The 64,294-nt window shown below is 40.3% G+C and overlaps 1 protein-coding gene and 1 long non-coding RNA gene across 4 annotated transcripts in view; both read right to left on the minus strand.

Annotated features, from left to right (window-relative positions):
• The window catches only part of LOC140250493 (uncharacterized), a 10,162-nt gene extending 7,218 nt beyond the window's left edge, over positions 1–2,944 (minus strand). The window contains exon 1 of the long non-coding RNA XR_011903183.1: positions 2,810–2,944. This is a non-coding gene — a long non-coding RNA (uncharacterized lncRNA). The remainder of the gene's footprint in view (positions 1–2,809) is intronic.
• Positions 2,945–28,162: 25,218 nt separating this feature from the next.
• On the minus strand, positions 28,163–57,328 carry BICRAL (BICRA like chromatin remodeling complex associated protein). Of its 3 annotated transcripts, XM_072332990.1 has the most exons (13): positions 57,144–57,208; positions 54,483–54,544; positions 45,567–45,615; positions 42,894–42,942; positions 42,736–42,804; positions 38,308–40,008; positions 36,458–36,557; positions 35,670–35,758; positions 34,583–34,644; positions 34,310–34,455; positions 34,064–34,158; positions 32,480–32,582; positions 28,163–32,013 (listed from the first exon to the last, which is right to left on the minus strand). In XM_072332990.1, exons 3-13 carry the CDS (start codon positions 45,608–45,610, stop codon positions 31,220–31,222), a joined length of 3,252 nt encoding a protein of 1,083 aa, XP_072189091.1. In that variant the 5' UTR covers positions 45,611–45,615; positions 54,483–54,544; positions 57,144–57,208; the 3' UTR covers positions 28,163–31,219. The 3 variants fall into 3 exon arrangements, with proteins under 3 accessions (XP_072189091.1, XP_072189090.1, XP_072189092.1); XM_072332989.1 differs by lacking the exon at positions 54,483–54,544 and having other exon boundaries at positions 57,144–57,328; XM_072332991.1 differs by lacking the exons at positions 54,483–54,544; positions 57,144–57,208 and adding an exon at positions 55,916–55,981.
• Between the last annotated feature and the right edge of the window lie 6,966 nt (positions 57,329–64,294).

Here is a 64,294-nt window from a genome sequence, read left to right on the forward strand (position 1 = left end):
ATTCTGCTGTCAGCTGGACAAACCATACCACCTTCCCATAGAATGTGCCTGCAGAAAGGACCTCTGACCGCCAACTTAAAATGGAAAACACATCCCATTGAAGGTGGCCTCTTGTGGAGCCTGAGCTGTAACTTTTGTTACAGCCTGGGAGGGGTAATAGCCTAACAACAACAAAAGAGAATTTATATCAGGACAAGAATATATATTGAACAGCTCTGTAGCTGTGCGCATGAGGAAGGATATTTAAGATGCATAGTGATCTCCATCACTATAAATCACTTGTTTCTTCCTTTCTCTGTGAAGATGACGAAGGGTCTGGAGGGCAAGGCTTGTGACAAGGAAGGGGCTGAGGTCCCTTGGTGTACTCAGCCCAGAGCTGAGGATGCTGAGGGGTATCCTACAGCTCCTCACAGGGAGCGAAGGGGCAGCGCTGAGCTCTGCTCTCAGTGACAGAGACAGGGCCCGAGGGAAAGGCATGGAGCTGGGTCAGGAGAAGGGCAGCTGGGGGTTACAGGCAGGGTCTGCACCAGAGGGCGGTGGGCACTTAAGAACCAGCCATACAATGTACTGAGTTGACTACATGTCTTACAGCCTGGTTCTTCGAGCATTCATTGATTAAGCAGCAATTCTGGAAGTCTCTTGAACCAAGTTCAACAAGATAAATTCAAAGTTTACTGCCTCTCCCACAGCGTTTCTTTCACTCATCCAACATTATCTCCAAAAGGTCACAAGAGCTTTTTATAAAATCTGGTGATATATCTGGTTCTCAGATTAGCTTTTTCCCAGAAACATCTCTGCAGTTTCTGAATCAGTCTGGAGGACTTCCACTGGCATATTTTGCTTTCTAGAGATATTAGGTGAAGTACATTATTGGTTCTCTTCTGGTTGGTCACCTAAGTCCAGGGTTAAAATAATAATAATAATAATAAATTATATAATAAATAATATAGTAAATTATATAATATAATAAATAAAAGGAAACAAGATAGAATTTGGAAATATATTTAACATGTTCAAACTGTCTTCCATTGGACCTATGGAAAACATACAGATAGATAAAATGCCTGCAGACTGATATCTCAACGGCCCATGCAGTTGTTTCTACATACAAGTTGTTCAGGAAGTAACCACCAAATACTGAGTGTGCATCATACTAAAAACTGGTTACCTGGGTAAATGCATGAGTCTAGAAAAGATAACTGTTTATCATACTCTGTTCTTTATATGAGACTACAAAGAAAAACTCAGAATAACTTTTTCTTTCAATCCAAGATCATTCTCTCAGATAGAGGCTCTAAAACATACATAGACCTAAATTTCTCTGTTCTGAGTCACACTGATGACTGCTTTTCAACTCATATATTTTATTCTCTAACTTTTAATTTAACTAGTATATTTGTTGGTAATAAACTGTACTAATGCATTTCGCAAAATACAAAATATGACTTAAAAAAATCATATCTTGCTTTTGCTTTTTGAGAAATGAAACTGCATACACATGATGTAAAAAATATATTAAGTAATCCAGTGTAATCTGGATAATTATTTTAAATGCCTACTCCAAACCCCTGAATGTGTCAGCCTGCAAGTCTACTTCCTCTGTTTTTCAATCTGCAAGATCTGCAAGTAATTTAGTCTTGTTTTCACAGAGCGCAAAGACATTCCATTTGTTTACACTAGAGACAAATTTTACTCAATTGACGCAATTCCATTGATTAAATAATGGCTTTCTTCCTCATTTTAGGCAATTTCAGCCTTATATCATGACATAAAAGAGGTAAGTGATTGTCATCTGTGCTCATAATATGTGACGGGCAGATTATCAGGTATGAGCCTTATTGCCTAATGACAGGACCTTTTCAGGGACTGATTTAAGTCCGAATGCTCATAACTTGTTCTGAAAACTAGGCAGATGATTAAATAAGTCAACAAAGGGTCAACTATAGGCCAACTACAGGTGATTTAACTGGAAAAAATGCTATGAAATAAAGCAGATATAATTTGTCCAACTTATGCATTAAAAACACTGCCAACAACCAGCTTCTGTTTATCTGCCACCTTCACGATAACATTTCTTTAAAAAGAGTATTAAATATGTCAGTATTGAAAAAAATATAGTTATTTTTAAAAAGGGAATACATGCAAGAACCTCCATATTCTTCCTCAGCATGGAGTTTCATCTTACAGGGAATAAAACACAAAATTAGCTGTTGTATTTGGAAGAAAATACCCCCACTAGCAACCATAGTAAAAAGAGTATCACTGGAATACCTTCACAGGAATAGCAACATTTGCCCTAATGTGCTTCCATACTGCAAATCGTGATAACTCAAATTCACCCATCCACAGGCACTCTGGAACACTAGCAGATAAGATGGGCTTGAGGGGAGTCCTAAGCTTTTGGGGGAGCAGAGTGGTGGGTGCTGGTGGTGACAGCAACAGACCTAAAGCGAAGCTGTGTCAGCAGAGGGTCTGGTGGGGGATAGGGAAAGGTTCTGCATCAGAGGGCGGTGGGCATGACACAGACTGCCCAGGGCAGTGGGTATGGCCTTGAGCTGCCAGAGCTCAAGAAGCATTTGAACACCCTCAGACATACAGTCTGATTCTTGGATGGAGCCAGGAATTTGATGCAACGATTCCTATGGGTCCCTTCCAAATTGAGATCTTCTGTGATTCTAAGCTATCAGCCACAGTGTACAAGCCCAAGGCCAGCCCCGTGCCTCGGCCCACTGGTGTTTTCTGTGGAGAGGCAGGGAAGGCCTCGCACAGGAGTAGGGCTGAGCAGGGCAAACACAGTGATTCTGCTCACCTGTGCATCACCTCTAAGACTACCAGACAGCACTTTCGGTCTTATATCAGTGAAGTACCAGTGACATCTAGTGGACAGCTTTTCTGTAGCCTTGTTTCTAACGGGGCAAAAAGGTGCTTCTTCAATTCCATTGGGGAAGGCTGCAAAGCAAAAACAGCAGGTTTAAAAGGGAACTTTAAGGATTTCCAAGTCCATCCAGATCTCCAGTGCAGATTCGACTGTACCTAAGTCTTTTCTAGCAGACTCTCTCATAAACAGATTGCAAAACCCTTGTGTGTGATGGAGCCACAGCTGTGCCAGCCACGCTTCTGAGTGCCTCAGCACCAGCTTAGACTGTGAGACTGAGAGGCACTTTATGCAAGGTTATTCATGCCTCTATGCAATTATAAGTGTGTTTTCATGTCTAGGCTGAATTACCTGCTGCACCATAGAACATTTTTTCCCCTTTCACTCCTGTCCTGCCCATGAGAAGTGTGAAGAACAGAGAATGCTTGCAGCTCACTTACAGTTATCTGGGTGAACAATGGCAGCTTGATATACAAGTGTTCTAAATGGGTTTGCTGCCTACTTAATGAGTTTCCTTTGCAACACATGCAGCTACAGCTTCTTAGAAGTGCATGCTTTATCCAAAACTAAGTAAGATGGTACAGATGAAAAAGGGGAAAAGGAAAAAAAGGTAATCCCTGGCAACAGAACAAGCCAATCTGCAGTATCTTGCTCTAAAGAGGAAAAAACACACATCTACACTACTCAATCTCAGGTTCAGATAGAGCTTCAAAAACAGCCCACCAAAAGCACACCATTCACTCTGAAGACCTCAGCACCAAAAGCTAAGATTTAGCAGAGATGCATGCAATGGTAGCAGGGATCTTTACAGCAGAAAATACAAGGCAGCTGCAGCTGTAAGCACGACTTACCTGCATTTGCCTGTATCCAGCTAATCGTTTCCTAAACAACACTGCTCAAATGATATTTCATTTCTCAAACCGTGGTACGGACTTGTTAGATTTCAGCAGTAATTCCACACACTAAAAACATCTAAAAAAAAAAAAATAATAAAAAAAAAGCTATAAAAACAACAGTAATTTATTTTCTGAATAAGATTCTACATAAGCACTTTACAGACACTCCTGAAACTCGCTGGAAAAACACAAAGCTTTTCTCAGGCAGTGTGCAGAGCCTGGCGGCTGAGGCTGCTGTGTGTGCTTCACACCACGCAGCAACATCTGCTAGCAGTTAATTTGCAAAATGGGAGACTGTCACCACAAAATGTAGACCTTTATAAAATAAACACAAGAAAAATATTACCAAGCAAAAATAAAAGTGCACAATAAATATAAGTGGGTGGTAGCTGCAATGCTGGTATAGAGGATTTTATAGGGGATCAAACAAATCACCGCACTGAAACTGCCCACCACAGCTTTGCTTTCAAGAGACTGCTGTTGTCAGGCTGAGAGCTGGATCTCTCTCATCCCCTTCTTGCCATTTTATCCTGTAAAATTGTCCTAATTACCTATTTGCTTCCTTAGGATGGTAATATTAAAAATATAAACCTCAAAACCCAAATTTCCAGAGTACTCTGTCAGCAAGAAAGGCTCAATCTATCTTCCTTATGAGCTCTAACTATAGACAAGCGGAGAAATATGGTCTCAATATTAGATGAAATATGCCTTGAAAGCAAACTCAGAACTCACTAATCTTCAGTGGAAGGGTTGTTCTCTGACGGGCAAAATTACTTGCATTAAATAATGGGGGCTGGAGAAAAAAACCAAAGCTTTTCCTTATGACTTTGTACTTCGGAACATGAACCAAAAAACAAAATTCATCTGCAATTTTGAAAAGGAAAATCATACATAGCAAATAATTAATTCTAAAATGTAAGGCAAAAATCCCAGTGGTCCAGGTAGTACCAGTGGGCAAAGGTTGTATTGTGAGCCTCTCTAAGTGAGGTTGAGTAGATGTGATGGTTGGAACTGCATTGAAAGCAATAATCAACTGTTGTATGTCATAAAGTCAGGAGTCACAAACTGCTCCACATTCCACTGCTGTTTGCGTTTAACTGGGAACCTCGTTGGCAAAATGAACTTTTCAGCTACCACTATCACTGTGAGGATGGGAACTCCCACATTGCTTTTTTCTCACAGTTTGGTGCTCTTAGAGATCTTTGCCCAAGTTTCAAGAAGAACTGTTGCGGCATCCTTAGTCATGAGAACACATTGCCTCATACAGGCCTAAGCTCTAGTGAAGGGTTTCAATATTCTTTTTGCAAAATGAATGCAAGGAAAGCCATTTTCATGGCTCCAGTGCTTGAGCGCTACTCTCAGCTATGCAAGTTTTCTCTTGACTATGGGCAGAACTTTACGGTGCTCCCAGCTCCTTGCAGATGTTCACCCAATTCTGAGTCTCACCTCATAGAGGGAGCTGATAGAGTAACAAAAACAAAATTAGACATTCATTTGCTGAGGGCTATCCATCCTAGCCCCTGAGCTAACCCCAAACGTGCAAGCTACACATGAGCAAAGGGGGTCTCTTCTGAAGATGAAGGAGGCATTTCATAGACACTTGAGGGGAGGGCCCTGCCTAGTGAGATTTCTGGCCCACTGAATATGCCAGGAGCTGCAGAAAATGGTATTCCATGAAGCAAAAAGCTCACTTTTGCAGGCAATTGAAAGTACTGCAGCTGATAATACTCAGGTCAGATGTCAGAGGAGGACTGGTGCCAGAAGAGTGACATATGGCTGGCATGAAATGGCTTGGGGTGTTACCATCACCTTCCATCTGAAGATATCAAAGACAGTTGGACACAAACAGATAACAACCACTCACACTTGGAGATGCAGGAATTCCAGAGCTTCCAAATATTTCTATCCCCAAGGTAGTTCCAATGAATTAACCCTTGTAGAACCTGTAAGCATGCAAGTATATTAGGTTACTCACCAAGATCCTGACAAGCATTTTAATGTGTGCTTAATGACCAGATTTTCTGTTAGATTTTATGAGGTTTACTAGTCTAAAGGTTCCTCTTCTTTCAATATGGGTAGACCTAGTAACACATTTCCCTTTGCTATAGGGAGTCCTGACAACCCCTGTGCCTCAAGGCTGCCTCAGTACCTCAAAAGCCCCTGATTAGCCAATCCTGATTTAACCACATTAATGCTATACTGCTTCCCTGCTCCTGCTCCTCCATTGTCACAATTGCAGCTACTCATCCACCTTCATGTTTGCTTTTATGTTAGGTAAGTTCAGAGCACGACATCCCCTCAGGCCCCTCAATACTTGAAATGTTTATGTGCAGGAATAACTCTCTGCCATCTGACCAAGCTGAATTAGAGCTCACTTGACTGAGCCTCTTGTATTTCATAGCAGTGATTTTTAAACCAAAGCTGTCCATATGGGAACCATGCTGTGAGTTGGCTGTGATTTTGCCTATAATCCGTAGGAATCCTAGGTTGGGAATAGCACATAATTTAACTATTTTACTAGAAGTTCTCACTGTCCTTTTATTACTACAAAATAAAGTTGATGATTCAGCCAAGCACATAACTTTAGCAGTAATTGGCTAAGGGGTTGGACTCTTTCAGATTGGGCGTAGACATCACACATCCATACAGAGAACTGGGAGTCTTCTCACCATGGTAAAATCAGATCTCTGGTGGTTTATCCAACTTATAAGCTTTACAGCTCCAGATCTCTATATCCCTGCTCCGCATTGCTTCTCTATAAACTGCACGGCTACGTATTTTCATAATTAGAAATCATCTTACACATTTCTCCTCAATGATTCCAAGTAGGCAATTCTCCCAAGCAGTATTAAAAATGCTATATTTACATAGTCTGTCTTGAAACTGGGAGGTAACTATGAAGAAGTACAAAAGTCACTGCAGCTTTCCTTCATATACTTGATTTGTTGTTCAGACTCCAGAACTTTTTTGTGTCTGTCATAGTGTATCTGTCATCAGCTCCCTTTAGAAGCCCAGCAGGGTATCCTGAACAATACCAGCCTCATAGTACAGAAGAAGGTTTCTTTCTTCCCAAGGTTTTAGTGGCAAAGTCTCAAACAACATTAGGAAACACTGTGTGTCAGAGACCCAAACTAGAGTAGAAAGGAAAAAAAACAAAAAACAAAAAGCAAACAGAAAACAGCTTTTTCACCCACCCACTTTTGCTGTGAGTCCAAACTCTCCCTGAGTTATGGCAAGCACCCTGGAAAATAGAAGAATTTTCCAAATTAGAAGATCATATGTCCAGACCACAATTCCTTTCTAAAGAAAAGCATAGAAAGTCCCCTTACATTCATTGCCTGCTCCACCAAAAACAAGAAATGCTTGCTTACCCTTTTCCCTAGGATCCTATGAGACGAAAGAAGAGGGAGCAGCCTGAAGGGGGCCCACATGGAACTGAGCCCTGGATACCACCCCAGTTCTGCTCTAGAGCAGCTGCTCCAGGATCACTTGCATTCTGTTGGTACCCAGTCATTTTGATTGAGGAACATCGTATTAATCTGCAGGCTCCTAATCCTTTCAGACTAAGGACCACGTTCTAGAGTTTTTCAAATTACATTCACATTCTTTGTTTAGCTCTCAGAGGAAAGAATCCACAGATCTTATCTCAACCTTGGCATGTAATGACCTCGCTGCTAAAGTTCATCGCTGCTTTTTGAATCGCATTCTTAGATATAATAATAGGAATTATGGGATTATTTTAGGCTCCCAAATACATTTTACATTGACTAATTTATTCTGACTTCTCCTTCATGAATGTTTGATGTAATATATCAGACCAAGGGTTTGTAAGAGTCTAAAGGTATAAAGTTTTAACCTAATCACTATTGTTAAGAGATCTTATGGAAACTCAGACTGATGTGCAGCTGGGTATTACTAATACCTGACCCCAGACCTGAGATGGTACATTAGAAGTGCTAGTAAAGTATCTGGTCAGCAGCTTCCTGAAAGAAAAGTTAATGAACTAGTACTATATGTACTATATAGTACTATATGTACTCTGCTGTGCATGTAAGCTATATCTGGCTGCCACGTGTGCCCAGAAGCAGTTCTTTCTCAGGGTATGCTGAAAAGCTCTGTCACCACAAGTCAGGCTCACCCTTGATATTTTTCATAAGGCTCCAGAGGAAATTAATGTTGGTTCCTCAAGATTATAGCTTTTGCATGATAAAAAAAACCTTTACACCAGTTGTATCATATGGAAAACAGAAACAGAGCAGAACAGAGACAGGTAACATAATCCATATGCAACTGATAATTCAAACACAGGTCTTGATGTTCAGCATTTGACAAAATGATTGAGAAGGACAAGGTTTTCCCCCTTAAAACATCCCTGTAGCACCAAGCTGAGCTCCCAGACACACAGCAGATATACAACAGCAAAGCATGCTCTACCCTCACCAGGACTGCCAGCTTCATCCACAGGATCAAAAGGCGTGTTCTGTCACCAGAAGCACTTCAGCTTGAATCTTTTCCCAGATGCAAGACTCGAAGTCACCCAATTTGGTGATGAACAGATTGAGGCAAACAGTACTTGTTTCTGTCACAATTTGCTGAGCTGCTGCATAGGAAGCTCCATGGTGGCAAAGAAAAAGATGGTTTCTTTCTCTCCTCTATTTTCTGAGCACATCCATGTCCTTGAGAGAGGGGAAGGGAAGAGTAGTCCCTCGCTGTCTCCATTTTCCTTTCCTTCTCTCTGCTGGCCATGTGCTGGCTGCGTGCTTCCTACACGGTTGGCTTTATGTGATGGGAAGTCTAGGGAGCCTGCTTGCCACCCGTTCCACCCAACCTGGTATTTTCTCAGGGAATTAGCCCCCACATTGAAGTCATGTCAGGGTTTTCACTGGGATAGAATTATTTCCCTCACAGAGGCTTGTGTGATGTTGTGTTTTGCAATAATATTTTTTTTTAATGAAAACAATGCTGATAATACACCAACCTTTCAGTTACTGCACAGCAGCAGCTCTTCCGCAGGACATTCCAGCTTCTCATGTTGCTCTGCCTGTGAGGAGCTGGGGGTGCACAAAGAGGTGGGAGGGGATACAGCCAGGTCTGCCAAATCCAAAGGGATATTTCATAACATACCGTGCCTTGCTCAGCAATGAAAGTTGGTGGAAAGAAGGAGGAAAGGGAACTTTCAGACTGATGGCATTCGTTTTCCCAAGAAACAAGTACACGTGACAAGCTCTGCATTCTGAGAAGTGGCTGAACACCTGCCTGCCAATGGGAAGTGGTGAATTCCTTGTTTTTCTTTGCTTGTACACACCGCTTTCACTTAACCTCACTTATCTCAACCCATGAGTTCTCTCACCTTTACATTCTTAATTCTCTCTCCCATTCCACCTGGGGAGAATGAGCAAGCAAGAGTAACACAGCGCTCAAAACTCCATATGCACACTATTACCTATTTACACTTCTGTATCCTATTTTTTTTTCCTAATAATCTAATGATTTATTTATTTATTAAGGCTCTCTCTTACACAAAATGAATTTTATTTTTAGTCCAATTGACAAGACTTTTGAACCTTCAGACAACTGCAGAAACAGAATCTCTATCCAGGCTATTGAGAATGCAATTTAGACTCCAGAATTCAAACTAGAAACAATTCATCAGATTTATGCCTGACCTGACACATGCTTTCCTAGCTCACAAATGCATGACATGCATCATCTAAGAATAAAGTCTTCCACCTCAAAGTGGAAAAGGAAATACATACAAATAGAGATTTGTGTGGGAATAGTTAGTGCTGTTCCTCCCTGCTTAGCAGTCTGAAAATGCTGCCTCAACATTACTGTTTTCTCAACTTCAGCTGCACTCTGACCTTAGATGACCCAGACTGCTATGAATCTACCACTGTACATTTGATACAGAATGCTAAACAAGCAGTGTCATTTTCAGGCAGCGCTAAATCCAGTCCGACCTAGATAGAAAAGCCCTTACATCCCATTACTAATCCCTTTGGTTCCATCCAAGCAGTGAAGCTTGTAAGCAAATAGCGCACAGACTGTAAGAAAAGCACACAAACAGAGTTTCACAGAATCCTGAAAACTCTGACCTGAGGAGATCAATCCAAGTAACACCAGTCTCCACATCATCTAGAGGCACATTTTCCTGTATTGCCCAAACGCTTTCAGACCATTCTGACTGCAAATAGACTTTCATCTCTCCTCGGGGTTTATTTCTTTAGAGCCAAACTGGAGCAACAATATTTTCATTAGCTCTTCTTGGTCTCCTAAAAACGTACATTTTTGCATGAATGCTGCAAGAACTTTAAGAATTATGGCCATTTTAAAATATTTTGCTTCAACCTGACATTCCACTCAGCATTTTTTCCCCTTAAAAGCACGATTCTCAGCCCACAGCCACTTCATCAGCACGGAAGCAGTTGACTTTCCCACAGTCTCTCCAACGGTCAGACAACGAACCTGGACCAAGATGGTTCAGTTTCATTGGAGTCAGCACCTACTGAGCGATGCGGTTTAGGTTTCTCTTAAGCATTCAAGAGTGTTTTTCATTATGCCAGATGGCCTTGCAATCTAAACCTTCACATTTGGCAATCTACCCCCAAGTTCCATGCTGTTGGTGTATATATTCGAATTTGAATGCACAATACAGAAGCCACTTCAGATTTCCTCAGAAAACAAAACAGATTGCTTCTGTAGTAACAAATTATCCAATTGTATTAACTGTCCTCTGGCTTCCACATGCTTTTCCAAATATTATGGGAAGAAAAGAGGAAGACAAAAAAGCAAAAAGTTCTTTCACAGAAGAAACTGTTCCTTTAATTACAAACAGGACACCCTTAAGCCAAGAACCAAAAAGAAGGGCAATCTATATGACCTTTCCTCATAATTTTGCTTTGAAATATGGGGTAGGCAGAACCAATTGATGTGAGCAGATTTAGTAAGATAAACACCAACGGCAATTTTTTATACTTAACAACACTAGGTCTTCTCTGGGACAAAGAATATGAATGGGAAAACTTGTTGTGTATTCTTGCAAAATGTAGTATGTATTTGAAAAGAAAATATTGGCATATCAGTTGTGGCTGTATAATATCAACCATACGGTAGCTACATGATATTTTAACCTTACCCACAAGCTACAAGGAAATTGAGTAGATAGTTGGTTTTCTAGTATCTTAAAAGTAACTAAACATGAAAGGTCAGACTTAGGGAGGAACAGTAGATAAGCTGTCCAACAAGGCCAGCAGAGATGAGGAAACATGCTCATGTGCAATGGATATCTCCACATTTGCAAAGAAATATGCCATAAATGTAACATTTACCAATGGTTTAAAGTATCCTGTGTGAATAAGTAGTGGAATTTACACAGGAAAGAAAATAATATGAGAGACTGATTCAAAGAGGAAAGAGATGACTGTGTTAACCCACTAAGACCAGTTTTAATTAACTTCATGCTCAGCTACCATAGTTACCAGGCTTATGACTGTGCATAACAGTTAATTAGAATGCATTTCCTTTGAAAAGCAGATAGCCTGCACTGAGATATCAAGCCTCAGAACAGTATTCAAGCACATATTTTAGCCACAGTGATTTAGCCTTTTGTGATGGCAAAGGGATGAATATGAAAAAAATATTACTAGATTGCCTGAGCTAGATCAGTACCCACTAAAATAACAGGTTTCCATAGACATAGATGTGCAACTCAAGAAGAAACATATGGACAGTCTGAGGTGCTCGCTATTAAAAATCTATCAAAATTCATAATAGATACTTGATGGGAGTTGTGTCACAAGTTTATTGCCAATACACAATAATCCAATGTTTTGGGAACAGATTAAGAAAGATGTGGTGTTGAGAAAATTAGGTGGGTCTAATTGCCACAGAGTGAGCCACAAGGAGAGAAGGAGTGCTAGGGCCCAAGCCTACACATGGGATTTACAGTCTCACCATCAAGGGACTGTGCCCAACGTACCAGAAAGGCAGAGCACCTCAGAGCAGCAAGTATCAGGGTCCTGGAACTCACATAGCAGAGAGGCCAAAATAGCTCCACTGAAAGGTATACACTTTGAAATACTTTTCCTTACACTTATGCGGATACATATGTATGGGCCTGTCACAAGGTTTTGCGGTGGTTAATTACACAGCATTGTTTTTATGCCTTAACATCAGTGATAGACTACATTCCACTACCTTTTTCTGAAAGTCATAAAAGCAACTGTTGCTAACAATTGCAGAGTGAAGGATTTTTGCAGTAGGCAAAACATTGCCACTCAAAAATTACAAATGCTACTCAATTGGATCACCCATAGACTTTCTGTTCTCTTTCTGTGGTTCATAGAACCAAAAGATACATCCCCCCACTCAGTGACAACAGACAGAGCAGCACTGAACCAGGAAAGCAAAGCTAGCACAAGACAGTGAATCAGTTCCCACTGAGCCCTCAGCCATGCCCCATTGCTGTCCTAGAGAACCCTTCCATGCATCATCATGAGAGCAGCACTCACTGAGGACAGAGAAAGGAATTCATAGAACACCACCGACTCCCACAACAATCCTGAGCCACTGACTATTACATACTCTAGACAAGCAATGGTAAATGGGCATTGGAAAACCCCTGATCTAATGAAGGTACAAGTTCCAATTTGAATAAACTCTGTTTAATATGATATTCCCTCACTGTTGACTTGCAATACTGTACTTCACATTAATTTTTATGAAATTTTATATAACTGCAGATTTGAGCAGTCCCCCTGATTTCCATAACGTAGGGGTTTATTGCACGCTGGCTGGTTCTCTCCCATGCTGCATACAGTGCCCGTAAACCTCAGGTTAATCAACTCACATCTGGTTTTCCACTAGCAGAAAAACTAAGTTGTACAGTCAACTAGTTTGAAGTACTTTGTGCTCTCACTTATCTACGGAAGAAACTAGTGCGTCTTTGATTTTTAAATCTATGTTCTTAAAGTCTGATGCCTTGTTAGAAGGCCAAGCATTGTTAATTTTAAAAGCAGAAAGTAGAGTTTAATGAATAATGAATAGCAGCTGTTGGAAACAAATCCTTGTAGCCCTGGGACTGTCTTTCCCTATGTTACAATTACACTTTGATTGACCTCAACAATAACTAACAAGCATGCCCAAATGGATCATAAACCAAGTATATACTGTGTTCAGATAGGGTGTAAAATTTCACATCAATGAAACGCTCACTGTCAGTCTAACTTTGTCCCATCATACATCACTGAGATTTGCAAATAATAGAGCTGAGATGCTCATTTTCCTAAAGAGAAGCTCCTTACTAGCGATGAGCGAGGTTTACAAAAAAACCCACTCGTACGTGAGAAGGCTTACCTCTGAGCTTACCTCTGAAGAAAAATTCCTGTCTTGACAAAAGAGAGTGGGATTCATTCGCTGTGACTATTTAAGGATCTGATTCATACAACAGCCAGCTCTATCCCTGCAACTGGGACGCTGAAAGAAAATGGAAGTTGAACTGCTGGAGCGCTTGATGTATTTTCTCTATAAGGGACTGTGCTAAGCAGCACCCGGTACTTTTGGGGTCTGTGTGGCATGCCCGTGGAGTCCATTGGGGTTTGTACCTCTACCACAGTGTAGAAACCAAGCTTAGGATCAAAACAAATGGGAACAGAAATGCAAGGACAAAATGTCTATACATGCAAAGCCAGAAAAATTTGGCTTGTGTAGTCCAGCAAAGAGATTACTCCCAGCTTTACATTCTGTCTTATCAGATAGGAACTGTGGCCTATAGCCAAATAATTTAGGGATGAGCCACTGGTGAATAAAATACTTTGGCCTTAGGATTTATCTACACTCTCAGCTTTCAAGTGCATTATTTATCCTCCCTCACCAAGTGAAATGGAGAAGCAGTATCTCTTGCACCATATCAGTAGACTTCTCCTAATTCTCCCACTTAAAACAGCTACATGCTGTTTGAATTATTATTTCTATTGCTAAACATGGCAAATTTGTTTGCCACCTTTTTTTCTTTCCTGTTCAGTGTTACAAACCCCAAGCATTTTTACAGGCACTTTTTTCAGGCAGACAGCAGAGAACACAGAACTACTCAGATGCCAAAATATCCCAGGGCCCAACTTTCCAGCTTCGCATTCCTCAATGCATCCCTCTGAGACCACATCATGATACCTTGCACAAGCCGCACTGACCAAGTCGGTGTAGAATGCAAGCAGTGCACGCCCCACTGCAGAACCATCACTGCATGTCCTGCCTCTTTCCAGCAGAAAACAAGGTCAAGCACATCCCATCCTTCTGCAGCTTCCCCTTTTATGCTCTTCATTTAATGAGCTGTGAATAAGACAGATGGCACGACAAACATCAACATGGATTCTGCCTCCCCTTTCACTCAGGCTTGGTCATGTCCTTTCCAACTGACATTTCTGCTGTAAAATGGTTCCCCATTGATCTCGGTGCTTTCAAGAGAAGCAATGTTAACAGAGTTTCCTGATCTCACCCATCTTTGCAAATAAGTTCTTTATAGATTCTTATCTGATCAGAAATGTTTTGCTCAGGGGAATATATCCTCGGAATGAATGCAATCCCAGTGCAGTCAGAACTGTCATCAATTAAAATACAGTGGGTGACGCCTCAGTTCAAGCCACAGGACAGCAAGTAGAAACTAGCTATGGTATTATTTCAAAAACAATTTTCTGTTCTTCCTAGCATGGAGAGGGGGAAAAATAGAATAAAAACATAGCAGTACTCACCAGGAGACAAAACTACATGGCTCCACCGCCATCCTCAGCTGAAAGCAAACCCCAGCCCCTCAGACCATCCCCTGCCAGAGCCTCAGGTTGACAAGCAGAGCTCACAGCCTGCTCTGACTTCTGACGGGTCCTAGCCCAGGTGGACGGATTTGGGAAGTAAATTCCAAAGCCGAGGTCAAGTGTCTCCAGCTGATTTCAGTTATAAGTGCTGTGTTACAGGAAGAGTAGTAGTCCCCTGGGTAACCATTTAGGGCTTTATAGGTTAAAACTCACACACCTCAAATTCTACCCAGGAGCTTATTTAGTGATGGACAGCTGATCTGAAGCATTCTTGCCATGAAGTTCCATGTTGTGCACAAGCTCTAGTTTCCAGTGGTGTCAATGCACAGCACTGCATTCGTGTGTGGCAATGGCATAATACAGCCCTGAGGTGTCAAAGGCATGGATATCTGTGACGAGGTTTCTCCTCTGGACAAAAAAGGCTCGTTTTTCTTCATATCAATGGGCTGGGGGGCGAGGGGGAAGGCAGATATTTTGTCAAAGACTTTCCTCAAAGTGCCTTGGATACCACTAGTCTTTCAGCCCTTACAAAGGTACACTTATGGAACTGCTCTGTGCTTTGATTTGTATGAATTTAATAAAGTTACAAAAGTGTGAAAGCAGAGGAGTTTTTTGGTTTTGTTTTGTTTTCAGTCTTTGGGTTTTTTTGACTTTGGGGGGGAGGAGGGGGAGATCACATCAGCCCCCAAACTCCCCTGGTGTGAAAGACAGGTAGGAAGCCCTTGAGAAACTGAGACAAGAAATGTCTTTCTTTGCTCTACACAGAGCTTATTTCTGTCACGCACCGTAAAGGCTTATGGAGGTCAGTTCATTTGTCTACACTTCAATTCAGGAATGAGCTATATGGAATTGTATTCTTTGGAAAGCCCATTTAAAATCTTATCTCCTCATTTGTTCTTTTGGTACTCCCCTTTTGGCCATAAAAATATAAACAAACAATTGCCTTTAGGACTGGACAAGAAACTGAGGTAATACTTCACTGTGCTCCAACAGAGTTTCTGGAGCAAAAGTATTTTAGCAGAAACACACAAATACTAAGTATTGAAGCTCTAGTAAATTCCTACATGTATAAAGCGACTCAAGTTATATATACGCTAAGCATGAGAGCCTGGCAGAACCAGCTCTGATGCACAGGCTGCCTATCAATTTATGAGTCATATAATGTAGTAAGGATACCAATTAGCTGGGTCAAATTCAGATTTTTTCTACGATGGAACTGATTCACATAAATAGGAGACTATGTGTTGAATTACCAAGAATGTATCAGTGTATTTCCAGCTAAGTACCTTCTTCACAAACAAGTCAGCTTGAGGATCCTGGTCAAAGCAGCAAAGCTGCTTCTCCTGGATAAAACGCTAGAGATCAAAAGACCACTTCAGTTAAAAAGCTTTGTAAGAGAAAGGGGTCACAGAAGCTATCTGGGGAAACAGACTGACAGAAAAACTGAATGAGAGAATGAGATTACAGAGGTGCCATGGGCTCCCTACCAGCAAGTAACCATTGCCAGAGCTCCTCAACATATGTTCTCCACAGGCACTTTTTTAAGGCTGGGGTGGTTTCCTGTTCCCAATATTTGCCTCCGTGATTCGTAGCAATATACACAGATGGTTCCCCCATCCATTTTCCTTTATCTGGGAAGGTGTATGGCTTGAGCCCATCTTCAAGCTCTTGTTTTCTTTCCATTTTCAATTCAAATAGAAATTCCAGACTACAGAGAACTGTGAAACAAGGGTCAAATGTTAGCACATGTGGAATGCACATCCTGAAGGACACCAATTATTGCTATGTAACCTCTCAAGAGAAAGTCCACATGTTTATTCAAAATCAGGGATGGCATGAAATATCCATCACATCCACAAGTTCCCAGAGTCAGCTATGAATCCTCACTGCGAGAGCAGAAACAGGGATAGCATGATTCCAATATAGTTTAGAAGTTGTAGTGTGTTTTACATGGTATAAACTGAGCTCCAGGCAGCCAGCCGCAGATTCCTTACAAAGATGAATGCTATGGTTTTACTACAGCAAACTCCAATTACTGCGAAGGCTACGGTTAAACCACAGATCTTAACAAAGCCCATCACCACCCACTCTCAAGATCTCCACAAAGAGGTAACTGCTACTTTGGGGCTTCAATTGAACAGAGACAAATCCTTTTAGATATTATCCAGAGCACTAGAGAACATAAAGAGGCAAAAACCTCTGGTGTCCTGGGCGTACTGAAGAAAAAAGAGGCAGTAAGTTGTAGGAAAGAAAGTTGGCAGGCTCATACTTTTGTTCTGGTGAAACTTAACTAGTTTGAGGAGAAGTAAAGGCTGGATTATGGGCTACACTCACTAAAAAGAAGACTGGGGAGGAATAATATGAGAATATACTATAAAATGACTTCTCAAATGTCCATCTTCTTGGAAAGGCTTATCAATGGCATAGTGTCAGCAAGCACTAAACTCACAAGTCATTTAGATATGGTCACTTACTTAAAACTTCCAATTGCAAACTGTGTCTTTTAGAAACAATGCTGCAGTTCTAGTCATCACCTGTGCAAAATAGGAAAGTGCCTGTGTACATCCAAATCTTAAGAAAAATAAATGAAACTTAAATGAAATACATTTATGAATGGGAATGTGCCCACCTTAGGAATTTCTCTCATTTCACTTGTGACAGGCTAGTATATGTTCTGAAGCGTATTATCAGCCCTTTTGTTAAACGAATAAGATCCTCCTGCTTTTACCAATGAATGCTCAGATATTCCAACCCTGAAATGTCTATCAGACACATCCTGATGTGTCCCGTATACTGCATCCAGCACACTGTGCCAACACATGCTCCACCTGCATTTCTCAGGGGGGGATATATGGATCAGACTTAGCAGGAATGAAAACAAACTGTAAAAAGACTACAGAGATTAATCAGTTACATAGAACTTGAATCCAGAAACACAGAACTCAAGAAGAAAAAGTTCCTATTTGATAAAGATGAATTCTCTTTATCAAACCCTGTTGAGATACACCTTACTGACAATCACAATGAAAATATATTCTTATTAAAAGGTAAATAAATAAATGTGAGAAATGCCACATCATACTGTGGAAGTATCTTGAAAAAGATCTTTCAAGGAAAGATATCCCAAACGCTGACCAACTACTCCGTGTTAAAAGAAAACAGAGGTCATATGTGAATCTAAAGAATAGTAAGTTAATAAACTATCCTCCTCCAAGCTTCCAGGAGAAGAAAAACAGAAGGGGGTGTTAAATCTTTGAATAAATCTCCTGTAAAGACAGCCAGAAATGATGCCTCCAGCCACATGAAAGAGAATAGAGGGATTTCTCTTTTTAAATTAGTCTTTATTGTCTGCTTCATAAATCTTGATCACATGTGGTATTTATTACAGTGATTTTTTTTTCTCCTGCCATAGCCCTGTGTCTTGCATTTGGTGCTTTCTATTAATTTAAAAGGGAAAACGTCCAGAATTCCTTTAGTTCCATGAATTAAATGTTATGGCTCTGAACAGGGTCATAGTGGCAGCCAAGGAGACTGCAGAAAATACAATATATGCATTCATTAATTCAGAGCCAGTGAAGTAGAAAAAGGAATCTAGATTGTATTATTTCATCTCCTCACTTCATCCTCACACAGATATCTTTTTATAGGTAGGATGGGAATTTGAGTAATGAGATTTTTTGTGCCCGTGTAATTTCAGGACATGCATTGTTCACACTAAAGCCCACCAGAAACTTTCCATTACACACAATTACTTAAGCCCCTCTACAACTGACCAAACCCTTCACAAACTTGCCAAACAAGCAAAGCCAATTCACAGATTGACACAAATTCACCTCCCCACCGAGGCCATGAATCAACACATACATAAAACTAAAAAGAGACACTGGTATGACCGTGGATAAACACATTCCAAGCTTCTTTTTTTTTTTCCCCCCCTTCAGCTGGAAATTGACCTACATTTGGCTTGAATTAAAGATTCATCGCAGTGAAACAAATAACTAAATGGAAAGATATGAGTCCCTTTGAAGAGCGTGCAAATCAAGTTTGGGCGATAATTAGCAGCAGACAATTGAAACCTACTGTTTATTTGCACAGAACCTGATGTTACTGAAAGGCGGCTAGAATTTAGGCACACTGAGAGCTGAGTGACTGAGTTTCCAGGACTTCATTTAACAGTTTAATATCTGAGGTAAAAACAACCATAATTTTTATAAAGAGGAGACAGATGTACACGTGCTTAAATATTTCATTTTAGCTACTGTCCCCTATTGCGCTATCAAGACTTTGTATGCTGTAATTTTTTTCCCCACAATACTCTTGGGAGAGCAATGCATGGCAACTGCCATAAGTGGAAAGGAGAATAAGCTGCTCACTGTTAAGTTATAGTAAAGTCTTACCTCCTATAATGTCTGCCCAACTTATTTGCCAGGGAACATAAATGCATGTGTCATCAGCTTTGTCTCTAGTAAACCAAGAAGTTTTTTTCTTGAGGTATGTTTGGACTCCGCATAAGAGCTGAACTACGTAAGTTTGACTCTTCCTATAGCATGTTATTGCCTCATTTAAATCTGATTTCCACAGTGACAGGGATGGTGGCAGGACCACTACTACAGCAGGAAACAATTTCTCTCTCTAAGTAGTAACCCATGGGAAGCATCAGCAAGGAGCCACCTGGCCAAGGAGCGACTCTAAGGCTGTTCCTCACTCCAGCCCAGCTCCACAGGAAGCAAACAGAATTGTCTCTGCAGCAACACATTGCTTTTGCCTTCAACCCTGCTGTTGCTGGAGAACTTGTAACATTCCCTCCCCTTCTCATCTAGACAGCAAACAGCCTGCAGCTTAAGTACAACTGCTGTCCCATCTCATTACATTTTACAGATGGCACTTCTGAAAGAGCTGATCTATCCTCACATACAGCACACTGCTATTAAATTTCCATACTAATGGAGCAGAACGATGTCTGTTAATGCTAATATTGCATTATCAAGGCAAAAAATAATACTGTTGCCTGTTTCCTTTAAGGAACCAGTACAAATAATACCTATAAAGAAAAACAAAAACAAAAAACCAAACATATATTGACTAAACCAACCAAACACTATCAGTTCCCACCCCTAGAAAATAAAAGCTCTGGGGCACTGTAGAGTACACTCCTTTATACACATAAGGGCAGGTTAAAAGCAGGTTGGTGGGTATTTTCTCTGATGGCAGTATCGTTTATCAAGACCGCAGCTTCCTCACCTCCCACTTCTTCCTACCACATGCTGCAACTCACACACCTTTCATTTCAGGAAGCCAGATGAAACAACCAGCTCACAGAGTAAACTGGAGTTAAAGGGAAGCAAATGTCATTATATATAAGCACATAGCCTTAGTGGTATAGGCACAGGAGGTAGCGTACTGAAGATAAAGTGGCTCCTACAGACCCCTTCTCTCCTTCTTTCCAAGCCATTTGCTGATACAGTCTCCAGTTCCACTCCTATGTTTCCATTAGGTTGTCACCTAAAAACATCCAGTTCCCACCACTTTTTATCATAATAGCCCACTTTCAAATCACACAGCTTGAGAACTATCCTAACACCACTATAAGCAGACTTTAAGGCATTAAAGAATAATTCACATTAGCTGCCACCAGATGACCCCCTAAAACAGGAGCAGCGCTGTGTCTACACGAGTATTAAAATCAATCAAACAAAAAAACTGCAAATCTATTAACAGAAATGAACTGAACTGGATTTTAAAGCTGACCAATATTTTCTATTTTGTGCTGACTTGCTTCACTGAGAGCAGGGATCAAAAGGAAAAAGAAGAACCAGTGGAGTAATAGAGCTGAAGACAAGGAGAGAGAGTTGCATGTTACACAAGCCTCGTTTTCCAGCAGCTGCACAGACTGAAAGCACAGCCCTGAGAAACGCTCCTTCCAGATCTCACCTCCAGCAGCAAAACAAGGCCAGAGCCCCGTGCAGACACTAGTGAAAATGTCTTCCTGCTCTTCTCCTGGCGGCAGAGCAGGCATGGCCATGCAGGCACCCCTCACAGAGGCCCTGAGGCATGGCTTCCCAGAGGAGCAAGCAGCAAGAGGCTCGCTGTGAGGAGGGGAGTGGGCCTAGGCAGCAGCATGAGCTGCTTCCCCCACCTCGTGGAGGAGCCAGAAAGTGGTGGGGGATCCACGGCCTCCATCCATCTGGAGAAATCCCAAGAAACGCCCTTTTCCCCAGCCCCACAGCTCGTGAACCTCTGAGAAGAGATTCCTGCCCCAGATGGTCAGGTGCGCACAGTTAAAAAATCCTGGGCTTGCATTTTAAGTATAGAGCATCATTAAATTTATAGGAGATTCAGAGAAGTATCATAGAGACCACTAAAGAAAAATATCACTTGATATTTGCACTTATAATTCTTTTAGGTGACAGATTCTAGAGACTGTCCCCATTCAAGGTGATTTACTTTTAACCCCACCATGCAACTTCCAAACCTTGTACCACCAAACGCTGCTGCTGCTGCACAAGATGGGGATTACTACACTGTCATTGCTCTGGAACGGTTATAATCTTATATATCTCAGCTATAATAAAATGTTTGTTGGCTTCACTGGAATTTTTTGGTTGGTTCCTTAGTTTGCCCTATTTTTCATGTTCTCCAAGTTTAAAGGGTAGTATCTGATCCTGCGTCAGCCACAACGCTGTCAGGTTCCTCTGTATCTGATTCCTTTGTAAACCAAACTTTTCTTATTATTATTTCATGTCTCAACTACTCTCTCCCTTTTTACTGTGCACTCTGTTCAAATTAATTTATACAGAATCATAATATCATTACGTTGCTCCAGCCTGTTTCCACAGCCTCAAGTTTTGTTTGCTCTTGGATGACACGTTCACCTTGAAAAGATGCTTTCATTATGTTGTCTTAACCAACACCCACCCTGACACCAAGCAAAGTACCACACAGCTGAACTAACCCCATCTATTAGCTTGGTGTTAATTGCATAGCAAGCAGCAGCTAAATTAGCTTTTTAAAGCCAGCACTTCATTAAGACTGCTGGGAAAAGTTAACTTTTCAGCGCCTGGTTACAGAATCTAGAACCATAGGGATTCGATCAGATCTCTGGTGATCATCTGCTAAAAGGAGGTTCCCTACAGTGGGTTGAATAGGAAAGCACCCAGATGGGTCCTGAGTATCTCCAGAGAAGGAGACTCCACAATCCCTCTATAACATTTATACACGCTATTTACCAAAAATGGGTCTGCAGAGTAAATGTTAGCATCTACATATACTCTACTTTTTACTTGCTTTCTTACTTCTTTGGTGAAACTTAAAACAAACAGCAACAAAAAAAATGTGTTACCTGCAGGCACCAGTGCTTTCAACATAAGTCCACTTACCTGGCTAAAGGGAAAGCCAGATCTGAGCGTGGCCAGGTATTCCTTGTCTTTGGAAACAGACATCACAGGTCTGTGCATCCCTATGTGCAGGACAGGATACAGTGTGCAGCCCCAAATAAAGTTTTTGCAAGAATCTGTACCAATGCAACATGCAACCATAAATAGCTGATAGCAATTAGCATAGCAAGCGAAGTTTCGCTCCCACCTCAGTAAGCAGCATTCTGTGGGTTGGATTTACCAGTTTCCCCACTGTGGCTGCTAAGTGCCTTGCCAGCTGGATTGCAGATTGCTCTCTGGCTGGGTCGATTACAGCACTAAATAAATAATGAATTGTATCACAGACTGATTTCAAGGTGCAGAAAAAGCAGAGGCTTAAGTGTCTGAACACAACCCTGCCATCTGTGCAGACAGCAGCTGCCCGCACCGCATCGCCATGGACCGAGGGTGAGATCAAGCTGTTCTCCAGGGAGACGCCAGCAGCTCCATCAGTGATGAATCAGAGACCATAGATGATGGTGGACATCAAATATTTTTCACACTGAAAGCAGACAAAGCCTGCTAAGATCAAGTGCATTCACTTGGTACGGAACTTTATGAGCAGCTGCCTGCAGTTAGGAGCTACAGCACACCACTCAGTCCAAGAGAGGTACAATAAGCAGCATTTTATGGTATACACTCAAGAGACAGCTCTGCTAAAGATGACTGCCATGCTTCACAAAGACCTTGGGCTCAGAGCAGATTCTACTGGATCAGCCATCAAAAACCTAAGAAGAACTGATACCATAAGTATACATGTGGAGCACAAAAGGAACACTTGATAGAGACAGGGCATAACTTCTCAAACAACAGCAGCGAGGTCAGGGGAAGCTGACAGTCAAGGTACCCGCACCATCCTGTGCACTGAGACAGGGATCCCCGGAAGAAGAGCAGGTAGCCATGTAACTGGAGCTGGCAGCAGGTCTACATGATCAAAACATGGTGAGTCTGCATTAATACAGGAGCACACTATATGAAAAACTGCATGGGGCACAGTGCAGCACTAACTTGTTCTCTGTGTTTAACCAATGAGAGCCTAAGAATGAAAAACATGCTCCCTTTACAAGACAGTCATACACGTTACTGTAATTCTGTTGTGTTGGTTTGGTTTGCTTTGCTTTTCATTTGTTTTTTTAGAACATACCAAGCATATGAGTGTTAACTTAATCTTTTTACCTCCCTCTGACACAGATTAAAATGAACAGAAAACAATGCATTTTTCTCATATATCCATCTCCTGTGTGACCAACAAAAGCTCGATTTAAAAGTGAAGTCAAGGAAAGTGAAGTCACGTTTAGTCCTGCATGATTAAATATCCAGTCTTCACAAATCTTATTAAAGCATAATGGGCACAGCATCTCAGGCTGGCTGAAGATAGAAGGGACCCTGGGGTCCATCTGGTCCCAGCCCTGCTGACACAGGGACACCTAGAGCAGGGTGCCACGGTCCATCCCCAGGCAACTCAGCACTGTGAGATGCCCAACATAGTGATAAACAATCACTCTCAAATTGCCGTATTTTCTCATTATAGGCCTATGTTCTGTAGTTACTGCAGGTAATTCTGATGGGAGGACAAGTATGCAACTACTATTTCATTATCCTCAGAGACCGACAACTGCATTACTGCAGATAGAGCAGCAAATCATCTGCCTACCAAGATGTGAAAGCTATCGAGGTTGGAAAAAAAGTGTGAGCAAAAGACCAATTAACCTGTGGTTGCATAAAAGGATATAATACCTGGGGGAAAAAAAACGTACCTGGAGTGAGATTTTGTTATTATCCGTAACATTTTAAGACTTATCTTGTTACTCTGAAGTGCACCAGAAACACTATTACACACAATTACTTAAGCCCCTCTACAACTGACCAAACCCTTCACAAACTTGCCAAACAAGCAAAGCCAATTCACAGACTGACACAAATTCACCTCCCCACCGAGGCCATGAATCAATACATACATAAAACTAAAAAGAGACACCGGTATGACCGTGGATAAACACATTCCAAGCTTCTTTTTTTTCTTCCTTCAGCTGGAAATTGACCCACATTTGGCTTGAATTAAAGATTCATTACAGTGAAACAAATAACTAAATGGAAAGATATGAGTCCCTTTGAAGAGCGTGCAAATCAAATTTGGGCGATAATTAGCAGCAGACAATTGAAACCTACTGTTTATTTGCACAGAACCTGACATTTCTGAACTACTCCTTGAATGGACACACAGGCAGTGGAGTATTCTCTGCTTTCCAGCCCCTAGCCCCCTTTTTTTCTTTTATTAAGCTTTCACAGATGACTCAGTCAACTCAACAGCCCAAGGCTACTGCCATCTTTCTAAGGTCTTTTTTTCTTCCCACAAGAAGCAAACAAAAATCCCTCTTCAACTGTTCTAAGAACAACTGACCTTTACACAGTTATGTTTACTGCTTCTCCGCTTCCCCTCCAACAAACACAAACCCAGCATTTCAAGTCAGTTATTGTCTTTGGACTGCAGACAAATGCAACTACCTTTCCTATAACATGTTGAGGTTCCTTTAGCCTGATCTCCCCTTCCATGACAGGGTTAATTCCAACCTTCAGCCTTGCATCCTTGCAGTGACTGGATCCTAAGATCAGAAGTACAACAGAGGGAAGTGCCATAAAGCCACGATTAGCACCTTTTGTTCTGAAAGAGCCTGGCAGACAAATAAGAACATCACTGAAATTCCCAAGTTTTCACAGTCTACAAAAATAATTCCCTCAACACCTATATTAATATTTATTCTTACTGGGCTAGGTAGGTAAGAAAAAACATACCTTGACCTTGTTTGGGGTAGATGCTAAACACACTTTCACCTTCAGCTGAGGACTTTCTGAGCTCGACTTCCTACAAATTCTAGATGAATTCTCCCAGTAACATACATAAGAAAAATGGGAGTACAGACAAATAGTTACAACTGTTAGTATGACCACACTTGATCACAATGGCTCTGAAAATAACTCATCTCTGACAGAACGCTACTACAAGAACTGGTATCAGTAATTTTAAGCTACCAGTACTTGAGGATCCTTATTTATTTTGTATTTGAGATTTGACTGCCAAGAGGATCAACAACAAATCAGGGGCTCCTCTTCAGGCTTCCACAAATTAAAATAAATAAATAAATAAGTCTATAGGTCTATTAGGTAATAAAAATAAATACATTTAGCTTTTGTATATTTATGCGTTTTGGAATTAGATTTGGAAGGAGAAGTTCTCATGTGAATTGCAGTCAGCTTCAAACTGAATTAAAAACAAATGATTCAAATTCATGATGATTCTATGATTCAGTAACAGCAATATTAATTATATGGCTTATAAAACTTAAAGAACTCAAGAGAGAAACAAAACACATACAAATGTCTGTTTTGTCAGTGCTGGCCCAATAGTTGAAAGTTGCAAATTAAGACAGGAACAAAATACCCATATTTAGAGTATCAACCCATTCAGTTCAAAGCAATCACCAATGCCAAATTGGGCTGATTTTTCTCTAACTATTTTTCTGTAAGCAAACAAATTCATGTTGCATACAGTTCACTTAGTAACCTCATCTAAGAGCAAATTGAATTCACTCAAAAATAGTGCAAAGCAAAATCTGTGACTGTAACATCAGACATTATTCAAAGAGTTTTAAAACCACAGTGCTTTATGTGCCATCAAAAACTGTCAGAAGCTGTACACTCCAAGCATCTCTGAGCTAACTGCCACAGCTCTAAGCCAAGGAGAAGCCAATTGCTGAGACAAAGCACAGGGATATACAAACATAGCTCACGAATGGCACGTGTTATTTTAATTAGTTCAATCTATGTTTCTCCACTTATAGTTCAAATTGCTGTATTATTAACAATTTTAACATGGTTTCATAATTTTGGTCACCATATCATTTACTAATGTTAACTACTTGCACAGATCACAATAAAAACATCACTGAGCGGTTTCCCGTCTCAGTATGTATGCTTAAGGTCAAGGTTCAAAGAGGAGAGTAAAGTTTCCTGTTTTAGAACAGCGTAGTAATTGTTAAGAGCATATGATGTCTAGAGGAAAAAGAAATAGCAACCTACTTAATACAAACACTTTTCTTTCCATCACCACTCTACTTCCATTAACTGCACGATACTGTCTATCCAGGTGCCGAGATGTTCACTACTGTAGAATCAGGAAGTGCTTGCACCCCTTTCCACTGAAGGACAAAAGAAATTTAGTGGATTTGTTTAAAAGAAGAATTACCATCACAGTCCGTGACTGAAAAGCTTTCTTCCACCCATTTCAACAGACTGTGGATAAGGCCCTAAGCACCAGATTTCTAGAAAGGCAATGTCTGTACTGCATCTGTCCAGAGACAGCTGAGCTGCATGTAGGCAAAACTGGAATAAATGGAATGAAACATCATTATCTGGACAAGCTGTAATATCGACAAATGCGTGACAACTCGTACAACCAAGAGTCCAGCACAGTTCTGAAAATTTGGCCCCCAGCATGACTGCATTATGCAATGAAAAGCTATGCAGACATAAAAGCTAGCTGAAGTATTAAAAGCCATTTGGATGCATCTGCGTGGACTAACTTCGCTTCCCCTTCAAAGCACCGAATTCCAAAATCGCTGTCATTCCACTCAATTAACAGTTACAATGTACCTCAAATGGGAACATTTCATTTTCTACACATTCATAAGAAAAAAAAAAAAAAAAAAGAAAAAGAAAAATGGAGTACACTCCTGCAGTACAAAAGCAGTAGTGAAGACGGAGCATTCCAGAGAGCTGAAAAGCTGCAGATCATGGCACACAGCTGAACAAAAACTAGCTACGCGTTATGCTAAGAGAACACTAGGGAAGAGCCTTACATTCTGAACTAGCTTCTCTATTTATTAAATATTTATCCCCAATACACTGTATTTTATACCAACTCTGAAAGAAGCCAGAGTTTTTTATGCCTGGCATTACAATGGGATGTTTTTATAATTTTCTTCTCACTGTGTGTCATTCATCTTTTTCCATCCCAGAACAGGAATACTGCTCAAGCTTGCTTATTTACCTGTTGCAAATAGATACTTCTTTTAAAACTTCTTATATAAGCTACGCATTATCTCTCACATGCTCAAGAACCTTCAGAAATTCCCACCTTGAAGGAAGGAATAAACACAAGTTGCTTATCCCCTCACCCCAAAACCATTATTAAAAATCAACTTAAAACACACCACGCTCTTGTAACAAAAAGATCATCTGAAGTGACCATGAGCTGCATGGTACATCCAATGTCTCACAGCCCAAAAGGCCTGCCTCGTAATTTTATGCGGATATGCCAGAGAGGAAAAAAAGAAATTACAACACATTTAGCCATCCTAACCCAAATACAGATTAAAATAACATATGGTTGTTTTTATTCATTTTGTTACTGACTGAATCCATGTGAGAAGCTTTCAAAATGCAAGTTTATTTTGTCTTGTTGACAAAATAACTGAATACTAACCATAAAGACTTCTACCTTGCAACGTGTCAGGCCCTAATCCACGATGAGAGGTGGTATACTTCACCAGTCCTTCATTTTCATAGCCTCCAAGTTTAAAGTGATGAAGTTCCAAGCATAAGAGCTTTACTAGATCAGAATCTCAGCACATTTTCTGAAAAATTCAATCACAGGTAAGAAGTCATTACCCTTCTAAAAGTAGGAAGTTACATCATCAGCAATTAAAGTATCTTCTTCTCACAAAGAAAGAAGTGGGAAATACTGCCAACATGAATGAGATGGCTGCTTGACAAACACAAACTCTTCTTCTACCATCTCCCCCTGGTATCAGGAAGATGATACCTCTACTTTGTGAGAACAGACAGGAGAAGGAGAACGTCTCTCAGCAACCTCATCAAGGTAAGATGATGACAACGCAGCAGGATCACTGCCAATCCTGTTATACTGGTGTGAGTATTGCTGCATGTAATGCTGCGTGCTATGCCATATGAACCAAGCCTCAGTAGTGTACATTCAAAAGTTTCATAAACTACGAAGAGCTGGCCTATATAATAACATATAATATGGATAAATTTTAAGAAGCACGGAAGTAAGAATATTTTGCAACCATATTACTTAAAACTGAGAGCAATCCTCTTTTGGAAATGTAAATATTCAACTTAGTTAAATCAAGACAATCACAGATACGCATTTTTCCCAAATCTTTGGCTGTATTGCAATGGTTGTTTCAATTTGTCATCTCCAACTAAACATTTCCTATCCATGGATTAACAATATATTTACTGACTTGTGTCTTTTAACAGTATTTATCCAACATAACAAAATAAACTGCAATTTGTTATACTTTTTTTTTTTTTTTTTACAAAACATTTTATAAATATTTTTACAAAATGTATACAAAGCAATTTCAAGTGAGACATACTTTACAAATGAAGGTATTTAAGCAAATAAAGTCCATACCACACTGACAATAAGTGACACATCCTCTTTAAGTGAAGTCAGTCTGTAAGGCCTCCCTAATCTAACAGATAAATTATACTAAAATCTTCAAAATGAACATCTTTTTTCTTAATTGCCAGTTTAAAATTTGTTTTAATATTAGGCAGTATTAAATAACATCGAAAACACAATGCTGATCCAGCAAAATAATGAAAACATGTTTAAAGTCATGCACATTCGCAATACTTTGCTGGATTTGAGTCCATAGGATTAATTTAGACTTCTAAAGAAAAAAAGAAACAAACAAAAAACCACAACAAAAGTACAATTCTTTCATTTCCTGCTTCACAACGTACCAGAATTCCTTTAGAGCTGAATTCAAAGGAGCGAACAACAGCACATGATCAATCTAACATTTACCTTGCTAGGACCCTTCAGTGGGTTCCTCTCATATGTAGTTCAGGGAAATGTGTCTGACCAGATCAACAATCATTACTTTATGCAACTTGCCATTTTTAACACCATTGTCCCCATCCCAGAATAAGATCCAATAGCAGACACACAGCCTGATATGCATCAATTGCATACAATTTGCTGTACAGACACCGTACCCATTTTGAAGTAGCACAAAAAGCAAGTGAATCAACAAATGTGCAACTTCTTTTTCCTTTATAAAAGAATTAATTAGTTAGCATACAGCTGTGTAACTTTGTTTTTTCTTCCCAGATAGTTTAGAATGGTTATATTTCCAAAATCAAGGTATATGTGCATCAGAATACACAGCCGTGAGCATATTATCAAACTTAAAAGGCAATAGGTGAAGACTATATCATCAGTTTTGCCCGTAAAAGAACAAATAACTGCCTGAGAGTCTATTCTATGGACACTTAGCTAAAAATTTAAAACTGGCAATGCTTGTTATTACTTCCAATATTTTCTACAACACTCGGGAATGTTGGGGTTTACAAACATAGATACTTTAAAATTGGCACAATTTTTTTAAATGGCAACTAGTAATATACAAAAGAAAAAAAAAGCCAACAGCATTTCCATCCACCTCAAAGGGAAAATGAATTTTAAGCAAGTTTATCTTTCTCCTGTTGCTTTCAAGATTTGGTTTCCTTTAGTGGTCAAACAGCGGACTGTAGCTCAATACTGAGTTGCACTGTAGTCTTTCACTGTCACAAGGACATAATTCTGCTTTCTTCTACCCTACTCAGCTTGACTGAATTACGTGACAGCAAAACTCTACCTCTTTGTTTTCCTTCCTGGCAATCTAACTGACAACCACAGTTTGTCACAATGAGCCTCGAGATCATGAAGACTGTAAGTCTGGAAAATGAATGGTAATTTCTGAGAAACTGGAGGGGAGGTCTGGGGGAGAACGTAAGCATATCTTAGAAATCACACAAGCTGTATCCTCCTGAGCAGACATATATACTACATGCACAAGACTATGTCAGCGTTTTTATGTGCACGTAAGCACTTATGACCAAAGTAGACTATGAAAGAGAAGCATGGGAGGCAAAATAAAAATAAAAAAATAAAAAAAAAAGACATCATAGATTAAAATAAATAAATAAAATAATAAGACTCTATCTTACCAACATGACAGCAAGCCAAATGCAAACCATGCAATAGTTTTTCACTTGGCTCTACAATATGAATTAATAATTACACACTTTTAGATATGTTTTAACAATGGGACTGCTGATCAACTTTGGTCTGTACATATCTTGATAATCGTGACTGCTACAGTGGATGCTTCAACATTCTCTGATAGCAAAAAAAGAAAAAGAAAAATCAAAAAATAAACACTGGCCTTCAAATTTTTTCCAAGTAAGGCTAATGTCCTCTTAAAATATAAGCTACAAATATCTTACCAGCTTTCAAATAAAAGTGCTTTTGACACTTGGTCTAAAAATAAAAAAAGTTAAAAAAAAAAAATCAAAGAAAAAAATAATAACAAAATTATACCACTTCAGAAAGACTCAAGGCTGACTACATCCAATTATAAAATGCAATATCTCTTGAAGAAGAGTTAATATATATGTAATATATATATAAATTCATGGCTCTATCATGGCCTCAACCTGTACACAAGAAGCCACTTACTGGCTTCCAATCTACCTTCCTTAGTCAAGCATTTATTACTTCATATCATGCCACTGTGACTAAGACCATATAATATCATCTCACAGACTAAACTTACCCACTACAAATATATCAAGGACTAGTTTCTGCTCAAAAAGCAATAGAAAAGCACTTTAAGTTCAACTTATGAAACCTTGTTAACACAGTGATGACATCCTTCCAACTTAAGACTCCTAGAACACAGATTTCATTACAAAGCAAATTATCACTTCTGAATAGAGGTACAGTGGGTTTTCCAGAACAACTTAAAAATCCAATGATTTGTGGAAAAGGGTAGGGGGAGAATTGTTGCTTCCATCACCTTTAAAAAAAACGTCTTCTTAATAAATATATCCTTTCAAATGACTGTGATTGTCAGTATATTACCATATTACACAGGGCCTAATGACCTGCAACCTTGTTATGCTGCAGGACTGCACAATTATCAAAAGCACTATCATAATAATACTTGAAATAGTAAGGCCCTAACAGACTGCATTCTAACAAGGATTAACTTTACTTGGCTATCTCACTGTAACCACAATGAGTATTGCTCTCAAACACAGAACAGAATCTAGTTTAGAAAGGTTAACCTTAAATGTATGTCAGGCTGTACTTGTGGTGTCATTCACATTTGCTTCTGCTAAGAGAAACATAACTTTTCCAGGGTATTGTAACTATTAACACTCTAAGATACTATTTACAGCTGCTTCTAAAATAGAGTCAGTCTCTACACCTTCACTGTGGTCTGGAATAAATTTTTCCAAGCAGTTTTCCTGTGAAGCAAGAGGTGAAAAATTAGGAAATTCTAAGTCAACAGAGCCACTACTGGATGCCTCATTTTGTGTCGGTCTCCCAGTTTTTTTAAGTTCCAAGATATTCTTAAATGTCGTTTCTAAACTCTTACTCAGCAGTAAGTCTTGCTGGGGTTCATTGGAGCCTTTCATGTTATCAGGATGTAAAACCTCATTCTTTGGAGGGCTCCTCAGAGTTTTGTCTTTGAAGGAATTATTACATGTTACCTTTGAGAAAGATTGGACTGTATTCCTTGATATTTTATTGTGTGTTCCATGATTGCCTCTTGAAACAGTTTTGGAGAAGTCTTCAGAACTCAAAGAATTCTCAGCTGACTTGGTAAAAATTTTACCAACCATCTTTTCTTCAGAAACAGCCTTGTATTGGCTCCCAGAAGAACAATTAGCTTTCTCAAACTTTAAAGCTTTAGTGAGGCTCTCAGATTTTTTAGTAGTTCCTTCTTGTGATGTCAAAATGTTGTTAGGCACTAGAGGAAGTTTATTGTGATTTGTGGACTCAGCTGAGCTGGGTTTTGGTCGGTCTCTGGCTTGGGTTTTGGTAGTCTGACTTCGAGAAGGTAATGTTTTGCTAGACTGATGGTCACTTCTGCTGGTCTGTGCTTCATCAGCTGTTTTATCAAATTGTTTGGCAGAACAACAAAAATCAGCCTGATAACCATCTGAAAAATTAAGCAGCAACATTTTACTTTAGCTACATTCACTAAAACCATGTTTAACTATTTAGCATGTATTTACAAAAAAAAAAACTGTGCTGGGCTTTTCTTAGTACTGACACTCAGGTAACATTCACAGTCTGGCAATTCATGTCTTTAAGAAATATGCATATGCTTAAGAGCAGGAACTGATCACCAAATTAAGCAGCATGGTAAGCAAACAGCGTACACAGCAAAACTATCCTAAAAGCACTGCAAGTATTTCAAATACTCTCATGCAATATTAGGAAGTCTAGTATTTCTATCTTCTAAATTGTACTATCACACATTCTATCTATCTATCATTATCTATCTATCTATCATACTATCTGAACATTTTTAAAACAGCTAACCATCAGTGCCGCACTGTAGCTACAGGTATTTTTTAACTACCAACACTATGCTTATGATTCAGAAGTTAACCATCACTTACCAGGATCCACTAGTGCAAGACGCTTCTCCCGGGTCAGAGATGCTCTTTCTTCCTGGTTAAACATCCTATCAATCATAACCATTTCTGCAGATGGATTTATCCGCTGCAGGAAAATGAAAAAAAGAAAAACCACCTCTGAAGTCACTCGTGTCTGTGCTGAATCAAAACACTTACAGTTTAGTTACTTTTCAATGGCTTACATATATATGTGTGAAAATCACCCGTAATTCCACAGCATCTTCAATGATCTTTACAACGACCACAACTTTTGAAATTCAACAATAAAGCATTATTCACATTTTATTAAATCTAACAACTGGAATCACTATACTAGTTTTCAGTATTACAACTTCTCGTAACTGCATACATTTTCCACTCAGTGCTTTTACAAGAATTACAGTAATTTTCAGAAGGAAAAACAAAAAGAAAAACAGGAAAAATGTTGCAACTGGGACCACCCCATGTTCTTGTTTCTGCCCTGAACTTCTCTCCCAATAGTATTGGTATTTTCAAGTAGTTTATGCTGAGTTGCATTTGGCAGACCATGCTTTCATGCCAAAGGATGCATCCATCACAGAAAAAAAGCTCACTGGCTGTTAAGTTACAATACAGGTAATTAGCTCCAAACTTCAACGTTCTTCCAAATAACTTCATCCCAAAAGGACTGAATGGAATATAACAATACAATATTCCAGATGCTAAAAGAACAGGTTTTCATCTCCTATCTCCCTTCTACATCTGCAATTACTTGCAAATACACACGATGGTAACTACCTTTTAAACAGGACTGCCAGATACCAAAGTCATGTTAGTTGTGACACTTCTATTATGCAATCCTATTTGACTATGTATTACTATCCCTAACTAGAATGATTTGAATGTCTTTTATATTCAAATTTGAACGTGAATGGACATGGCCAGAAGGTCGAGCGAGGTTTTCCTCCCCCTCTACTCTACCCTGCAAGACTGTATTTGGAGTACGGTGTCCAGTTCTGGGCTCCTCAGTTCAGAAGGCAGAACTTCTAGAGAGTGCCCAGCAGAGGGCTGCAAAGATGATTAGGGGCCTGGAGCATCTCCCTAATCAGAAAAGGCTGAGAACTGGGGCTGCTCAGTCTGGAGAAGGGAAGACCAAGAGGTTCTTATCACTGGTTACAAATGACTCCCTCCCATTAGATAAGTGGATGGGACCAGGCTCTTTATGGTTGTCCACTGAAAGCACAGCCTGTTCAGAGCAAGTGCAAAATATCAACAAAAATCAGAAGTTAATGTATCCTTAAGGTCTATTGAATCTATATATGAACAGCAGCCTTAAGCAGTATGCAAAACATGAACTCAACATAAATCACTGGTTTTAAGATAAGAGCCTAAACTGAATCCAAGTCAGTCACTCAGATTGCTAGCACAACAGTAAACTTCACATAGGTGTGCGTATGTATGTTTCTTTATATACATACACATAATGATACATCACTAAAGAGCATTAACAAAATTAACTGTAGTGCCAGCTCTCACCTTCCTGAATTAATTTTACAAACAGAATCACATCGTATAAAGGATTTCTTCTATCTGCATTATACTCCTTACCATTGCATCTTCTATGAGTAAACATCTGTATTTGTTCAGCATAGCTTGTGTCCTCTTCAACAGCTGTGTAGCTACAGATTCAAATTCACCATCCACTAGAAAGACAAGAACATACTTTCAAACACTGTACTTCAGTAACCTGCACAAACCTTAAAATGTTCCCTTTCTAATTGCTCCAAATTGCATGAAGGATTCTCTCAATATATTAATTACAACCCTAATGCAAACTTAAAAGATGGAAATTACCTTTTCTTAAGTCTTCCTCAGTTGGCAGTGACCCCTGGCACACATGATATGAAAGGAGTCTCTGAACTGCATCATTTAATGATCTGAACTGACTTTTATCTGGTGTCACAGCTTGCATCTGATCCTTTTGTAACTGCTGTAGCATACTGCAATGGAAATTGATATCTATAATTAGCATATAATCTAACCAAAGTTTATTCACTACTGAAAACTAAAGGGTGATGAAAGTTGGAGAAAATATCTGTAATAAAATTACATAAGACAGTGACTTACAAAGCTCCTTTAGTTAACTGTTTAGCAGCAGGTCGTTTCTGTCCAACTAAATGACCATCCACCTAAGTCCAAAGTAAGAGACAAATTATAGCATATCCCTTCCTCTGCAAAGCTCACATTTCAGCATTTATTTTTGCCAGCTAAGTGTACCAGTACTGAGTGCAATCACCAAGCAAGTATAAACACACTTATGCATCTCATGTTTTCATAAGGCACATTAACCATGAAATATGGAAGTCATTTCTCTTAGACCACACTTCAACTGCAGTGCTTATACATTCTTCACTAGGAAAAAGGCTGATTATCAAATTTAGCAGGTGGAAAGGTTTCTTTTCTTTTGAGGTACTCTGAACCTCCACTGCATAGAAAGCACTCACCCTCACATGAGAAAGCAAATCTGACCAATAATTAAAAAACACAAGCTGAACTCCTAACTGAGCACTACTGTATGCTCTGTACTACATGTGTATCAGTCAGTACAGTTGCAGCAACAAATGGAACTTGTGAATCACGTCCTTTCCCTGTTTTTCTTTCCTGTGATTTTGTAATTTAGCTCTATCCACAACTAAACCTGCACGTCCTGGACTAATTCAAGCCCCATCCTCAATAGCTCAGTCTGGGAATGTAAGAATCATATCCTCCCTCACAACTTACTTCCATTCTACAAAAACTGACCTCCCATTCTTGGCCCAAACCCTGGAAGCACTATTAAATTTCTGTACATAATTCATACACACACAGGAAAACTTCTGGTGGGCAATGAACATATGCTGAGGAAAGAAGACAATGCAGAAAGAATCAAAAAGATGGAATGTTTCTGCTCCTTCTCATAAACCATCCTTACCCAACCAGGCACACAATAGCTACGTTTACAAGAAGTAACAGAATGCCCACCTCATCTTCAACTAAATGAAATAACTGCATTATCATATCAAATTATCTTCAGGAAGCAACAGAATCAAACTCCACTAAGCGAGGACATCTCAAACCAGCATTTTCAGAACATCAACTGACAAAACACTCAATGTTAGCTATGGCAACTTCACTAACATTTAAAGGCAAACATTTAAATGAAAGTATTCTCCACCTGTATACACTGAACTGAAGATGATCCTACTCCTTTTTCTTGCGATGTTCCAAGAGATTGCTGTATGATTTTTCCTCCAGAGTCCTGCCCTATAAAAAAAAATACATTAAAAAGACTGTTATCCTAAGCAAGATCAGAACAATTTGACGTACCTATCCCAATCATTCTACTTGAATTTTTGGCGTTTAGGTTTAAAAACACTGATATAACTATCCTGGGGACAAACTGACATCTAAAAACGGAACAAGTGATTCTCTGTGCTGCAAACTACAGAAGGCCTTAAACATAAGGATTTCCTATCACACTATTGCAACACAGCAAGAATTTCACATACCAGAAGTACAGCATCCCAAAAATTTACTGAGGAAAAAAAAACCAAACAAAACACAGTACATTTTATCAAACTTCTCTATACTCTTATTTAACTATCTAACTTTACTGAACTTTTCTGCAACTAACTTTTGCATACTATTCATCCTTTCACAAGAAAAGTTTCAGAGAATTCTGTAGCTGATATCTGCATTTCTCCAAGCTGCAAAAAAGGAAGAAAAGACAGTTCAATTCTGCTGGATTTTAAAGAGGGAAAAACTAATTCTCTACAGACCAGATCCACCTTTTCAAAAAGTACACAATGAACACTGAAAAATTTTGTTTGCAGTCTCCTAAAAATAAAATTCTGATAACTTCTATCAACATGAGCCAACAAGTCTGACAATGTGAAAAAGAATCTATTGCTGCTGCTGCAAAAGAACTGACAACAGAATGATTTTAAAAAGACTATGGCTCACCTGGCAGCGTGTTGCTCAGAAGACTTGATAGTTGATGTTGTCTCAAATTATCTTGAGCCTTTGACGCAGAAACTGGTGATGTCTGGCTCATACCTTTCTTCTGTAGCACACACATTAAAAACAGAAGTAAAAAACTGAAGTATTTACTGAAAGCTTTAAGAAAGAAGAAAAGAACAGGAATAGGCAAATGCATCCCTATGCACCCTCCTTCAGCCACAAACTTGTTACTGGTGAAGTCCCACCTTGACTTCTTATACTGAGTTCAAGAACTGCATACGGTATATCAGTGAGAAACAGAAACTCCACAAACAGTACAAATACACAGAGGGTACGTTCTGGATGCCCTGTGATTCACCCTGACTCAAAAAGCAGCCTTCAGGTAGCTCAGCTTTTAGAGTCTCAAAGCTGCAAAACAGTCTCAAGAAAAACACTCAATAGAACAAACTCCCTGGTGTTCAATAACTAAATGATACTGACCTTATGATACTTTACAACATTTAAGACTTAAAAACAGGCTAAGAAGATTGTGGGAAGCAGTAGAATCTGTTCTCTATAGGTAAGACCACACTGCCACTTTTTGGCTCCAAAATTTTACCTGAAAAATATATTCTTTTACAGCATTAAGGAATTCTATGCTTTTGTAACTGCTGAAACTCACTGGCCTCAACATGCATCCTACAAATACAAAAATAGAGACACATGAAGAAAAAGTCAGTCTTCAAATTACTCATCTGCAAACAAAACATTACAATCTGTGCTAGCAGTTTTGCTGAAGACTAAAAATGTGGTCTTACAACACATTTGCCTTTATTTTCTAAATAAAGCCACACTATTACATTGCCTATTTTGGTCTTGGTTAACAAAGAGCATTAGACCTCTGGGAAAAGAGAAAAACAACAGTAATTGCTACAATTCCACTCTGAGATAGCTATTTTATAATGACTACAGAGGAAAAAATAACCAAACTAAAACAAAACAAAGCAATAAAGAGCAGAGTTGAGATAATTATTAGTTGCTAATAATGTTAGATGGTAATGAGTTCAATACTGACATGCGTTTGCAAGGTCGTTAATGAAAGCAGACAAACTTAAGCTGAATATAAACTACAACTGCATCAACTGGGCAAAAAGGACCACTTCTCACCCAAAAGGCACTTTCAAAACTTTTAAAATTATTACTTAACAGACCGCTTTTTAGAGATATTTGTTGACAAGCTAAACTTTTACAAGCTGCGTTAGAAGGTATTTCCCCCTAAGGACTTTAAGAAACACCTTTCACCTTTTCTTCGACTGATTCAAATTTGAAAGCTCCAGATCCAAAAACTATAAGCACATAAAATGCCAAAAAGATTGACTTTAATGGATTACTTACAGGAAGTAAACAACAAAGAGAAACCCAAGAAACAGGCCAAACCTCAAAAACATACACATAATTCTTGGTGATGACAAAAGACTTGTCAGTGCTAAAAAGGTACCCTAGGCTTTACATCAGTATCTATGCTAAGATTTTCAGAGTCCACACTTGGACAATCTTACAATGTCAGTTCCTTTGAATTGCGAACAGCAGTGCAGCAACGGTAAGCAGTTGAGTAAATATCACTATAAATCACCAATAAAAACTTCAGAATTAATAAAAGAGACAGGCTCATTCACTCAGTGATAAACTTCAGAAAACACTGAGTGAAATGATGTATCTAGGTTACAGTGATTTTCAGCAGTTACATTGTAGGGTAATAATATAGCCTAACAAAGTCTACCTCCTCCACATTAACCATTTTAGTACTTCGTTAACAAGATTTTAGCACAATTTAGAATCATTTCTTCAGCTGTATTCTGAAGCAGTTTTCTTACCTGACTGAAGGCGAACTGTTGCTGTGTTACTCCAACTGACGTGTGACTAAAGGTGCTGATGGATTTGGAAGAGGATGCTGGAAGACGATGCGATGCACTGATGGGAACTTGAGTCCTGTTCTGTGTCAGCTGATCTCCAGTAAAGTTTCCTCCGGATGCAACAGACTGAACTGAAGGTCCCAAGCTAGGATGTACTGAACCAGAAGAACTTACAACAGCGAATCGATTAGAAGCTGACATACTTGAGACTGCAGACTGCCCAGGTGACATTGTCGTAAAACTCGATCTACCTTGAGAAGCATTAGCTTGACTGGGTGACAAATGCAACACTGTCGGTGACGCCTGCTGCAGTGGCACCTGTCCACCAACAATCTGTGAAGTTCCATGATTTACTATAACTTGGTTTCCAGGAGCTGTGAAGGTCTGGCCAGAAACAAGCTGAACAGCTGTGTTCTGATTATTCAGCATCTGTCCAGAATATGACTGGTTGGCTCTCAGCATGTTTGTAGAGTTCCTGTTGAGCATGACATGCTCAGCAGACACTTGGCTAGGAACCAACTGGGAAGGCTGTGTCTGAAGAAGCTGTCCATTTATGGCCTGGACATGATGAACCGAGTTTGAATTAACAGACAGACTTGTAGGTATGAGAAACTGGTTTTGAGGTGCATGAGGCTGTCCCATAGGAGAATGGATAACAATACTACCTCCAGCATTACTAACTGCCTGAGGTGTAACTGATTTTCTTGCATTTTGTTGATTAACGATGTTAACAGACATATGAGGACCAACTACTGAACTCTGAGGTGAGCTTGCAGAAGCGAAGGGAATCCCTTGCTGTACGTGATGTTGCTGTATTCCCAAGTTATTCACATTGTAAGCAGATTGCTGACCCATCTGGACAGGCTTTGGTTGGATATTAACAGGTACTTTGTTAGAGTTTGGTGCTAAACCTCTTTGAATTATGATATTATGGACAGGTACAGATGTCTGAAAATTTGTGCTGTTAAACGGAACTGTTACAGGTTGTGCTACAGGACTTGTATTTGAGTTCCCAAACAGTGAGTTACCATTTGGAGTCTGTCTATGAACCAAGAGGCTACTGCTCATGTTTGCAGGCGTCTGCTGACCATTACCCTTCAGTATTATCTGAGATCCATCAAGGTTATTAATGGTCATCATGGAAGGCTGATTACTAAATGAACCAATTAGCTGTATCTGCCCAGAACCACTAATCTGGTTGCTATTAGACAAATGCTGGCTGGGAACACTAATTCCGACATGTTGCATAAAGCCATGTTGTACGCCGACTGTATTGCTTGCAAAAGATGCTCCAACAGGTTGCTGTACCACTTGAGTAACTCCTATAGGTTGCAACGTCTGACCTGAGTAATTAGAAACATTAGAAGCCTGAGTAAAGGATGCTGATGAAGAAGGATGAAGCTGAGCTTGTGCAAACTGTTGACTGGAACCTACACTGGCATCCAAATATGCCTCTTCTGCCAAAGTCTGTTCAGTAATATTGGCCTCCTGCAAGGACTTCTGAAGAATATCAAAAGGCTGATCCTCACTAAGATCAGGTAAAGGAGAAGACACAAGTTCATCTTCAAGAAATTGAAGGCTACTGGACAGCTGCAGTCCATCACTAGGCCCCTCTCCAAGCTGACTGCTTACACCTTTTACAGACGACTTAGGATCAGTGTTCTGAAATGAAATATAATAAAATGAATTCTTTTCAGAAATTCTCATCTGTTTTCCCATTAAGCTTTTTCACACAAACAAACTGCCGATCGATGATCACACAGTGCAAATTAGCAGCCATTTCACAACATTAAGGAGCTGTGTTAAGTCTTTATCATGAAGAGTTCTACAAATAAGAGTAAGAAAAACAATGCTACAGACTTTGTGTTTTAGGTCTTCAGAAAAAGATTACAGAGAACTACTGCCACTAAAACCACAGCAAACATTAAGTAGCACATTGAATTAAAAATTCTTCTAATGTAAATCTGTAAACACTGTAAAAGAAATCAGACCCAACCAGCCTATTTTACTTCAGGGTCTGCTGTCAACTTTTCCTTAAAAAAAGAAAATGATAAAAATATAATAAAATAAAAACCACCACACTATGCCCAGAATCTCTTCACAACACAAATGTTAGGTTCTTAAGGGAGGGCAGAAATGACAAATTTAAATGGATATTAAATACTTGCAACTATTGTTAAGTTAGATATGAGTACACCTTCCTAAATTCCAAAATCACATCTCAACTCCTGAAAAAACATCCAAGTTCTTCTTAGATCAGGATTGCATAATGTGGGTGGAGAAACTATCAGTTGCATTCATACTCTGAGCTTTCACTCCTTAAATGTCACAGACATTTGTTTTCATCTCATGTAAACAAGCAAAGACACCATAAGCTGTAATTATCACATGCAACCATGTCCCCACCCTAAATATTTAAGCATATTTAATTTCGAATTTTAACCTGACCTGCTTCTGAATCAGCCTGTGAATTTTATGAAACTTCACCCACATTGTAAAATACTGACTGTACTTAGAATTTAATAAAATATTTAGATATGTTTATGTATGTACATACACGCACAATTTTATTAATATAAACATTCATTAAAAGAATTAAATCAGCACTTAAATGTCCTGATGTCTCCACTGTACATGGCTACCATCAGGCAGAGCAAAAAGTAGTCACTATATAGGTCTCTGCTGAAACTCAGGACCTCTAAATTACCGGGAAGAATTCCAATTAATGATGCTACCATTAATATTAACAATACAACAACTAATAATAACAGCAATTTTAATAAAAAAATAATATTGTATGCAGTCAATACAAAGAGCTTGAAACTTTCCCCCTGAAATGAAGAATACTGAGATTCATTCCCTGCTCTCAGGACTAGTTAACCTCCAAACATAATTTTACATATGCAAACTGGAAACTTAAGACCTTCCAGCTTAACATCTCTTATCACTGCTGCCATGATTCCAAACAGCCACACACAACATCATGCCATTTTCAACAAGAAATCAGTGCCTCTGCAATTTCACAAATCTGCATCAATGAGAGTCTCACTCTCACTGGCTCCATGCATATTCTGCTCTCAAACTGCTCCACTGTACCTAGCAGGAAAGTGACAGAAGTCACTGGATACAATCCAGGCAATGACTAGGGAACTCTCCCATGAGAGATTTAACAGATACTGATGACAGCCAGGAAACAAACCTGAAATCGGTGGAGAAGTTAAGCAATCATTCATTCTGATGGGAAGTAAGGGGTTGAAAAAAAAGAAAAAAAAAGACCAAACGCTGCCTTCTCTCCCTAAAGTCACCACGAATTTCATGTTGTGTTAGGTCCTAATACATTTATAGTATTCCCACATATCAGCTAGGAACACAGGGCAAACATATGAAGTCAAAGCAACAGCGAAACAGAGTAATTAACAAGAAAACCCTACTGTATGTATTAAACAAAACAACTTGGGGATGAATAGGTCATAATAAAACAAAGGAACAGCAACAACAACAATCAACTAATGAAATAAAAGAAACATGGGTTAGAAGGGATCTCTGGAAACCACCTAGTCCAGCCTCCCACTCGAGGGAAGTTCTATTGCCAACACTACATCAGCTCAGCTTTGGACGTATCTCCAAGTACATGAAGCCCACAACATTACTGAGTAAAACCCGACCCAGTGCTGCAACATTCCTAGCTCAAAAAGAATACTGGGAGGGTTGGAGCTCGATGATCTTTAAGGTCAACTCCAATCTAAGCCTATTCTATGAGATATGATTCTATGAATACTTACAACACCTAATGAATTACAAGTGACTCCTCTAACACTGAAATTACAGGAAGAAATCATCCCCAACTAGCTACTCGGCATAAAGAATAAAAAAATAACACTAATTAAATTTCGTAATTGTTGGTTCAGATTTTACTTAGAAATACGGTACAAAAATATCCCACAATTCACAGGGATAATAAAATACATCTAAATGTATTATTTATATATATTTATATACATTTATTTATATATATTTATATACATTTAGATGTAGAAATAATACATTAGATGTAGAACATCTGAGCGCTACCACATCTACAATCACTAAACCTACATGCCCAGTTCACTGAATAGTTACACTGGAGGACATTTTTGCTGTTCAGCAACTGGCTTTAGAAAACTTGCAAAAAAAAATGGCCCAGTAGCACCAGTGTCTTTTGATTCAGTCACTACTGAAAACCCAAAAGAAATACTTGAGCACCATGAGGTGGTTCTACGAGAACCCTCAAATTTTTCATATGGAAAAGGTCAAAGCCCATATCCACTTAAGTCAGTTTCATGAAAGCCAAATAAAGCTGCAAAAGAAGCACACAGTTTCCAAAACAACATTTCTCTCCTGACCACTTACATTGGAGTTGGCGAAAATGGAATTTGAGTTGGCTACAGAATATTCTGCGTTTGTCAAGTCTTCGTTGCTCTGGTAAAAAAAACCAAACAAAACCATGTTGAGAAACAATACACTCAGTAAAGGTTTTGTATATCTCATACATAGGAAATGCTACTTACAGATTTACTACTAGGTCCATGCAGAAAATAATTCAGTGCCTGCGGGTCCCTTAAAAAAAAAAGAAAGTTACTATTTAGGTGATTCTTTCTGCTAATGAGGTGAATTTAACCTTGTCAGACACTCTTAACTCACACAAAGCAGGTTTGTTTCACTGACTCTAGTGCATAGTTCAAAGTGTACACCACTTAAAGCTCCTTGTTTATCAGCATGATTTGCAGATGCTGATCAGATTTGCTGTCATTGTACAGAGACAATCAACCACGTTCATCACAAAATCTATGTCACACTATTTCTTTTTATGAGGGCATTACTCTCATTCTCTCAAAACAAAGCATTTCACAATAGCACACAGTACAAACCCTAAGGAAAGTACTACAACCAAGTAACATGAGAACTAAAACAGCAACCATCTTCTCTACTCAGATTAATTATGGCACCTGCTCAGCTCCTGTTTAAGACAATGGGATTTCTTACCAAATCAAATCTTTTAACATGCTTTCTGACACTGTTAACAAAAACCTTGTGTCTTCTTTGCCAGAGTAAAAAGCTACACCAAGTGAAATCAACCATACAAATAACTGAATAAATGTCGCAAAACACAATTCCAGTGCATTTCATGAACCTGCCGCTATCACTGAATAGAACTCAGATTTAAAACATGGCCTGACAGAACAAGTGTTAGAAATTCAAATAATTTAAAAATACTTAAATATAATTGCATGTGTAGACCTCATAAAAAGCATTTAGAATGTGCTACAAGTGATTATTTTATTAATTCTTATAAATCATTTCCCAACGTGTCCATTAGTCTAAAGAGCAAAGTGACGTGGAGTCTTTTGGCTTTAAAACATCTTTATTAATTAAGAAGTAAATAATTGAAAAAATAATAATAATTGAGAAACAGAAGATCTCTCCATCATCCTAGAAAATAAAAAGGAAAGAAGTCAATGTAGCAGGTTTGACAGTCTTCTAAAAGCACAAAAACACATCTCTTATTTGGGGAAAAAAATAAATACTGCATTCGTGTTAAAAAGCACGTGTTAAAATTGCAGCATTTGGCAGGGACTTCATGCTACAATTATGTTTATTATTACAATTATGTTTATGACACGCAAGTGCTTACATATATTGACAAGCAAAAAAATATTTTTCATAGTAGAAATCTCAACAATTCAGAAGAAAGATCACTGTGTGAGATCACGAGCTCCGTCACACTTATTTTACTGATACATTATCAAGCCATTTAAAAGCCAGTGAGTGAAGTTGCTATAAGTCATGAAATGGACAATTGAAAAGGGAGAATACTTCATCACCTTAAACACTGGCTTTAGTAACTAAGGAATTTTAGAAGGCACTTACCAAAAACCAAAGATGCTGTTGTCCATTCTTCTAGATGCTTATGACAATTGCTGAGAGCACCAGGAAAAATGCTTATACGGATAGAGAGCACTTCCTTTTCTGGACTACCTGTGAACTTGTACCAGGACCTCCACGATTCACACTCACGACACAGCACTTAATTATCCAACGCAGTCGATTACCATCTTAATGTTAAATGGGATGTCTTTTCATTTTTCACAGCTACAATCAGTAATCTTGCACAGCACACAACACAGAAAGTAACCATGATCCATTCCAGCCAACGCTTTTGCTAGAGTATCCACAAAGTCATCTCTAAATTACGGTAGCCACTGTGATAGCATTTTGCTTTTCTCTCATGTTCTCGGTGGTTTTGCTGGAAGTCTTCAGTGCATAAGAAATGTAGAAAACCTATTTACCCACTACATTTAACACAGTATTAAAAACAACAAAAATCTTGTATGAAATAGATACCACATTTTAATAGCTGCTACATAACCAATGCCATACTAACTTTTTGTAGAGTTTGAACAAAAGTACCGCATACGAGATGTTTCTATGTTTTACAAGACATTACCTGTTCCCAAATACCTGATGCGAAGTTCAGCCAAGCAAAGATAACCTGGCATTTATACAACTGACAAAAACCTTGCACTGCAGTAACCTAGTTATGAGATACCTATATGGAATATATTGCTACAAATTAATCTGCAATTTATCTTCTTTAAAAAAAGTAAAATCCCCGATTTGACTAAGATCGGAACCTTTTGAGGAAAACGGTAGTAAATCCTTGTTTGCTGTGGATTCTTTACAGTACTAGGTAGCAATTCTGATGTTTTTACACAAATACAAGTTACTAGTAGAAATTCAGGTTTGCTTGTTTGTTGAAGAAAACCGTGTAATCTTACTTTTCCCTTTCAAATACATCCAGTGTCAACAAAGTTTCCAGTTCCACCACTGGAAAAGCTGAATTTTCTTTTTTCTTAAACCCCTAAAAAATAGTTTTCTGCAATGAAGTCTGTAACAACATCCCTACTACTGTGCTGTTGCGATGACCTTGTATTACTATTAACTGAAAAGTGACTGCAGCTTCCCACCCACTCATTCCCCAGCTGCTCTTGAGAAGAATGCCAACAAGTGGAGTGTCATCTAGCATGAAGTGGGACTGAAGGTCATGTTATACATACATCTCCACAAAGGGAAGTACAGCTTCATTTCATTTCAACATAGCACAGCTACTCACCTTATCTGCAAGTTACCTAATACTGATATGATACCTAACATTTCTGAAGAATTACACAGGCAAAACTTACCCAATAAGATCAAGGAGACAGGATTCATCATCGTCATCATCCATGACAACTAGAAGAGAAATGGACATATATTCAGCTCACATCAGAGAACATACTACTTCCAACAGCAAAAGTATTTTAGAACACCTCAATAGTTTTTATCAGTTTATGGGACATGACAGGCATTTATTACTGCCAGAGTTAAGTATAAACAAGCATATTCTACAGAGACCTATACAAATTCAATACGCTTGTCTCAAAATCAAATTCAGCCACACATCATGATCTACAAAACTCCATACAAAGTCGTTATTTAGGGATTTTTCATTTTGTTGCTGTTGTTTTTTTAATAACGCTCAGCTATTGCTAGTCACAATACACTCGATTCCAGTTTCTTCTGAACAGCACTCAAGAGTGTACTTACATGAACTTGCAATTAAAAGTACAGAGTTCTGGGAATCCTTTTAAAAACAGGTGGGCAATTCATTTGCATTAGTTAAACTGAACGTAGGTATCCACTGGGCACAGAGCATTTTTAGTCTCACAGCCTCCCAGTCACCAGCTCTTGTACTCACTGATTAATCAGATCAGTACTACCTGTAACAAATACACTCCCTCATTTCTTCCTGGTTGCTGTTCCTTTGAAGCTTCCATCTGCATGACCCTGGCTCTCCCATTTACTGTAACTCTCCAGATCTCATCAAAGACTTTAACATCTCCTCCACTTCCTGTCAGTAACTCTCACAATCTCTTTATCTTCCCTTACTCCCTGCAGAGATCCCAACTAATCAACTGATGATAGCATCTCCTATACCTCTTTATACCCTGGCATCCATTCAGTTATCCAACATCATCCACACAATATCATATAATCAAATCAAACTGATTCCTCTGCCTGCCATGCCTGTGTTTTTCTCAGCTCCCCTTAAAATTCTGACACCATATTTAACACTCAAATTTATAATTCTAGTTAGATTAAAACGAATTGAAGCCAATCTCTTACTTATGTCAAAACAGAAAATTACTCCCCCTGACCATCTCTACACACATCATTCTGTGGGCTCTCATGACTGTTCACAATGATTGAAATGAAGGGACCTGTCTCACAGGAGGCTGAAAGCACTGAGACTGTTCAATCAGAAGAACAGAAGGCTCGGGGGCGATCTTAGCAATGGGTAGAAACGCCTGATGGAAGGACATAAGGAAGAAAGCCAAATGTTTGTCAGTGGTATCCAGTAAAAGAGGCAAGGGATACAACATGTTTCCGCTTAACCTTAAGAAATAAAGTTATTTCCCTCTGAGGTTGTCAACCAGTGGTGCAGGCTGCCCAGTGAGGCTGTGAAGTATTTGTCTCCGGAGGTTCCCCAAACCAGCCGATGCAGCCCTGAGCAGCCTGCCCTGGCTGGTCCTCCTGCTAGCAGGGCACTGGGCAAAGCATTCCCAGAGGTCCCTTCCACTTCAACTGTCCCCTGATTCTGTAATCTCTTTCTATACTTCAGTGATTTTGAAGCCAGCTTCTGCCTCATGTTAACAGAAAATGCCCCAGCCCTTAGGTTGCGCAGCCCCATGCTTATTGGTTGACAGCATGCAGCAAAGGATTCATCACTGCAAGGATGCCTCGCAGAACAGGAAAGCAGACCATGGCTACAGACAACTACTTGAAACGTTAGGAAAAAATCAGCATTCATCAGCTGACTCTGCATTTTAAGGAAAATACTCTCTCTCATGATTCAGTCGCACACCTGCTGGCTGCTGCAAACCAGCAGCATAAATGCTGGTCTAACAACTGAATGCTAAGCAAATTACAAGACATTTTATGATGTGGCTGAATTTAAATGTAGATGTGCATTAGTAAGAACAAATCAGTAAGTGATTAGCATTCCGCTTTAATGGCACTGTTAACACTTCTTACAGGAAGCTATTATTTCCTTATGCAGCATATACAGCTCTCAAAAGCAGGTTCTAAAGACTTCTAGCTAAATGGAGAAGCAAAAAAAAAAACAGGATTTTTTTTTCCCCCCCACACTGCCTACTTTTAAAATCCCCATTGCATATCACTATGGTAACACTAACACTGCTACTTGAAATCAGTACAACTCCTTCACTTTACCAAACCAAACATTCTCTGTAACCATATAATAAAGGCTTACCATTGTGGCAAAGTCCAAGCAACCACATAGAACTTTGTTCAACCACTATTCCGATGGGGATTGTAACTACCAACACAAATGAGATGAATTTGCTCAGTTCACCAAACTCTTGAAAACTCACATGTATAAAAATCGGAAGAGGAAAAAATAAAAATAAAAATACAAGAAAATGACAAGGAGAAAAATAATCTTAATGGCAATATGTACTTCCTACTATTCAGCCCTACTGCTAAACATACAGCTCATCAGATTAGAAACACGTATTGCTATGTTCTTCCTCATCCTATACACAAGAAAAATCTACTCAAATTACTGTAAGCTCCTACCAGCCTACAAGACAATAAAGACAAAAATGAAGAAAACATACATTTTTGTAAACTCTGTGAGTAACAACCAGCCTTCCCAGGAGCACACCTATGTGCTCTACCAGAATTCTTGCCATCACTAGCAGAAATCTTACAGCCAGCATTCAGCTGAAGAGGCTGCCGCACTCTCAACACCTTGAAAACCACAAGTAAACAAAAAAAAATACATCACTACCACCTCAACATCCCCCCCAGCAAGGGCTGTGTAACACCACTCTGATGGAACGCAAGATGGCAGCGCGTCTGAGAAATACCACAGGACCATCATGCAGTTGGAACACCACTCGCAGGTATGTGGTCTGTGAGGGAAAAGTCAAGCTCACAACCAAGCCACACGAGCTCACTACCTATTCAGAATGAACTCTGTTTGCATTTCACCACGCGTACCCAAGGGCTACCTAAACCACATAATTGCACATTTAGTTCTTTTTAACTGATGCCAATTTTCAATGATGATTTGTGTTCTGCTAACTTCAGGACAGCAACAGAACAGGTGCACAACCAAGTTAAATTCTTGTGTACAACCTACATTAGCAAGACAGCACAAAAACATAACATGATGAGCAAGAACTGGAGGATGAGAGCTGCACAGCCCAGACCTGCAGCCTGCCAAACGCCACGTGTGCAACCCAAGGGATACATTAGCAGAAAACTTTAGAACCTCAGCAGTCCATGCATATAATGTATAAATAAATATGCATACATTGATTGACAACATGTGGAGACCACTTGCACAGGGTCAGCTGGCTGGGGCCTCAGCCCATGGGCAGGGACATGAGGCCTGGCGGGGCCTAGCAGTGCATCCCAGTGAGAGAGACAGCTGGGGGGAAATGTCCACACAGCCTCACGGGCAGCTGCCAGACCGTACCCTAACACAGATCATTATCATCAGTACAGTTCAACAGCGTATTTTAATTTAAATACAACACTCAGTTTTTCACGCTCAGTCCTGCCAGTGCATCCAATTGATTTACCAAGCGCAAATCCTAACTAATTAACAGTCACTACCCAACTGATACTTCCTGAAACTTGCCTCATGGTACCTGGAGAAGGCATACTGTTTATTTGTAACAACAGCCCTACTAATTGCTGGGAAATAACCAGGTTGCCCTTTATTGCACACTCCCAAACAGATAATAAGAGAGAGCAAAAGCCATTAAGCTGGCAAGGATCTACCAGCTATGTAGGCCAATCCTCTGAGGCACTGCTACTCAGTGGCCCAGAAGCCTCCGTCCTCCTTCCAACAGTCCAAGCTAATTGCAGCACAGACCAACACGGAGCCCTGAAGCTCTCCTGTCCACCTTGCCCACATCAGCTCCATGCTTTGAACTAGCACATGAAATTGATCTGACAAAACAAACTGATCTGTTTCAGTTTGAATGAGCTTCTTGGCCTGGTCCTGACTTGCCACAGAGCAGTAAGAGTTCTGAAATACTGGGTCCAGTTTTGAACCCTCACTCTAAGAAAAACTCAGCAGTCCAGCAGAGTGCCAACAAAACTGGGAAGCACCTAGAGCACAACACTAGGGAAGTCTGAGAGGAGTATGTTTCCTCAGTCTGGACATTAGGAGGCTAATGCAGGCACTAACTGCAGCTTTCCAGTTACCTCTGGTATCATCGAATGCCTGCAACATGGAAAACTCAATGAGAGCCGAGGAAAAAAAGTTCATGAACAAAAAGGCTCAAGCACAACAGCTGTGAAATGACTGTCTTTGCCTATTTTCAAAACTCACATGAATGTGACTTCAAGGCTAGCTCTGCTTACAGCAGGGAACTGGACCAGGTAACCTTCCAAGTGGTCCTTTATGACTTCATTACAAACTTCATACAAAACTTCACATATGAAGCAGTAAAATATTATAAGGAACCCAACAGTGGCTACTACAGAAAGGCAACGTTTAAAGCAGTAATTCTCAAAAATGTGGTAAGAACAACACTAAAGCATGGTAAGCCACTGAAGTGGTCTGCCTCTGTCGGTGTTATGTGCACCAGAATAATGACACATCAGTCATTAAAGAGGACTAAATATACATACAATTTTTTTAAAGTGATGGCAAATAAACTCTCTGATTTTATTTGGGCAAAAATAAAGGCAACTATTGAAAAGCTGTCATTCTAAAACAAAAAAGAAGAAAGAAAAATGAACTTTTAAAGTGTACTTTTCTTTTACAAAGGGCTCAGCCACTCTCCTACAAACCACACCGTGCTTGTATTCTAGGACATAAACATTTCTTACATTTCCTCTTGCAGAGTAACCCATAAAAAGCAACTATCACACCGGTGCAAAATCTACCAAGAGCTACACTTTAAAGAGCTCACAAAGGAAGAAATCTGGGATCCTAACCCAGCAACACAATGCGTTCTGCAAGCGTGAATTATTTTCTGTATTGAAAATCTTCACATTTTAAGCTGAACTTAGAGCACTTGAAATTAGCTGTGGAATTCTGAATTTAAAGCATCAGTACTGGCTTTCTGCATGCGACAGTATGGGAGGAAATCTGCAATTCAAACATTGAGAAGAACAACACAAAACCTCCCTCTGTGCTAAAACTACGCCACAAAAATAGGAACTGCTCAGGGCTTAGATAAAAAGCAACCAGCACAATGCAGAAGCTCTACCTGTGGTGAAATATGAAACCTGTGCAAAAGTGTGCATCTGCACAGTTTGTCAGATTTGGCAGGCAATGAACACCTGAAAGGACAGGTAGAGTGTACATATAATAGTTACATACCAGTTCCACATAAGGAAGGGCAAATAAAAAACATACACTAGAGCTCAAACAACCTGCAATAAGCTGCTCATTCATCCCTTAAACCTCATTTCCAATAAACATACCACGAAAAATCAGTCTCAATTTGAGTTTGGCAGGCACCTTAAGGTACGAAGCTTCCAAACACTACAGCCATATTTTATTTATAAAAGATAGAACCATTCACTTCAGTTATTAATAGCAAAAATGATAGGGAAAATTAATCCAGCCACAGTCCAGTGCTCTGACTACTTATGAATCCTCAGTGCAGATCTCTAAAATCTGCTTTCCCTCAGATACACAAGTTCAGAATTGAATTCTTTATTTGCTCAATAGAATATTTTCCTACAAGCTTTTCATGGTAACACCATATCCTGGCAAGCCTTTAATCTGAGAGCTTTCATTCTCAAAATCCCATGGAGAAAATCTAGAATAACTCATAGCCTAGAGCTCAGGGTACTCACTGCCCCTGCTTCACTCACTGGCTGAACACCCAGCTCAGCTCAGAGAGCCCAGCAGAGACCACCCTATCACCATGCATTGCTTGTTTTGGGCCCTATCTTCTAAGCTCTCCATCACACACAGTTCTTTTGGAATCTCAATACTCCTAAAACATTCTGAAACTTCCTGGCTACATCCTACAAGAGGAAAAGAAAGAAGCATGATCACAAAAAGTTCCTTAAGAAACATTTTCCTACGCAAAGAGAGATAGATGCTCTGAAGCCTGTTTCTAGACACTATCCGCAATAACGCACACCATTAGCACACAACATTTGTTCAACTCAATAGTTAAGAAGTGCCTTGCATCAGTTCCTCGATGTTTTTACCTTGTTTCTGGTAGCAAACATCACATTTCTAACTCTGCACATAAAATTATCAAAGAACCAATCGTTCTTCAATTAATTTATGAATTAACAACCAATTAATAATTTTTCAATGCCATTCCAGACAACAATCATTTTAAAAACAAGAAACATCCTGGCATATCTTGCTACAGGTGTGATACAATCAAGCCAGTACCAGTTCACAATGCATTACAGCCCACAGCTGAAAGCTGAACAGAGCTTTCTCTTCCTTTCAGTTAATATGTTTGGGAAATCAACTGCAATTTGAGTATGATAAATCAATGTGTGTAACAAATCCAGCAGAGCACTTCATAACGCTGCCCCAAACACCACATTGATCACATTGCCCTTGTCAAAGCCAAGGGAGATTCTGACACCTACTTCAGTAGGGCCAAGTTTTTCTAGGATAGAAAGCAACTAAACAAACTCAAGCTTCAATATCAGGTCTTAAAACTCCACAGCCAGATCAAGCTCACAGGAAAGTTACTGTGAGTTCCACCCAAGAGCACCTACCAAAACCATCAGTCTCCTGGTGAAGCTGAATTCACTGGGAGGGCATTAATGAACTGCCATCTCCACTCTTCCACAACACTACTAACAAAAGAAATGCTTTTGTATCAAGTTAGGACAGAGATTTGCCCACTCTTTCTTTCCCTGTTGGTGAACACTCCCCTTACTCAAAAGGAGAACCACAAGAAGCTCCTCAACATTTTAAAACTGCTGCAAATAAAGAAGTAAAGGAATTAAACTGACAGTCCACATCACTGGTTAACAGTTACTTTTTATTTTTTCCCAACAAATATTTTTCAACCATTCTCCATTAAAACAGAGACACTGCAGATGCTTTTTTCCACAATGAAAACATAAGTAAAAGAACATTAAAAATACAGAGAGCCATGAGTTCATTTAATTACAAGATCTTGGAAAACAAATCTATCAGTTAAGGTCACAGTGCTCACACTTTTATACTGATCCAAGGGCTTTGCCAACACTGCTGATTTCGGCTTCCCAACTCAAGCAGCTGCAGGTTGCAATGCACACCAGTACAGTATATGAATTGTGCAGGTTTTCCTCTACTGTAAGAGAACAAAGCATGCTTGTTTCTGCAGACAAACTCCATGCTTGTTCCGTACACAGTATGTCACCATAAAAAAAAAAAGCTTTTCAAGCAGAAGTGGAGTCTATTCCAACAGAAGAACTGTAATGAATTATCCCAGCCGTCTGGACAGAATGAACTACAGCATCAGAAAAGCAATTATACCTGGACTGTATCTATTACTTAGACAGGGATGCCACGCTTCTGCTCTCCCACTGCTACATCTACATTAAAAAGCACTACCCATTAGACTTATTGTAAATCTAACACAGCATGAAAAGACACAATCATTGACCATTAGAGCCACATTATGCATAAAACATAACTGCAGTTATGTAGGCTTTTTCCTGATATGGATGTGGAATTATACTAGAAAACCTCTGAGAACTCACTTAGCAGGCAATGCCCAAGGAGAATATCAACACACCCACAACACCTACCAAGATCTTCAACTTGGGACTGCACTTACCCACATTTCTAAGTTTTGTGGGCACCAAAAGGGTATTTTAAGGAAATGCTGCTTAAACTAGCAGAGCTGACTTGGTTCTTCTGCTTGTAGTTCCCTTCCCCCCCCAAACACACACATATCTCAGTACAATAAAACTAAATATATAAACTCTACTGGGGGTGGGGGGGGGAAACAACCTTTGGCAGGGTGGAAGGACAGGAAAAATTCCCATCTGTAAAGGTCATGTAATTACTTAGATACAGTATAACCACATCTGTCGAAAATACAACTACACAGCACTGACCTCACCTAAGGCCGCAAACACGCACCCTATTTTCAACTCAGGGAGGCTCTAATATATTACGCTAGTGCTCACACTGCAGCCACAGTAAAAACACATCTAGAACATATCAGCAGCATACTAGTGAACAAGCCATGGTGCACGGCTGGACCAGGCTATCGACTCTGTGAGCTCCTGCACTCCTCAATCAACACCAGCAAGGTGAGAAGGACACAAAGTACTGTTTGAAACAAAAAGCTTTTTCAACTCAGATCCGGACAAAGAAACATAGCAGGTATACAGAAATATCCTAGACCTATTCTTTTTTGATACATCTAATATCTAGCTGACAAAGATTTCTACTTAAGCATATGTTTAACTTTAATGGAAGCACGTTGGTGCAGTGTGTGTACACAAGACCTCTTTCACGCTGGGAAAATACTCATCATTTCATCAGATTTCCTCATTAGTTTAAGAAATTCATGAAAAACACAATCAGCAAACCCTTAGAGCTTACTGCGGGAACTTTACTTGTTCTTCCAGTGCTTCTTACAAGAACTTTATAAAACATTTCTGCATTAATGAAATTATTTCTGTCTTATTCCCAAGACTGTTAACAAAGATGCAAATTGCTTCAGGGAAAGGTCAATGGCACGTATTAAAGATACAGTGAGAGAATACTACACTTCACACTTACATTTTAAAGTAATTTATTAAGAGTTTTTGGCAGGCGGATCTCTAAGAAACTAAGACATTAACAAAGCTGCCCCCAAGACTTTGGAAGGGAGTTTATTCATAGCTAACTTTTTTCCAAAGTATTTCAGCAACAACAATGTGCATTCCACTAGAAATGCAATGTAAAATCCTTCAGGACCAGCATGTGAAGGATTTAACCTCAAATGAAAATAAACCTCCCACTTCCTCCAGAAATGAGCAAGAGGCGTGGGGAGGCCCTCTTATAACAACGTGTAGAAAAGCATTTAAGAACCAAGCATTCCACCCACCTTAGTGGGCTCAGTATGAGTTGGTCTGGTAGCATCCTTGTCGTTCCTGGATACAGATGTCGCTGTTAAACCCCGAGCACCAACCACATTACACATTCAGGACATTTGAGAAAAAAGGAACAACAACTTTGGATGAATTAGGTGCAAGACCAAATCAAAACACACTGTTATCAAGGTATTAAGTTGATTACCCACACACCAAAAAGTTACTTGTCCTTGAATTGTTGCAAACATTTTTACAAGTATTAAAAGGCTCTTTGCCAATGATTACTTTGCCTCACAGGCTGCAATTAAGTACCTAATGAAGGTGAGTTTCTCCTTTAATTGTATCTCATCGTTTTGGTCACTGGCTCAACAGAAGGGAATGTTCTTTCAAACCCTTTTTCTTTCTAAGCCCTGAGCAGACCTCGTGCCAAGAAACAAGCATCTGACAGACACGAAAGGCAGCTATGGGTAATGTTTGGAGCAGAGGCCTCTGAGATACGAGAAATGGGTGAGAGAAGAAGCAGGGGTTGCCCGCAGGAGCCCTCCTTTATGCCCCCCTGAGCACAGAACGGCCAACAGTCCCCCGCCTCTCTCCCAATAGCACACAGAGGGAACCTCGTACACCGCTTCCTCAAGGAGAGGAGAAAACTCGCAGCTGGGATACGTGGGGGAGCTTCTGTCTGCCCTGGAAAACAACGCTTCCTACACAGTCGGCCCAACACAGGCACGGCGGCAACGCCCCACCCGGCACAGCGACAGCATCGAGGGCCTTAAAATGGCGCCCGTGGGGGAGGAGAATCACCGCGAAACTGCGCAACAAACGCTGGCAGGAAGCCAGACAGCGCCATCTTCCCGGCTCTGCCCCGCTCCCCCTGGCAGGCACAGCCGCTCGGCACAAGCTGGCAGCCCTGCCCGGGCACAGCTCCGGCGGCCCTCAGCCCTCAGCTCGGCGTCAGCGAGCCCCGAGCTGCTGGGAAACAGGCCTCAGCACCTCCTTCATTCTCCCCGTGTTGCTTAATAGTAATTCCAAATACGTTCAAACGTTCGCCATACGGCTCTGCCTCGTTTTTATATTAAAGCGTTATGGCGTTGTTATCCGTGAGAGAGCTCTGCAGCCGATAGCAGGAGCGCATGAGGAGCGGGCAGCGCTGCACCCACCGCCCAGCTCCGCTCCGCAACCGCCAAAGGCTGCTTTAGCCACGAGCACGAAGTATTGACAAAAGCACTGCTGCTCCTAAGGAAAACAACCCCGATCGCACAAATAAACGCCATCTACCCAAAAGGAAAAACGAGCGGCAGGCTCCAGAAATAAAAAAGGTTTATTGTTAGGTTTAAAAAGGTACGGTACAATATAGTCTCCCTGAAAAAAAAAATAAAAAATAAAATAAAAAATAATAGATAATTATTAAAAAGACGACACCGCGGAGGGCAGCCCCAACAGGACCTACCGCCCAGGGCTCCGCGCACCCCCAAAAAGCGCCGTGTCCATCGCGGCTGGCAGCGGCAGGCACCGAGCGGCTCGGAGGAAACGGCAAAGCAAGCACCGAACGAATCGAATCGAATCTAGTGGCGGCACCGAAAGCGAGGAAACGAGCGAAAAATAAATCCCCAGAAGGCTCAAAGCTGAGCCACGAGCTGCGAGAAGTGACGGGATTAGGGTGGCGGCGAACGGCCGGGTACGGGGACGCATCGAGCCGGGAGGGAAAAAGGGGAAAAAGGAGAGAAAAATCCTTCCCGGCGCCGCGGCCGGCAGCGAGACGGCGCGTCTCCATTTTCCCGAGCAGGAGGAAGAACGAGTGTTTCACAGACCACAGAGCTTTAGAGAAAAGCAAAGAAACGAGGGGGGAAAAAAAAAGAGGGAGGAGATTTGAAAAGATTATTTTTCTTTCTCCCTCACACACTCTCTCCATCCCCTCTCCCTCACTCTCTCTCTCACACACACACACTCACACACACACACTCTCCCTCCTCTCCTTTTCCATCCCTCTCTCGATGGCCATCAAGGGGGCGGAAAATAAAGAAAAAAAAAAAAAAAAGACAACAACAACAACTAATTTTAAACCGGCTCAATCAATGAGTCATTAAAAGAGATTTTTTCTTCCCTCCTCTCTCCCGCATTTGCATGGCATCAGCAAGAAGGCACACAAAAAAAAACCCACCCCAAACCTCTCCCCTCTCGGCAGCTATCAGCCCGGACCTGAAACCTTATCTCCCTCAGCCTCCCCCCCGCGCCTTTATTTTAAGAAACAACTTTTTTTTTTTTTTTTTTCTTTTTTTTTTTTTTCTCTTTTCCTAAGTGCCCTCGGCAGCCGCCGCCAGCCTCGCCGAAAAACAGAGATATATGCTTCATTTCCATGTGAATCCACATCTGCCCGAACAACAGCCGCACCACGCGTCCCTCTTCTTCCTCCCGGCCCCCTCTGCTCGCTCTCTCCCGATATATATTTATATACATAGCCCCAGAGCCAATAGCTCTCTGGGCTGAAACCTAATATCCTGGTTTTGGCAACTCCTGGCTGTTAATTTGCTCCTCTTTTCTTTTCTGTCTGTCTGGAGATAGATTTCCCCCCCTCTCTTTTCCCTCCCCGAAGGAAGGGAGGAAGGAGGTTGTGTGTTTTTTTTTTTTTCCTTGAAATTTTTATCACAAAATTATAATACACTCAAAGGGAAACTCACCGTCATGAAAAAGCAGTGCCTTGTCAACGGGGTTTCTTCGCCATCACATCAGGGGCTGGCAGTGTAAGAGAGAGAGAGGGAGAGCGAGAGAGCGAGCGAGGGAGGGGGGGAGCGAGAGAGGGGGAAAGAGAAAGAGAGCGCGAGGAGAGCGGAGCCGCGCCGAGCACAGCGCAGCACTGCACAGCACAGCACGGCCGCGCACACCGCGCCGCCCGGCCCGGGCCGCCGCTCCGCTCCGCCGCCAGACAATGCCGCACCGGCGCGGCGGCACACGCAGCCGCCGGGCGGGCATGGTGACTGCTCCGCCGCTCGGCCCAGCCGCACGGCAGGCCCTTTAAAAACTTTCGCCGGCTTTCTTCCCCTCCACCCCCTCGAGAAACCCGTAGGTCTGGTAGTGTGTACGAGCCTGGGCCGCTTGCTTTCGGTTGCGAGTTGGGGGGTGTTTGGGGGCGAAGAAAACTGGGAGGAGAAAAAAAAAAAAAAATGTTCCCCGCTGATCGCAACGTGGACGTTCAGCCCTTGGGCAATGTCTGTAAAACGCTGCAGCGCTGCGGGGGGCAGGGAGCACCCCAAAATGAAACGCAAGGTCACCTTGGAAAAACCAGGCTCTGACCCAGCAGCGCTTCAGGTGCGCCCCTCTGTCACCACCCGCGCTTGGAACAAAGGACGCCCAGCTCCAGTAGCTTGACAAAGTTTCAGGTAACTTCCAAGCGGGAGTTTGGAGTTCCAGCTCACGGCTCTGACCCCCGCTGCTACAGCTCTGCGGTCTGCTTCACTTACAAACATTAATCACATCGTTTTGTTTAAAGATTCGGGACTGTGCAAAGTTTGCCCAACTTTCAGCATCCACCGTATTCATTAAAAACTTCGTTCAGTTGATCTTACAAGTGTACATTTTTGTTTATTTTTTTAACTTAAAAACAGATTCTTAGCATGAAGAAACATAAACTAATGATAAGAAATCTTTTCCAAGATCATCTTCTCACTGGTAATCTTAATTCCCAGGGATTTACAAAGAGCGGCCCTTCATTATTTTCTCCTAAAAAAATAGAGCTTCATTAAAAGTCTTTGGGGGAGGGTTTGAAGACTAAAGTTAGTAACATTCTTCTTAAATAGCCTTATGGCTCAAAAAATTCACTTTTAGTTTTTAAACACAGTGGCCCAAAAGTGGATGTGGGCAATGCACTGAGCGGAACTTCTCCAAGAAACACTTAGGCAGCTTTGGGGTTTTTTTTCTGTTAAAAAGCATCTTAAAATTGTTTCGCTTTTAAATTAAGATCTGGTTATATTATCTGTAAGCAGCAGCAATTCAAATTATAATGCGGGAAATAAAGGTTAAGCCTGGTCCTAAACACAATCTGCAGCTAAGGTGCATCCGCAGTTCTTGTTTACTTGCATGCCCACTGCAAAAAGGCTCAGATCACTGCCTGCATGGGAAGGCCCGGCCTAGCATGCATCCAGCTGGTCCTTCATGCAGCCCAGGCAAACTGTGCAGCAGCTTATAGCACTGCCTGGTGCATCAGACAATACATGAGCTGCACTTGCAAGGATTGTGAGTGGTCCACAATATGGGAACTGACACCACACATTGGAGAGCTCAGCACCCTAACTGCTTTTACTTCTGACACGAGCATTAGAAAATCAGAAAGGCCAGACTTCGACGTCACAGGATCACAGAATCGTAGGGGTGGGAAGGGACCTCCAGAGATCACGGAGTCCAACCCCCCCACCAAAGCAGGTTCCCTACAGCAGGTCACACAAGTAGACGTCCAGGCGGGTCTTGAATATCTCCAGAGCAGGAGACTCCACAACCCCCCTGGGCAGCCTGTTCCAGTGCTCTGTCACCCTCACTGTAAAGAAGTTCATGCTCACATTCATGCAGAACTTCTATGCTCCATTTTCTGTCCATTTCCCCTTGTCCTGTCTCCACACACTGCTGAAAAGAGTCTGGCCTCACCACTCTGCCCCCCACACCTCAGATATTTATAGACCTGGATCAGGTCCCCTCTCAGTCTTCTTTTCTCATGGCTAAACAGACCCAGTTCACGTAGCCTTTCTTCATAGGTCTCTAACTTCAGCAAATCTTCCAGTGGCTAAAACTACCCTGAATGAAAACCTACTTGGCCTCACTGACTTCAGAGAATTTTGTGCAAGTAAGAACCTTTGAACTGGAGAGATGCCACAAGTTGTTCTGATTTGGTTCACAGGATGGAACTTGGCTTCAGAGGGACACCACTCTGAAACAGCCTGATCAGTGTGCTGCCATCCTCCCAGTCCTGCAGAAACCACAAACAGGAAATAAGCAATACAAAGAAGGAGAGGGAGGAAGGAAGGCAAATGGTTTTGAATTGATTGCCTTGTCATAGGGAACACACAGAAGCCTATGTAAATAGCTGAAGACTAACATAATTTACACTTATTTTCCCTGAGTGACGTTTCAGAGCAGTCCTGGCAGTAACCTTACTGAGCAGGGACAGTACCAAAATGTGTAGCTAACATCTACACAATGAGACACTTGAAGCTATAAGACTTCTCAAGATCTACACAAGTCAGCCAGCATAAGGATGAAAACCCTTTACATTGCAACTGAGTAGACAAAACCAAAGCAGAACCCATGAGAGCCGTCCGTATTCTCTGCAGAGGCAAATCTGCATGTATTTCTGTATTTGCCATATCATCTGTTCAGAAACGGTTACTAAAAAAAAAAAAAAAAAAAAAAAGATAAAAGACAAGCATTGGATGTGACTTTATTGGTCACAATGAAGTATATACCCTTAAAGCAAAATTAATGTTACCTTCAATACTAAGAAGTTTGAAATCAGTCTTCAGCTGTACCGTACTCGCTTGCTGGTGTCCTACAGCATTTTCCAAGCCACATCTGTAAAGCAGTACTTACTGCCTTTTGTGATGAGGTACGCATGCTTTTTTTAAGAGGATCACATGATGTTTCTGAACAGAGTCTCATTGCCCCAGGAGCTCCCCCCTCTTCTCACTGCCTTACTGCATTAGAACTGAAGACCCCAATGTGTCAAAATTCCTGTACCCCAAGGTCACCTGCCCAGAGCTGTCCTTCTTAACCAGCCCTATCCTCCAGATTACGTACAGCGCACATTCAGTTGCTTGCCATCTCTCCGTAGCTTCCTCAATCACATTCACTCATTTTCTCATTCATTTTCTCATTCATTTTCATGTAGCAGCTTCAGGAGGAGTAAGGGAAAATACGCATGAGAAAAAAAGACCAGTGTCAAAAAGGAAGAGGAGAAATGTGTGGAAGACAGACGTTGGCGTAGTAATTCTTAAGTACCGCTACCAGGAACATCATGTGCACCCGTCACACAACATAATACTTGGATATATTTTGACATCAGCTGTCAAACTGTGACCATGCTATTTAACAACTACGGCTCTCATAGGTGTGCAAAGAACACCAAATCACATTTGGAGTGAGCTGAGATACAGAGCCCTGAAGTGACAGATTGTGGAGAAGTGAAAAGTAGGTTTTGATAGAGAGATGAAGAAAATAAAGGGATACAAACCACTCCCCATTCATTCTGCCTCCAGGCTTCTCCAAGGTCAAAAGCCCATTTCTCCAGCTACGTATCACAAGCGTTCTTGTTCTTGTGCTATCCTATGTTATTACCCCAAAAGAAGATCATGAAGATCACGAAGCAGCAGATTCATGTGAAAGAATTTAAGGACTAAGCATTAAATGAATGAATTCCACAGTCATCCTAAGATTCTCACATGAATAGCTGCTTTGTAACCTCACTGCACTGCATCCTCACTGAGCTACATCGGATGGAAAAGAATGCCATTTGCTCCAGTGCAGTCTTGCAGACCCCATACTACTTCAGCTCTATTTATGGCACTCCTTCCTCCCATACTTCTTTGTCCATCCATCCCTTAACATGGTTGTTGTGTCAGCTCATCAGCAGACACAACACTTCAACTACATACTGCTTTTAAGAATTACTAATTTAGATAAGCATAAATAACTCTGAGCTTGACGGCCCAGAAACAAATAGGTCATCGTTAAAAGCTACGAGCAATAGAGAAGTAGAGGTCACAGCACTTGAAAAGTGGGGCACTCAAATACAGTAGAAACACAGAATGTAACTTGGAATAGAAATGCAACATGCTACATAACAAAGTTACCACCAACATGTAGGTGACCCACCAACAACATTTTCTTAAACATTTCAAATTTCAGGCTGACATTAGGCCTTACGCAAAACATTACCTACAAAATTAGGGTCACGGTTGCATAAAGTAACATACAAAAGCTGCACAACACAAGTATCAGTTATCAGTGCAGGACTATCTAACCAATACTTCTCTTGAGGGTTGATTGGTTACGATGTGGGTAGTAAGAGGAGGTAACTGAGAACAAGAGATTCACACCTACACCAGAGGAAATGCAGGTTAGGTTTATGCGACCGAAGGTTGTGTAAAGGCCAACAGGGCTGTTCTGTGATGGATGTAAGATGAGATTCTGGAGAGTTCTGCCTCCATGAGAGGCGGATTCATAGTATGAAAACTGATCAATAGAAACAAAAATGCGGTGACTGGGCCGCTCATTTAAACAAATTACACAGGAATATTACTACTAGAACAGATAAAGAATTACTTGATCGTGCTCCAGGTTATTTAAATGGAGGCTCACATTCTTCAGTTTAGACTACCATAAAATGGATAATTGAGTCTGAAAGATTAATATTTCTCACTCCCACATTAAAATCACCTTAAGAGATTCAGCTACTGGATTGTACTGAGGAAAAACTCCTCTGAAGAGATGGAGCTTTACAACAGTATCTAAAGAAATATTCAGCAATGCCAGAATTTACAGAAGAAATTAAGACTGTGAAACAATGGCAGAAAGCTGAGAGCTGTTCATAGCTGGTTTTGAATACACAAATGGGAAAACAACAGGTAAACATGGATACAAAAATACACAAAGTTATGTTTGCAAGCTGACACAAGATGAAAAAAATATAGTACCAATTAAAAATAGCAGTAAGGCAAAGAAGCTAATGAAAGGGCCATTCCTAGGAGAACAAAGTGTTGTGGGTGATTTAAGAATAAATAAATACATTAATTAATAGATGTTAATGGAAGGAACCTAAGCAAAAAAACAACAAAAACCAACACCAAAACATAGGTCTAAAGCATAAAACTGTAAGGATCACAGAAGCACCATAGAATAGTCACTCCATAGTTGCGCTCAGGAATAAAATACAAACATGCTAAACTATCCTTGTACAAGGCAAAAGAGAGGACCAGGAGGGGCATGATGAATAAAGTGCCATCTAAGACACAGCAGCTGAGAAAGTATGGTTTTACTTGGATATTTCTGGGACCCTACTAGAAACCAACAGTATGAGATTTGGATATGAACAAAGACTGCTGTAATGTAATAATATTATCACTAAAAGGCACATCAACATGAATGGAGTTTATTTCCTCAGATTTAGACTGGAGGTCAAATTCCAGTAGGAGGAGGAAGTCGTCTTTCAACATGATAACTGACTGATTTCTTTTCATAAGATGAATAAAAAGCAAAAATCATAAAAGTTTACAGTTGTTAATCAATGAATGCTATAGGAAGCCTAACAGAGAATCAGTGCACTTAGAAAAATGGATTTCAAGTTCATCATTGCAGGGAGAAAATTTGTGTGGCCAAAGTTCAGTTAAGAGTTGAAGGTGGCCAATACTGTGAGGAACAACAAAAAGGGCATTTTTGCAGAGCCATTTAATGCCGCCTTTGTGCATCTTCAACACTCATCTGGAACCCCCAGAGCCCTCAGTTGGAAAACTGTGACTGCAGTAATGATAAACTCCCAGCCAGCCCTGAACCTGTGCAAGGTTTGCTACTCTAGCTGTGTGTATAGATGAGGCACAAAGGGATTCATCCCATAGTACTCCAAGAACTGGCTGGTGTCATCGTAAGATCTTTCTCAATTATTTTTCAGTGGTTTTGGGAATCTGGAGAGGTCCACGTTGACTGGAAGCTGGTAAACACTGTTCCGGTTTTCAACAGCAAGAAGGAAAACCTTGCTAATTACAGGCCCATCAGTCTCACTTCAGTGCCTGACAAAACCAGGGATAAGGTTATTCTGGGAATTACTGACAAACACCTGAAAGACAATGCAGTCATGGTCAACACAGATACGCAAGGGAGGGTCCTATTTAACGAAATCAGTCTCCTTTTAGGACAAGGTTACCCACTTTGTTGACCAAGGGAAGCCAGTTTTTGAATTTCAGCAAAGCTTTCGATACTGTTTCTCACAGTGTGCTTCTGAATCTTCTGGACACAATGAGACAGCATCTTCCATTTACATATTTGAGTCTTCAGAGTTTAACTTAGGTCAATGAGCAATTTGGGCCCTAAATATCAATTAGACACTAGGCTTAGACTAAACCTAAGTACACTTCTAGAGCTTTTGCATTGTGTCTTTGGGCCTTGCTTTATTAATCATTCAGTGTCTCTTGTCATAATGTGTTATGCTTTGAAGTCCATCTTGGCTGTTGAAGGATAGCTCATTTTAGTAGAAATGAATTTGTTTCTCCACCTCTGGTGCTGGGAATAGCAGGTTCTCTGAAGTGACCAGCTCAGACTTGTTGCAAAACAAGTGCATCTTGACTGGTCAGAATATAATTAGTATCTTACACCTTCCCAAGGATTGTATTTCAAAGCTTTTGCATTACTCACTGCAATTAAGATGCACCAAGTCTTATAGTTGTTATTCTAACTCTCTAATTAATGATGTTTAAAATACACATATTTTACATTGTCTCGCTTTTCCATACGGCCAAATGTTTAAAGAACATCATTTCAGTTTAAGAGAAGCTTCTTTAAAAGCAATCAGTGTAACAGCCCTGATAAAGGGCTTTGTAATTTTTTTCAAGAGAACACAAAGAAGCACAGAGGCTTGAGAGCCCCTTCTAATGAAGCCCCAACCCACCATGAAAAATGTACAGTCAACGGTATCTTAAGTGAATCATAATATAGTTCACATCTTTCTTTAATGCCTGATGACAGTGCCAGACGAGTTAGAAAAGATCTTACTAAAACTGGCAGTAGCATATTATGGTTGAGCAAGTCACCGAAGCACCTACTTTGCAGCCAGAAGTAATTACATTCACCTGCTAAT

The sequence above is a fragment of the Excalfactoria chinensis genome, chromosome 3 (assembly GCF_039878825.1).
Source record: "Excalfactoria chinensis isolate bCotChi1 chromosome 3, bCotChi1.hap2, whole genome shotgun sequence".
NCBI classification, from domain to species: Eukaryota; Metazoa; Chordata; class Aves; order Galliformes; family Phasianidae; genus Excalfactoria; species Excalfactoria chinensis.

Bases quoted from the DNA above. Each gene is read 5' to 3' on its own strand.
- BICRAL (XM_072332989.1), bottom strand. From the start codon at position 45,610: ATGGATGATGACGATGATGAATCCTGTCTCCTTGATCTTATTGG. The intron at 42,943-45,566 runs GTAAGTTTTGCC...TTTTTTTTTAAG, and splicing joins TGTCTCCTTGATCTTATTGG to GGACCCGCAGGCACTGAATT. The intron at 35,759-36,457 runs GTGAGCCATAGT...TTTTTTTTATAG, and splicing joins TCTGAGCAACACGCTGCCAG to GGCAGGACTCTGGAGGAAAA.